The 71,233-nt window shown below is 39.8% G+C and overlaps 14 protein-coding genes and 1 non-coding gene across 15 annotated transcripts; 6 read left to right on the top strand and 9 right to left on the bottom strand.

Annotated features, from left to right (window-relative positions):
• Positions 1-22,413: 22,413 nt before the first annotated feature.
• Positions 22,414-22,917, top strand: INS49_007483 (uncharacterized protein; the record flags this gene model as incomplete). The annotated part of the gene is made up of 1 exon (XM_043168246.1): positions 22,414-22,917. The coding sequence occupies one exon, from the start codon at positions 22,414-22,416 to the stop codon at positions 22,915-22,917; it is 504 nt and encodes a 167-aa protein (XP_043016922.1).
• Positions 22,918-23,188: 271 nt separating this feature from the next.
• Positions 23,189-24,664, bottom strand: INS49_007482 (uncharacterized protein; the record flags this gene model as incomplete). The annotated part of the gene is made up of 1 exon (XM_043168245.1): positions 23,189-24,664. The coding sequence occupies one exon, from the start codon at positions 24,662-24,664 to the stop codon at positions 23,189-23,191; it is 1,476 nt and encodes a 491-aa protein (XP_043016921.1).
• A 2,131-nt stretch (positions 24,665-26,795) lies between these two features.
• Positions 26,796-27,741, top strand: INS49_007481 (uncharacterized protein; the record flags this gene model as incomplete). The annotated part of the gene is made up of 2 exons (XM_043168244.1): positions 26,796-27,285; positions 27,368-27,741. 2 exons carry the CDS (start codon positions 26,796-26,798, stop codon positions 27,739-27,741), a joined length of 864 nt encoding a protein of 287 aa, XP_043016920.1.
• A 286-nt stretch (positions 27,742-28,027) lies between these two features.
• On the bottom strand, positions 28,028-29,769 carry INS49_007480 (uncharacterized protein; the record flags this gene model as incomplete). The annotated part of the gene is made up of 3 exons (XM_043168243.1): positions 28,028-29,187; positions 29,264-29,343; positions 29,414-29,769. 3 exons carry the CDS (start codon positions 29,767-29,769, stop codon positions 28,028-28,030), a joined length of 1,596 nt encoding a protein of 531 aa, XP_043016919.1.
• Positions 29,770-32,138: 2,369 nt separating this feature from the next.
• Positions 32,139-33,657, bottom strand: INS49_007479 (uncharacterized protein; the record flags this gene model as incomplete). The annotated part of the gene is made up of 3 exons (XM_043168242.1): positions 32,139-32,468; positions 32,550-33,427; positions 33,501-33,657. 3 exons carry the CDS (start codon positions 33,655-33,657, stop codon positions 32,139-32,141), a joined length of 1,365 nt encoding a protein of 454 aa, XP_043016918.1.
• Positions 33,658-37,837: 4,180 nt separating this feature from the next.
• INS49_007478 (uncharacterized protein) lies at positions 37,838-40,284 on the top strand (the record flags this gene model as incomplete). Its single annotated transcript, XM_043168241.1, has 4 exons — positions 37,838-37,891; positions 38,300-39,292; positions 39,713-39,970; positions 40,072-40,284. The coding sequence occupies 4 exons, from the start codon at positions 37,838-37,840 to the stop codon at positions 40,282-40,284; spliced, it is 1,518 nt and encodes a 505-aa protein (XP_043016917.1).
• A 235-nt stretch (positions 40,285-40,519) lies between these two features.
• INS49_007477 (uncharacterized protein) lies at positions 40,520-42,597 on the bottom strand (the record flags this gene model as incomplete). Its single annotated transcript, XM_043168240.1, has 2 exons — positions 40,520-41,360; positions 41,426-42,597. The coding sequence occupies 2 exons, from the start codon at positions 42,595-42,597 to the stop codon at positions 40,520-40,522; spliced, it is 2,013 nt and encodes a 670-aa protein (XP_043016916.1).
• A 508-nt stretch (positions 42,598-43,105) lies between these two features.
• INS49_007476 (uncharacterized protein) lies at positions 43,106-43,684 on the top strand (the record flags this gene model as incomplete). The annotated part of the gene is made up of 3 exons (XM_043168239.1): positions 43,106-43,147; positions 43,208-43,521; positions 43,600-43,684. The coding sequence occupies 3 exons, from the start codon at positions 43,106-43,108 to the stop codon at positions 43,682-43,684; spliced, it is 441 nt and encodes a 146-aa protein (XP_043016915.1).
• A 910-nt stretch (positions 43,685-44,594) lies between these two features.
• INS49_007475 (uncharacterized protein) lies at positions 44,595-46,822 on the bottom strand (the record flags this gene model as incomplete). The annotated part of the gene is made up of 2 exons (XM_043168238.1): positions 44,595-45,950; positions 46,010-46,822. 2 exons carry the CDS (start codon positions 46,820-46,822, stop codon positions 44,595-44,597), a joined length of 2,169 nt encoding a protein of 722 aa, XP_043016914.1.
• Positions 46,823-50,038: 3,216 nt separating this feature from the next.
• Positions 50,039-53,131, top strand: INS49_007474 (uncharacterized protein; the record flags this gene model as incomplete). Its single annotated transcript, XM_043168237.1, has 12 exons — positions 50,039-50,290; positions 50,350-50,364; positions 50,447-50,734; positions 50,796-51,201; positions 51,261-51,349; positions 51,405-51,436; positions 51,566-51,630; positions 51,812-52,160; positions 52,213-52,388; positions 52,453-52,654; positions 52,741-52,960; positions 53,039-53,131. 12 exons carry the CDS (start codon positions 50,039-50,041, stop codon positions 53,129-53,131), a joined length of 2,187 nt encoding a protein of 728 aa, XP_043016913.1.
• Positions 53,132-53,598: 467 nt separating this feature from the next.
• Positions 53,599-55,226, bottom strand: INS49_007473 (uncharacterized protein; the record flags this gene model as incomplete). The annotated part of the gene is made up of 2 exons (XM_043168236.1): positions 53,599-55,120; positions 55,192-55,226. The coding sequence occupies 2 exons, from the start codon at positions 55,224-55,226 to the stop codon at positions 53,599-53,601; spliced, it is 1,557 nt and encodes a 518-aa protein (XP_043016912.1).
• A 5,399-nt stretch (positions 55,227-60,625) lies between these two features.
• On the bottom strand, positions 60,626-61,914 carry INS49_007472 (uncharacterized protein; the record flags this gene model as incomplete). Its single annotated transcript, XM_043168235.1, has 3 exons — positions 60,626-61,254; positions 61,327-61,699; positions 61,750-61,914. The coding sequence occupies 3 exons, from the start codon at positions 61,912-61,914 to the stop codon at positions 60,626-60,628; spliced, it is 1,167 nt and encodes a 388-aa protein (XP_043016911.1).
• A 2,851-nt stretch (positions 61,915-64,765) lies between these two features.
• Positions 64,766-64,859, top strand: INS49_007471. The gene has a single exon. It is a non-coding gene; the product is annotated as a tRNA-Glu (tRNA).
• A 1,180-nt stretch (positions 64,860-66,039) lies between these two features.
• On the bottom strand, positions 66,040-67,406 carry INS49_007470 (uncharacterized protein; the record flags this gene model as incomplete). Its single annotated transcript, XM_043168234.1, has 3 exons — positions 66,040-66,687; positions 66,796-66,927; positions 67,002-67,406. 3 exons carry the CDS (start codon positions 67,404-67,406, stop codon positions 66,040-66,042), a joined length of 1,185 nt encoding a protein of 394 aa, XP_043016910.1.
• A 1,293-nt stretch (positions 67,407-68,699) lies between these two features.
• On the bottom strand, positions 68,700-70,515 carry INS49_007469 (uncharacterized protein; the record flags this gene model as incomplete). Its single annotated transcript, XM_043168233.1, has 4 exons — positions 68,700-68,937; positions 69,014-69,690; positions 69,762-70,361; positions 70,447-70,515. The coding sequence occupies 4 exons, from the start codon at positions 70,513-70,515 to the stop codon at positions 68,700-68,702; spliced, it is 1,584 nt and encodes a 527-aa protein (XP_043016909.1).
• Positions 70,516-71,233: the final 718 nt, after the last annotated feature.

Below are 71,233 nucleotides of genomic sequence, written 5' to 3'. Positions count from 1 at the left end.
AAAAGCAATTTAATATTTATTAAACTTATTTAATATTTTACTTAAAATTATTTAAGCTCCTTATAAACTTTATAATATAATTAATTATAATGTAATAATATTAAATAGCATTATTAACCTTTTTAATTATTAAAATAATAAAGTTATAAAAGTTATTTTATTTAAAGTTAAAAAAGGCCTTATTATTAATTTAATTTTTAATAAAATATTAAGCAAAAAAGTTAAAGTTAATAAAGAAACTTAATATTATATTTTTTTATTTATATTTAACTTAATTAATAAATATTATTAAGCTAAAAAATAAAGTATTATTAATATATTAATAATGCATATAAATTTGCTTAAAAGTAATATAATAAAGCTTATAAAGGGCTAAAGTAATAATATTAATAAGGTTAAAGCTAAGAGCCTTATAAGCATTATATATAAAATAAGCTATGCTTTAATAATAAGGTTAATATTATAAGTTAATAATAATATAACTATTAAGGTTTAGCAAGGTAGCTAAGTTATAAATAACTTATTAAATTATAATATTATTAATATTATTAAATATATTTATAATTATAATAATAAAAATGCCTTAAGGGAATAAGAATTAAATTATATAAATAATATTTTAATAATTAAATTAAAAGTATTTATATAATAAAATTAAATTATATTATAAATATTAAACTTTTTATTTATTAATATTTTAAGCATTTTATTAATAATATTAATTAATATTAAATATTTATTAATACTTATAATAAGAGCTGGCTTATTTAATAATAAGCTTAGCACTTAATGTATAATAAATATAAAAATGCTATATATATTACTTATATATAAAATGTTAATTTTATTAATATTAAGTTAAAGCTTATATAAAATAATAATATTTTTAATATTAATATTAACTTAATGCAAGCTTTTAACTTATATAATCACCTTTTTTAAAGTTATAAAAGTTGCTATATATTACTTTATTATATTTATATTTATATTTACTTAATAGCTTAATTAAATAAAAACTTTTATATATAAGGCTCTTATTATATTATGCTTAGCTTATTAATATATTAATTTAAGGCTTAAATGCTTTTATATAATATATTTAATATAATTAAGCTAACTTTATAAAGCTTTTATAAGTAATATATAAAGTTAATAATATTTTTATAAAAAATAAAAGCTTACTTATTATATATTTTTACTTTATAATTATTAAATACTTTTAATAAATTTAAAGAAAATATATTTTTAAGGGGTAAGTAGCTATTATACTTATAAAGTTTTTTATTATTTTTAAAATAAAATTAAATAATAAAAAGGTTATAGCTTATTAAGTATTTAAAAAGGGTAAAAAAGAATAAAATAAAATAAAAAAAAAAATATTAAAAAGAAGCTTATACTACCTTAAATAATAATATAAGTAATAAAATAATAATAATTAAAAATAGCTTAAAAAAAGAAAATAAATAAGGTATAAATTATATTAAAAAAAAGAAATATCTTTAATACTTTATTATAATTATTATTATTATTATTATAAAGTTATATTTTAAAGGTAAAAAGTAGCTATATAAGTATAACTTAAAGGTAATAAATTATATATTAATAAGTATATAAAATTAAACCTTTTTTTAATATATATAGCTGCTTTTTAATATTAAGACGTAAGTAATTAATTTATTATTAAAAAATAAATAATTATTATATAAAGAAATGCTTAATTAAAAAGGAAAATATATAAGTAATGCATTATATAAAACCTTAAGTTCCTTTATAAAAGTAATATATAAGCATTATACTTTAATGCTTATCTTTTTAACATTATTAATTAATTATTATATAAAAACTTAAATTAATAAACTTAACCTTTTTATTAAGCTTTAGCTTATATTAATATTATTAAAAATATAATATAATATAATAACTTTTATAATAATCTTTATAATAATAAAGTTTATTATAAAGAATAATTAATAATTTAAAGTTATCTTAATTATTTATAATAATACTTTAATAATAAATATAAATTATATATTTAATATTATTAATATTAATAATATTATAATAATTTATATTATAGCTATAAAAAACCTTTTTTTCCTTAAAGCAATTAATGCATTATTTAATTATATAAGTATAATTAAATGCTTAATTAAAAACTTAAAAGCTAAGGTAAAAAAGCTTATTATCTTAATTTATGCTTATAAAAAGCATAATAATATAAATTAAGCTTAATATAACTTAATTAATTATAATAACTTTATATTAAAATAAAAAGGTATTCCTTATTAACGCTTAAGGCTATAATTTAATATCTTATATAAAAACTTTAAAATTATTTATAATTTATTTAATTAAGCTATAATAATATTTTATGCTTAATTAATAATTAATGCTAGCTTTTAAGCTATAAAGCTTAGCTATATATAATAAATAAGGCTATACTTTAGCTATGCTAAGCTAAGCATATAAGCATTTTTTAAATATAAGAATATTTATAAAAAAAAAGTTATATTTATAGCAAATAAAAAAGTAATATATAACTACCCTTAAGGAATATAACTTTTTTACTTATTAACTTATATTATAAAGCCTTAAGCTTATTATTATAAATAAAATGCTCTTTTATTTATAAGTAAATATATTTAAGGAAGGCTTTTTTATTTAAAGCATAAGGCAGGATTAAAAGTATTAAAAAAAGCGCTATTAATTAAAAAAAATATTTCTTAGCAATATAAATAATATCTTTATTTTATAAAATAATTACTCTTAATATTATATAAAACTTAATATGCTTAATATATAAAATAAGCAATAAATAAAAGCTTAAATAAATAAAAAGGGTAATAAAAATTATTAAAATATAATATAAATATATAATAATAAGCTTAGAAATATTATATTAAGGCTATATTAATAATATATTAAGGCTTTTTAATTAATAAGTATATAAAAGGTAGAAAATTAAAAGCATAAAATGCTTATACTTAATTTAAGCCTTAAAGCTATAAGTTAGCATATAAAAAGTTATATATTACTTAAAGGGGAAATTAAAAGTTTAAATAATTATATTTTTATAATAAGTATAAAAGAAATAAAAATAAAGCATTAAGTATATATTATTTTATATTATAAATAAAAGTAATAATATAATTATTTAAGAAAGTTTTATTATATAATTTAAATAATAATATTTTAAATTTATTTATATTAAAGGCTAATAATAATTAATTTAAGAAATTATAAAGCTATAATAATAATTAAAGCTTATTTAACATTATTATTATTTTTTATTTTAATATTTTAATTCTTTTTTTCCTTATTCTTTATTATTATTACTTTTATCTTTTTTATTATTATATATAAGGATTAATAAAGGTATTTTTAATGCAAGGCATTAATAGCAAGGATAATAATATTATTATATAACTTAATATAAATTTCTTAATTATAATATTAAAGTATAATTAAAGTATAAGTTAAAAATTAAAAAATTAAAGTTAAAATATCCTTTATTAATTTTTAACGCTAAGCTATTTTAATTACCTTAATATTTACCTTTTTAACCTTTTCTTAAGTACTTTAATAAAATTTAAAAAACTTATAAGCAGCATTAAAGTTAAAAATAAGAATATTAAAAAATACTTTAAATAAGTAATTAAAATAAAAGCTATTAAACTTATAAGTAATAATAAAGATATTAAAGAAGTTATTATTAAAAGATAAAATATTATTAAGCTATATATTTAAGCTATTATATTTAAAATTAGCATTATAAGTTAAATTATTATTATAATTATAATAATAAAAAATATATAAGGTATTAAATAATTTATTATTATAAGGAATTATTAATATAATTAAGAAATATTAATAAAATTAATTATTAATAAGTATATAAAAAGGGGTATTTATAAAGTAATATAAAGCGCTTATTATACTTAATACGCTTTTTATATAAATTCTTAATAAAAGTATAAGTAAATTTAAGAAACTTATTATTAAATAAGGTAAAGTTAATAATTAAGGTACTTAAAGGAATAATAAATAAGGCATAAAATTAATTATACTTAGTAAAGCTAAGTTGCTTATTTTTAATAAAGATATGCTGCTTATTAATAGTAAGAACAATAATAAGCTGCTTATTATTAGCTTAAGTAACTTATTTATTAATAATAAGCATAATAATAAGCTGCTTATTATTAATTTAAGTAACTTATTTATTAATAATAAAGGCAAGAGGTTATTAATTAATAAAGGAATAAAATTACTTATTAAGAATAATTAAAACATAATTAGCAATAATTAAGGAGTCTTTATTTATAATATTATTATTATAAATAAATAAAATAGCATTATTATAAGCCTTATTACCTTAAAGGCTAGGGGTTATAAAGCAAAGAAAGTTAAAAAGAAAACCTTTAAAAAACTTATTATTATTAACATTAAAGGCTAAGTAAGGTTAATAAATAGTTATAAAAATATATTAATTTAAGGAAATTATAATTAAATATTTTAAAAAAAACTTAAAAGGGGTATATATTTTTAATTAAGCTAAGTTAAAGGAAAAGGATTTATTAATTATATTAATAATATTAGCTTAAGAATATATAATATATAATAAAGAAAAAGTAAAAAAAATAGCTGCCTTACCTTTATTCTTACTCTTTTTATTATAAAGCATTATAAAAGTTAAATATAAAAAAGAAATAAATATAAATAAATAAAAGCTTTAAAGTAATAATAATATATAAAAAGTTAAAAGAATAAATAAGAAATATTTATAAAATATAATAATATAAAAAAAAAGAATAAATAAGGGGAAAAAGTAATTAAGTATATTACTTATATAAATAAAATAAGTTAATAAATAATTTAAAAAAAAAAAAGAAAAAAAGTAAAGGGTATTTTATAAATAATAAAATAAGTTTAAATATTTATAAAAGGCAGCTTTATAACTTTAAATAAAGATTTAAATTAGCTTTATAAAATTATATAATATATAAGCTATTATTTAAATAAGGTATTAAAAAGCAGCAATATTAATTATTATTATTTTTTATATAACTTATTAAGATAATAAATTAGCTTAAATAAAAGTAAAAGTATTATTAATATATTAAGTTAAAAAAAGGCTTATTAAAAAGATTAAAAGGGTAGTTAATTATTATAAGGAAATAAAAGTATAATAAAAGCTATAAAAAATAAATAAAAAATAATAAAAAATAAGCCCTTAAATTAAATGCTTAAGAATATTAAAGAGAAATTAAAAGTAATTAAAAAGCACGCCCTTTAATTATTAATTAAGCATTATAATAATATTATTATATTAATATATTTATATAATAAGAAACCTTATATATATATTCTTTTTAAAAAGGAAATAAGTAATTATATTAAGATTAACTTAAGGCTTAAATTTAAGGGCTTTTTATTTAAAATTTATACTTAATCTTTTAAATAAATATAAAATTTAATTTAAAATTAATATAAAAGTAAGTTACTTAAATAAAGTAATAAAATACCTTAATATTAAATATTATACTTATAGCTAATTAATATCTTTAAGTTATAATATTTTTATATTTTCTTTTTATTAATATTTACTTATTTTTATTTAAGAATGCTTTTTAATTTAATTAAAAACTTAAACTTTTATATTATTATTACTTTTCTTAATATTAAACCTTTTAATATATATATATTACCTTTAAAGAATTAATTACTTACCTTAAATATAAAAAAGGACTTTATTAAAATATATATTTAATATAAATATAATAGCTTTTTATTAAGTAAATATTAATTTTTATTTATTATTAAGTTATTATTAAGCTATTACCTTTTAATTACTTAGCTATTAACTTAATACCTTAAATTATATATAATTACTTAAAATAACTAATAATAATATTATATTTCTTTACTTTTATATTAATATTAAAAACTTAATTATTAATTAAGTTAAAAGCATTAATATTAAACATTACTTTATTATTATAATTAATAAAGGAATTACCCTTTTAAAATAAATTATTATTAATTAATAATAAATAGCTAACTTTATAAATAAAATATTATAAAAGATATAAGATATTATAAGCCTTATAAATAACTTAATAATTAAAAATAAAAAGCTTTGCAATATATTTATAGCTTATTAATATTTTAATAATTTTATTAATTAAAATAAGGCTAAGATAAGTTAAATACCTTTTCTTTTTTTATAATAATATTATATAATTAATATAAATTAATTTTTTAATATTTTTAAAATATTTAATAATTATAAAAAAAAGCTATAAAATATAAAGTTAATTAATATTTAAAATAGCATTTTAAATAAAATAATTAATAATTAAAAGAAAAGCTATATAATTTATATAAAAAGCTACGTTATAAATAAAATATGCGCTTTATAACTCCTTATTATTACTTAAAGAAAGGAAGTTTATAAGCTATATATTAATTAAGTAATATTTATAAGCTTAAAACTTTTTATTTAATATTATTATAATAAATTAATATTTATATATAAGACTTAAAGACATTAAAAAAGTTAAAAATGCTTATTAAGTTATAAGTAGCTAATTTTAATTAAAATGTTTTTTATTAGCTTAAGGGAAATTAAAATAAGCCTTTTTTTTTTCTCTTATAGTTTTAAAGAAAGAAATAAAATTAAGCATAAGATTTTTTTAATTTTTTAAAGCATAAAGCATAAAAAATAACTATAATAATAAAATAATAATTATTAAATCTTATAATTATATAAAATTAAAAAGCATTAAGCTATAAAAAATAAAATATTTTTAATTTACTTATCTTTTTATTTTATAATCTTTTATACTTAAAAAATTATTTAATTATATTATAATAATATATATTATAAATATTAAAGTAATAATAAATAAATATTATTAATATACTTAGGAATTAAATATTTATAATTATTATTAATAAATTAATTAATTATAAGTAATAAAAAATATAAAAAAATATAACTTTTTATTTTAACTTAAATAACTATATTATTATTAAGATAGCCTTATTTATTAATATTTATAAGTTATTAAAAGCTTATATTTAACCTTTTTAAATAATATATATAAGTTATATGCCTTGTTTATTTAATTTACTTATATAGCTAGCCTTATTAACCTTAATTAAAAGAAAACATTATTTGCTTATTTAAAGCTATATTTATAAACTATTAATAATTACTTTAAGCAGCCTTAACCTTATTTATAATACTTATTAATTGCTTATATTACTTTTTTAACTTATTTTATTAAGTAAAAACTTTTACATTTCTTTCTTTTTTTAAGCTAGCTATAAAAAAAATGCTTATATTAAAAAAGGGGCTTAAAAAAACCTTATAAATAATATATAAGGAAAGAAAAAAATCCTTAAAAAATAAACTTTATTATTATTACTTTATTATTATATTTATATTATTATACCTTTATACCTTGCCTTATATATTATTATTTACTTATATTAAACAATATAATAAATTATAAGGATATTATTATTAATTTAAATAATGAAATTTAAGATTTTATTATTTATTATAATAAAAACATATATATAATGCATTACTTTAAGGTTATTTTTAATATTAATATAAAAACTATTTAATTTATTAATATTAATAAATATTAAATTGCTAAGTTTATTAATAAAATGCTAGCTAAAATATATATTATAATAACGCTCTTAGCTAATTTAAATAATAAAACTACTAAGCTATTTATTATTTACATTACTTATTAAGCTTAAGTTAATTTTATTAAAAAACAAGAAATTAAAATAAGCTAAAACCCTTTAATATAATCTTAATAATAGGTATTTAATAATTATAAGCTTACTTAAATTAGCTATATTATAAATATTTATAAAAAGAAGCTTAAGAAAGCTAATTATATATTTTTCCCTAAGGCTTTATTTAATAATAATATTAATAACTTAAAGAAAAATTATATTTATAAAGCTATTTAGCTTATTAAGGCAGCATAATATAATTTAATAAAATTAATTTAAGAGCTGCAACTTATTATAATTTTCTTAATTAATAACTTATTATAATTAATATTTTAATTATAACTTAAGGAGGTTAATATAATAATTAAGCAAAAAATGCGCTTATTAAAAATATATTTAATACGTTAAACCTTTTTTATATAGTAAATAAGTCTTAATAAAATTTTAATATTTATATATATATAAAATTTCTTTACCTTAAATTAAAGTATTAATATAATAAGGCTTTAAGGCTTAATCTTTATATAAGGTGCCTTTTGCTAAGATAATTAAGTATATATAAAATTTTATTCTTTTTAAATAAGGGAAATGTTAAGATATTTATTCTTTATATAACTTTTTTTATATTATGAATTAATAGCTTTAATAATAAAAAAAGTTAATTACTATATAATAAATTAGCTTTAATAAAAAATAATTAAATAAAAAGCATTTTTAATTAATATTAAACTTAATTAATTTGCTTACTTAATCCTTACTTATATTTTAATTTATATAATAATATTTAAGTAAAAATATATCTTAATTATTAAAAATATAATAAATAAATAACCTTAAGGTATTTATATAATAATATAAAACTTATACTTAAGCATAATAAGGTTAGCTTATCTTTATAATATTTATAAAAGATATATTATTAAGTTTATTATTATATATAAGGCTTAAAGAAAAGGAAAATATGCTTATTATTACTTATTTACCCCTTTTAATTAAAGATAAATTATAAAAGCTATATAATTTAAGTTTTAAAATTATAAATTATAAGTAAATAAAAAAGCTAAGCTTTATATTTATTTTTTATTTTATTATTACTATAATTACTATATTAATATATTATTAAAATAAACGCGCCTAATTTCTTTATTCTTTTTACTTAACTTACCTTGCAAACTTATCTTATAAAGATTAACTTAAAAATTAAATAAAAGAATTAAAGTAACTTAGCTAAATAATTATATATATAATAAAAATAGCAATATATATTAAATTAATAACTTAAAATCTTTAATAATACCTTAATAATAATATAATAAATAAAAATACCCTTATTATAAATTTATAAATATAAATTACTTACTTAAACATTAATATTATTAAAAGCATTAATATAAATTAATTCTTAATTATTAAATTTAAATTAAAAAAAATATATATTTAAGTAATTAAGGTAAATAAATATTAAATAATTAAAGGTATTAATAATATATTATATAAAATAAGTAATATTACTTAATTATTAATAAATATTAATTATAAAAGCAAGGCTATATTTATAATACTTATTAAATATTAATAGCTTATTAATTTTATATTAAAATATAAAGCATAAGTATATTTAAGCTCTTAACTTAATAATTAATAATTATAAATTAATATTTAAGAGCTTATAAAGATTATTAAGGCTTTTAATAATTATAAGTAAAAGATTATAAATGCTTATTAAATATATTATTATTATAACCTTATTTAAAAAAAATATAAAAAGATAAAAAAAATTTATTTATATTATATAAAAAGGTATAATATAAAGATAACATATAAATTAAAAAAGCTTATTTAAGAGTTATAATAAAAAGGAAATAGCTTAGCTTAAAATAAAATAAACTTAATATAATTTACTTTAAGCTTAAGCAATTATATTAAATTAAGTTAATTTAAGTATATAAAATATAACTTTATTAACTTAATTTTAAATTATTATTATTATATAAAAAAAACTTTTTAAAATAATATTTTTTATTAAATTAAGGCCTTAAGGTAATAATTATCCCTTTTTAAGCTGCAAGAATATAATTAAATAAAAAGCTTTTAAAGAAAAAAGGTTTATTAAAAATAATAAGTAAGATAAAAAAGAATTAATTGCATAAGGATAGTTTACTTAAAGACTTAATAAATTAAGTAAAAAGTTAATTATAAAATAAAAGAATAAAATAAAGTTATTATATTAATAATACCTTTTTTTTCTTTTTTCTTTTCTTTTCCTTATAGCTTATAATATACTTTTATTCCTACTTTATAACTATTAATAATGCAATAAATAAATAATAATAATGCATTTATATAAAAGCTAAAAACTATAATTATATAAGCAAGGAATAAAGCTAAGTAAATATTAAAAAGGAAAATTATTAACTTTATATAAAAATATATAAATCTTTATATTATTAAGCACTTTTTTTATAATATATAATAAAGAAAATTAATTATATTAATAAAAATATGCTTTAAATTTATATATAAAATATTTATTATTATTTATTAAGCTTTTAAATTAAGCTTAATATTTACTTAATATATATTTATTTTTCTTTATTTTTTAATTATTAAGGCTTAAAATTATAGCTAAAAGCAAGCCCTTTTTTAATCACTATAATGCATTTAAAACTTAAACTTTTATAAATATATACCTTAACTTTTACTTAATGCCCTTTATTATTAATAAGCCCTCTTATCTTTAACCCTTAAGATATTATTATAACATTAAATAAAATGGCTTATATTAAGATTATTAATATTTAATTACTTAATTAAATTAATAACTTAATTATTAATATTATAAAAAGCATTAAGGTTAAGCATTATTTTAAAATTATACTTAAAATAAAAATAAGGAATAATTAAATTATTAAAATAAGAAAGAATTAAATTATTTACTTTATTAATAAAATGCTAAATAAAATGCATAATACTTTTAACCTTATTAAGAATATAAAGAGTAAGGTTAATAAAATATTTATTATTTTTATAATTTATTAAGATTAAATAATTATTAAAATAAGAAATAAAAGTAAGATAAATAATAAGGCATTATAAGAAATATTATTTAATAATATATTAATAAATATAAGCTTATTAATATTATATATATTATAGCTTATTATAAAAAAGAGTTAAATAAAGTTAATAATATTAATTATAAAGGTAATATATAAGGTAAAGGCTGTAATATTAATAAAAAAAAAATATATATATAAAGTAATAATATATTGCTTTAAGGTTATTTAAGACTTATTATATTATATTTATAATTTATATTTAAAAAGGGTTATTATGCTTTATAAAAAGGCTAAGTTAATTTTTTAATTATAATTATAAAATATTACTATATTTAATAAATAAATATATTTAATGCATTAAGCTTTCTTTAATTATAATAAAAAGTAAATAATTAATAACAATATATAAAATATTATTATTTTAAATATAATAAAGTTTTTAATAATAATATAAGATTAAGCTTTTTATTATAGTTTTTTTTATTAAGATATAATTAAGATATAATAAATAATATAAATATAAGTTATATATTTAGCTTAATATTATTATAAATAAAAAACATATAAAAGTAAAAAGAAATATCCTTATATAATATATTATAATTCTTTATATATATTTATGCTTATAAATAATATAAATATATAAAGAAGTTATATATAAATATATATATTTAGCTATAACGTTAAGCATTAATAAGCAAGCTACCTTAATAAGCGAGCTACTTTTCTGCACTAATAATATAATAACTTAAATTACAGCATTATAATAAAAAAGAATTAATTAAATTTAATTAAAATTAAAATTTATAAATAATTTTATATCTTTCTTATAAGTTTATATATTATATTTAGTTTTATTATAATTGCTATATTATTTTTTTATTAATTTACTATAAATTAACTTCTTAGCGCTATTGCTTATTTTATTAGCTAATCGCTTCCCCTTTTCCTTTTTATTAATTATCTTTCTTGCCTTTTATATATTAAATGCTTTTTTATCTTATATATATATTTTTTTAGCTCTTTAATGCTTAAAAAGTATTATATTTGCCTTTTAAAGAGTTTTATTTTTTTGCATTAATAAGGATATTATATAGGTTAATAATTATATATTCTTTAATAATTAATTAATAATAAATAAAATTAATATTAAAAAGCTTCCTTAATAATAAAAGATTTAATTCTTAATTAAAGTTAATTAAGAAATTACTTATATTAAATTATATAATATTTAAGAAACTTAAGGTATAAGTAGGAATAAAAAGCTTAGTTTTATTATTAATATTTAAATTTTAATATTTAACTTAAAAAGTATAGCTTTTTAATTATAAAGTATTAAACTTACTTCTTAAAAACCTTTTTTAATAGTTTTTAACTTAAAAACCTTATTATATATAATATAAAAGATAAAAAAAAACTTTATTTTATTAATATAAGTAATTTAAGCCTTGCTAAATTAAGTAATTTTTATATTATATACCTTTTTTAATAAATTAAAATACTTAATATTTAATAATTAAAGTAAATAAAATAAATAAAAAGGTATGTAAAAAGTAATAATATTTTTTGCCTTATAATATTGCTTAAAATTTATAAAATGGTAGCTTTTATATTTATTAAGAATTAATAGTTAATAAATACTTTTTATATATAATATAATATATCTTTTAAAGTATTAAATTTATTTTATAATAATTTCATTATTTATTTATTTATTTAAGCTTATTTTAATTATTTAATTATTTAAAAGGCTGCTTTTAATATATTAGCTTATAAGGTATATTTTAGCCTTAATAATTAAAAATGGCAATTTACATTACTTATCCTTATTAATTAATTTAATAATTATTATTTATTATTAATTTTTAAATTATATTTATTTTACTTATCCTTATTAATTAAAATATATAATTATTATTTTAAGTAATTTAATACTTATTATAAAGCTTAATTTATTAAAGTTATAAATATTATAATTAAGGATTTTATATTTCTTATATATATTAAATATAAGGTTAAATTATATATTTATTATATTAAAATCTTTATATAAGGCCTTTTAATAATTATATATATAATTAATATATATTTTAAAATATAGTTTTAATAAAATAATTTTTTTTGCTTAGTTAATATTAATAATATTATTGCTATAATTATAAAGTAAGGAATTTGCTATATTTTTAATATTTTTAAGAATAAATAAGTATCTTTATAAATCTTAATTAAGTATATATTAAATAAGCACTTCTTTTTTTATTTTTATTAATTTCTTATTATTAAGGTGGGTATTATATTATATAGTTTAATTAGCTATTTTATAAATAAGGGTTAAGCAAGGGATATTATATTTCTTTATTATGCATTAAATGCTTAATTTTAAATTGGATTTAATAGCTTAAATAATAAACTAAATATTACTTTCTTTTGTTTTATTTATTATAAGATATAATGTAAGAAAATGCATTAAGAAGTTAAATTAAAGCGGTTTATAAAAAAGTAGCTTATTTATTAAAGTAGCTTGCTTATTAATGCTTAACATTAATATTATTATTATTAACTTAATATAATAAAAATATAATAAAGAAATTTTATTTTACTTATAGTAAAATTTATTATTTTTTTAATTTATCTTTATTTATAATGCTTTTATATTTTTTTTATTTATTTTTATTTTATTATTTAACCTTTTTTTTTATAATTATAAACTTAAATAAGCTTATATAATTTAATAAATAAGCTTGCCTTAAGCTTATTTTATATTAAAAATATAAAATTTTAAAGTTAAGTTAAAGTTAAAATTAAAGTATTAAAATTACTTTATATTATAAATATTAAGCCTTATAATTAAATTAAACTTAAAGTTAAAAGTATAACTTTATTTAAAAAAGAAAAAGAAAAACCTTAAGGTAAAGTTTATTATAAAATTAAGATATATAAAACCTTAAAGTTAAGTTAAACTTAGGGTTAAAAAAAAGTAAGCAATAATTTATTTTAGCTTATTATAATAATACTTATAAAGCACTTAAGGCTTAATATAAACTTATTAACTTTAATTATTAATATATTAATAATAATATAAGGAAATTAAATTTTAATAATAAATTTAAAATGCATAAATTAATTGCTTTTTAATAATATTAAGTGCAGCCATTTTAAGCTATGGCGTGGCTATAAAAACTTATTATAAAGGGGCTTAAAATCTTACCCCTGGTTTTTATTAATATGGTTTTCTTAATAATGCAGTTTGCTTAAAATCTTAATAAGTTTTTAAGCGTTATAATGGATAGTTTTATTTTAATATTAATTATATTTTAATTTATTTATTTAAATATTTAATATATTAAAAATTAATAATTATTAATATATTTTTTATTTAAAGAAAATAAAATTGTTTTTAATTATTTAAGTAATTTAAAAATTTTAAAAAAAAATAATATAAAATTTTTATTTATAATTTAAATTATTAAAATTCTTTATATTTTTAAAATTATATTTTATTATAAAATAAATTAATAATATTTTTATAAAAAATTATATATTAATATATATAAATTTATAAATATTTATTTAATATATTATTAAATAAAATATTTAAAAAACATTTTTATAATTTTTTAATATAAAAAATATAATTAACTTTTTATTAATATTATATAATATTAAATTTATTAATAAATATTAAACTTAATGCTTTATAAATTTATAACTTATTTTTATAATTATTAAAAATTAATTTAAGTTGCTTTATAATATAATAATTAAATATAAAATTATAAATAATAATTTTTATAATTTTAATAAAATTAATTTTATAATAAATATAAGTATTAACATTAAGCATTAATAAGCAAGCCATTCTAATAAGCAAGCCACTTTTTTATACTAATAGCATAATAACTTAAATTATAATATTATAATAAAAAAATTAATTAAATTTAATTAAAATTAAAATTTATAAATAATTTTATATCTTTCTTATAAGTTTATGCATTATATTAAATTTTATTATAATTATTATATTATCTTTTTATTAATTTATTATAAATTAACTTTTTAGCATTATTACTTATTTTATTAACTAACCGCTTTTTCTTTTCCTTTTTATTAATTATTTTCCTTACCTTTTATATATTAAGTGCTTCTTTATTTTATATATATATTTTTTTAACCCTTTAATGCTTAGAAATTATTATATTTACCTTTTAAAAAGTTTTATTTTCCTATATTAATAAGAATATTATATAAATTAATAATTATATATTCTTTAATAATTAATTAATAATAAATAAAATTAATATTAAAAAGCTTTCTTAATAATAAAAAATTTAATTCTTAATTAAAGTTAATTAAAAAATTATTTATATTAAATTATATAATATTTAAGAAATTTAAGATATAAGTAAAAATAAAAAGCTTAATATTATTATTAATATTTAAATTTTAATATTTAGCTTAAAAAGTATAGCTTTTTAATTATAAAGTATTAAATTTATTCTTTAAAAACTTTCTTTAATAATTTTTAGCTTAAAAACCTTATTATATATAATATAAAAAGTAAAAAAAAACTTTATTTTATTAATATAAGTAATTTAAGCCTTATTAAATTAAGCAATTTTTATATTATATATCTTTTTTAATAAATTAAAATACTTAATATTTAATGGCTAAAGTAAATAAAATAAATAAAAAGATATATAAAAAGTAATAATATTTTTTACTTTATAATATTACTTAAAATTTATAAAATAATAACTTTTATATTTATTAAAAATTAATAGTTAATAAATATTCTTTATATATAATATAATATATTTTTTAAAATATTAAATTTATTTTATAATAATTTCATTATTTATTTATTTATTTAAGCTTATTTTAATTAATTAATTATTTAAAAAGCTACTTTTAATATATTAGCTTATAAAATATATTTTAGCTATAATAATTAAAAATAATAATTTATATTATTTATTTTTATTAATTAATTTAATAATTATTACTTATTATTAATTCCTAAGCTATATTTATTTTACTTATCTTTATTAATTAAAATATATAATTATTATTTTAAGTAATTTAATACTTATTATAAAGCTTAACTTATTAAAGTTATAAATATTATAATTAAAAATTTTATATTTTTTATATATATTAAATATAAAGTTAAATTATATATTTATTATATTAAAATCTTTATATAAGGCTTTTTAATAATTATATATATAATTAATGCATATTTTAAAATATAATTTTAATAAAATAAGTCTTTTTACTTAATTAATGCTAATAACGCCGTTATTATAATTATAAAGTAAGGAATTTACTATATCTTTAATATTCTTAAAAATAAGCAAGTATTCTTATAAATCTTAGTTAAATATATATTAAATAAGCATTTCTTTTTTTATTTTTATTAATTTCTTATTATTAAGGTAAGTATTATATTATGCGGTTTAGCTAGCTATTTTATAAGTAAGGGTTAAGCAAGGAATATTATATTTCTTTGCTATGCATTAAATGCTTAATTTTGGGTTAAATTTAATAGCTTAAATAATAAATTAAATATTACTTTCTTTTATTTTATTTATTATAAGATATAATGTGAAAAAATGCATTAAGAAGTTAAATTAAAGCGATTTATAAAAAAGTAGCTTGCTTATTAGGGTGGCTTGCTTATTAATGCTTAATATTATATTAATAATAATTATATATATTAATAAATATAAAAAAGTTAAATTAATTTAACTTAATAATTAAAAATAAGTTATAATTATTAAATATATTAATATAAAAAATTAATATATTTTATTATTTATAATTATTTAATATAATTTATTAATAAATAAATAATATTAATAAATAAGCATTTTTTATAATATTTATTAACTTTTATTAATATTAATATTTATTATAGTTTAGGCTTTGCCTATTGTAATTAATTAATAAGCTTTAGCTTTATAAGAATAAGCTTTAACATAAGTATAAATAAAAAGTAAACCTTTTCCTTTATACTTTAAATATAAACCTTATTTAAATATCTTATAATAAATAACCTAAGGTTAGCTTATAATATATATTTAAAGTCTTTTTATATTATAAACTTATAATATAATTATATAAAACTTAATATAGCAAAACTTAAAAAGAATAATAGTAACTTATTAAATCTTTTCTTATTTAAAGGAATTTTTATCTTAAGAATATTTAATAACTTAATTAATAAAGATAAAAGCTAAGTTTGTAATAAATAAAAAGGTAATTAGCGCTAAAGAGGCTTAATTCTTTTATATATTTAATTAGCTAAGAACTTTTTATAATTAGTTTTTACTTTATATTAATTTTATAAAGATATTTAAAGAATAGCTAAAAAGCTTTTTAAAAAAGGTTTACTTTGTATTTAAGAACCCTTTTAAGCAAAGGCATGCTAAGCTTAGCTTAATTATATTATAATAATACTATAAAAAGAAAATAATAAAATTTCTTATTTAATTTAATTAATTAGCTTATATAATAAAGGCTTAAAGTTAGCTAAATAAATATAAAATATTATTAATAGCTAATAGCTTAATTTTTATAATAAAAGCTTAGCTTAATTATAAGAAATAATTAAATATATTTAAGGCTTTTTACTTTGCTTTATAATAATATAAAGATATTTTTAATATTATAACAAAGAAGGATAATATTTAATCTTAAAATAATAAAGTAATAAATATTAATATTATAATAATTTTAATAAGTAAAGTTAAATATTTTATATATAATTAACTTAATTATTATAAGCATAATTATTTTAATTATTATAAAAAAATAAAGATATAGCTTTTATTAATTAAAGTTAATAAAGAAAAGGAGTTTATTTAAAGAGGTATAAAATATTTTTTATAAAGTAAGGCTTAAAAATAAAGCTAGCTTAATGCTAACTTAAGCTTAAAGTAAATTAACTATATATTAATTAGTTTAATATTATAAAAATACTTAAAATTTAAGAAATTTTTATTAATAAAGTAAATTACTTATAATTAAGCATTAATTAATTATAAATTATATAATAAATTTGCAATCTTAAGGTTTTAAGTAAGGAAGCTTATATAAAAGGCTTATATTAAAAGATTATAAAAATGCCGTTAATTTAATTACTAGCTTATGCTTAAATAATTATTTTTTATTAATTTGCTTTAATTAATATATTAAATTATAAGGGCTAAGGTATATTAATTATAAATAATAAGCTAAGCCTTTAATATAATTAAAAGGCGCTAAGGTATAATTAAATAGCTAAGCAAAGAATAATATTTAATTTATAATTAAATTATAATATCCTTTCTTTTTTATTATATAGCTACCTTTTAAGGCTTGCTATAAAGACTTAGAAAAGAAGGATATATTATGATTTAGGCTTTGCTTATTATAATTAATTAGTAAGCTTTGGCTCTATAAAAATAAGCTTTGGCGCAAGTATAAACGGGGAGTAAACCTTTTCCTTTACACTTTAAATATAAACCCCATTTAAATACCTTACGGCAAATAACCTAAGGCTAGCCCATAATAATATTTATTTAATATATTTAATTTATTAAAAATTAATATTAATTAATATTAATTATATTTAATTTTTTATATTTATTTAATTTTATTAATTTAAAAAGATTAATATAAATATAATATTAATTTAAATAAATTAACTTTTAATAAAAAAATTATACTTTATATTAAATAATATTAATTATATTATTAAAAATATAATTTATTATAAATTATTAAAATAAATATATTTATATTAATTAATATTAATTAAATTAAATTTATTATAATATAATTAAATTTAATTAATTAAACCTTTTTTTATCTTTTTTATAAGTTTTTATATTATATTTTAATTTTATTATAATTATTATAATATCTTTTAATTAATTTATTATAAATTACTTTTTTAATATTATTATTTATTTTATTAATTAATTACTTTTCCTTTTATTTTTCTTAAATAAAAGCTTAAAATTTCTTAATTATAAATGCTTTTTTAAGTTATATTTAAGTTTTTTTTAACTCTTTAATATTTAATAAATATTATATTAATATTTTAAAGTATATAAATTTATTTATTTATTATAATAAATAAATATATTATTATTTATATATTTTTTATTAATTAATTAATAACTTTTATAATTAATATAAAAAAGTTTTCTTAATAATTAAAGATTTTACTTTTAATAAAACTTAATTATTAAATAATTTATTAAGCATTTAATAATATTTAAAACTTTTATTTTTAAAATAAAATAAAAAAGAATTATATTAAAGTTTTAAATAAATATTAAGCTTAAAAATTATAAAATTAAAATTTTAAAAAGAAATTTTAGCTTCTTTAAATATAAATTTAATATTTTTTATTATATAAATTTTATTATAAGCTATTTTAAATATAAAAAAAAACTTAAATTTAATAATATAATTAATAAAAGCTTAAATAAAAAAGTTAATTTTATTATATATATATTTTAAAGATAAATATAATATAATATTTAATAATTAAAAAATAAATAAAATAAATATAATAATATATATAATAATAATAATTTTATTATTTTTATAATATTATTTAAATTTAATTAATATATAACTTTTATAATTATTTATAATTAATATTTAATAATTAATATTTTTTTTAATTTAATATATTTATTAAAATATTAAATTTATTTTAAATTAATTTTATTATTTATTTATTTATTAAAAATAAGCTTAATAATTTAATTATTTAAAAAACTTAACTTTATTACTTAATTAATAAAATAATAAATGCTTTAAATAATTATAAATAATAAAATTTATAACTTATTTATATTAATGCATTTAATAATAATTATTTATTTTTAATTATTAAGTTAAATTAATTTAACTTTTTTATATTTATTAATATATATAATAATTATTAATAAAGTAATTATATTTAATATAAAGCTAATTTTATTAAAATTATAAAAGTTATTATTAATAATTTAATACTTAATTATTATATTATAAAAAAACTTAAATTAATTTTTAATAATTTTTAAATTTTTATAAAAAGCTTTTTAATAATTATAAAGATAATTAAACTTAATTTTAAGGCTTAATTATGCATTTATAAAATGTTAAGCTTAATGCTTATTAATAAATTTAATATTATATAATATTAATAAATAATTAATTATATTTTTTATATTAAAAAGTTATAAAGAAAATTTTTTAATATTTTATTTAATAATATATTAAATAAGCATTTACTTTTTAATTTAATTAAGTTTATATATATTAATGCATAATTTTTTGTAAAAACATTATTAATTTATTTTATATTAAAGAGTTATTTAAGGAATATTAAAAATATATATAATTATTATTATTTTTAAAGGTTTTTAACCAGCTTTTTTAAAGTTATAAATAGCTTAAATAATTAAAAGGATTTTATTTTCTTTAAATAAAAAATATATATTATAATTATTAATTTTTAATGCATTAAATATTTAAATAAGTAAATTAAAATAAAATTAATATAAAAAATTAAAACGCAATTAATATTAAAAAGAAGTTAATTTATATAAACCTTAATAATTCTTAATTATATTATACTTATATTAACTTCTTTAAATTAATAAAATTAATTAAAACTAAGAAATTAAATATAATTAATATTAATTAATATTAATTAATAATATAATTTTAATAAATTAAATGTATTAAATAAGTATTAATATTAATAAAGTTAATAAATATTATAAAAAAAGTATTTATTTATTAATATTATTTATTTATTAATATATTTATTTATTTATTATATTATTTATTTATTAATATATTATATTAAATTATTTATTATTTTATAAATTAAGTTATAAAATTAAGTTTTTTAAATAATTAAATTATTAAACTTACTTTAAATAAATAAATAAATAATAAAATTAATTTAAAATAAATTTAATATTTTAATAAATATATTAAATAATAAATAAAAAATATATATTAAATATTAATATTAATTAAATTTAATTAATATATTATAAAAATAATAATATTATTTTTATTAATATATTATTATATTTTTTTTTTTTTTTTTAATTATTAAATATTATATTATATTTATTTTTAAAATATATATATAATATTTAAATTAATTTTTTTATTTAAGTATTTATTAATTATATTATTAAATTTAATTTTTTTTATATTTATAATAACTTATAATAAAATTTTACTTTAAAATTTAAATTTTATTTTTTTTAAGCTTAATATATACTTATAAACTTTTATATAAACCTTTTTTATTTTTCCTTAATATTAAAAGTTTTAAATATTATTTAATGCTTAATAAATTATTAAATAATTAAGCTTTATTAAAAATAAAATTTTTATTTATTAAAAAAGCTTTTTATATTAATTATAAAAGCTTTTAATTAAATAATAAAAAGTATATAAATAATAATATATAAATTTATTATTTTAAAAAATTAAATTTATATTTTTAAAAATATTAATATAATATTTATTAAATATTAAAAAATTAAAAAAACTTAAATATAATTTAAAAAAATATTTATTATTAAGAACTTTTAAGTTTTTATTTAAAAAAAATAAAAGAAAAAGCAATTAATTAATTAATAAAATAAATAATAATATTAAAAAATTAATTTATAATAAAGTAATTAAATAATAATATAATAATTATAATAAAATTAAATATAATATAAAACTTTATAAAAAAAATAAAAAAAGTTAAATTAATTAAATTTTAATTATATTATAATAAATTTAACTTAATTAATATTAAATAATATAAATATATTTATTTTAATAATTTATAATAAATTATATTTTTAATAATATAATTAATATTATTTAATATAAAATATAAGTTTTTTATTAAAAATTATTTATTTTAAACTTATATTATATTTATATTAATTACTTTAAATTAATTAAATTAATTAAAAATAAAAAATTAAAAGTAATTATTATTAATTAATATTAACTTTTTATTTATTTATTAACTTTAAAGTAATATTAATATTAATTAAAATTAAATAAAGTTATAAATCTTTATTATTTATTAATATTTATTATTTATTAATATTTATTATTTATTAATAAATTATATTATTAATAAAAACTTATTTTATTAAAATTTTAATAATGTTTTATTATATTATATTATTTTTAATTATTTTAAAAAATAAAATTAATTAAAATTAAAAAATTAAAAATAAATAATATTAACTTTTTATATATTTATTAACTTTTAATAATATTAAAATTAATTAAAGTTAAAAAATATAAAAAATTATTTTATTTATTAATATATTTTATTTATTAATAAATTATATTATATTAATTTATTTAAATTTAATATAATAATTAAAAATATAATAAATATTAAAAATATTTTATTTTATTAAAATATTAATAATTTTAAATTATATTATATATTTATTAATTTTTTTAATTTAATTAAATTAATTAAAAATAAATAATTAATTATTATTAAAATTAATTTATATAAAATTATAATAAATTATTTATTTTTAAATAGAATTTAAAAAAGATATACTTTATGCATCTTTATATTATTACTGCCGCCGCTGGGCTTATCTCGGGCCCGGCCTTGGTCTCAGCCAAAACACACGCCCGCCGCGGTGTTGAGTGCTACTTCAACCTACTGGCCGAGAGTAGCGAGACCTGCAAGAGCCTCGCGTCTTGCTGGGGCATCTCGGTTGATGATTTCATCAATATTAACCCTGGTGTAACCTGCTCGAATCTTAAGGCCGGCAAGTTATACTGTGTTGTTGGGGAGTACACTCCTGATGAGCCAACCACTTCCCTGACCCAACCTGAGCCCCCGACTCCTACCACTAGTACCACCCAGCCGCCCACCACTATTCGGACCAGCACCACGACCACTTCCGCACCCGACCCGGGCGTTTCCCCCATTATGCCCGGCACCGCTGCCAACTGCGACCGCTACTACAAGGTCGAGTCTGGCGACAGCTGCGAGGTGGTCGCCTCAAATGTCCAACTGCAGCCGCTTTTACAAGGTTGTCTCGGGCGACTCGTGTGATGCCATTGCGCAGAAGCAGAGCATTACTGTTGCCAATTTCCGCAAGTGGAACACCGAGATTAATGCAGGGTGTACTAACTTGTGGCTTAATGCTTTGGTGTGCACCAATGCCTAAACTCCCAGTTATATAGATGCACCTTAATGGCTCTGTGTAAATCCACAATACTTAATATAACTTTAAGCACTAAGCGAATAAATTAAATTATAGATACAATTCATTGGCTTCTAATTCTCCGTCTGCAAACTCAATATCCAAAGCTATCTTTTCGTGTTACATGTCTACATTGCCTTCATAATGGTCCAATGCGGCCTGGCCCCACTCTAGGCTCTCCACGAGACTATTGCCAGAATCACCTGCGATATTCGCAAAGGCTTCCTCCCAGAATTCCTGGTTATTATCATAATCAGTCCCCGCCATATCTATGTCGTAAAACATCCCGTCGGCCAGGCTTGCGTTGTTAAACAATGTAAAGTCGAAAGTTTCAGGCAGTGGTTGAGCATGTTGCGAATGACTGGTCGTTATGCTTGGCAAATGGGCTGTTGGGTTAGGTTGGGATGAATGTGGTTCTTGTGCACTTCTATGCCTGCTATCTGGTAGCACTTGTGGCATGGGGTGGTCGACCGATGGAGTGAGGTGACGCGCAGAGGGTACATCGAAGCCACCAACGTGGGATGGCCCGGGTCTCGACTCTCCAGTCGGAGTGGGCGTGGCGAAAGGCACGAATGTTGCCCTAAGATGAGCCAGAAGACGATACCGAGCAGCAAGATGGCTGTTTCCTCGATGCGCAATGCCTCGGAGCAGGTCAAGGGCGGCTTTCATAGACCCGTTGTTCTGCTCGTCGGTCGGGAACGCCACACAGATCATAACGAGGACTATGGCGGCAGAGAAAGCATAATCCGAGTCCATGTAGCCGTAAGTAGCGACCAGGTTCTTCTGGGCAGCTATCGTCATCATATTGATTGTGTCCTTGGCTGCGGAGATGCACATGTCAATCACTTTGACCGTGGTCTGTGTGAGGCCGATCCTCCAGTTGGCTTCTTTGTCTTCGAGGCCGCCCCTGAGGCGGGCCTGGACAACATGAAACAGCAGTGGCCGTGCCGTCATATGGATACACTGTGAGTAGTAGAGCAACGTTGACACGGACTCTCTGCTTGTGCTGAGTTTGGCTGGCTCGAATCGAAGTTCTTCGGGGAGCTCCTGTTGCCACCGGGACAGAGCTAAGATGATGCGTTGCACGGCGGCCATCAGGCTAGTGCCCGACTTCGGCTTTCGGCGGTAGATACTGGTCATGATTTGCCCGTTTATCTGGGAGAGCTTCGTGTAGTGCCTCAGAACGACTGCGGGGCAGAATTCTGGCTCACTCGGGAGTCTGGAAGGGAGTTCGACGCCAATGTCCTCATCGTGGATGGTGATCGGATTCCCAGACTTGACGCTGTGAATACGGTCTAGACTGTACACGCTCCACCAGACCCGGCGCCTATGCTCCTTTGCCTCCTCTTCAATGCCCGCGACCGTTGGTTCTTGGTGTAGGCCAAGGGTGATAGCCATGCGTAGTGCTGACCCAATATACAAGGAAGCAGCATCTCTGCGATTCAGGTTTTGCATGAAGAAGCCCACCAAGGCGAGAGTCTCCACAAAGAGTACGCTACCTTGCTCATGTAGGTCTGGCAGAAGCTGTAGCACGTGGGTAAAATAGTCAAAGCCAGGGGGGCCGTCGTAGTCAATCCACTGATTGACCGAGTACATCTTACCAAAAGCCAGGATGACCAGCAGTTTGGCATATGTAAGGCAGGCATCTTGGTCGACGAGCACGAGTGAGCTCTGATATGCCTCCCGGAGAAGCGTTTCAAACGCGGATGGAGAAACAAAGGAGAATATCGTGCCGATATATGTATATTGAGCCGCGAATAGTTGTCGTGCAATATCTATTGGAGGCAATCGAATATGGCTTATGTTCGACAGACGCCTTGAAGGCAGTGCGGCTCGGTCATATAAGTCGGTATCACAATCAAGGCTACCATCATCAAAATGGAGAGACGCCTTCCTAAAACTCCTGAGGAAGTGGTCCGAGTGTGCCGGGCCCTTGAAGCCTACGACGGGCTGTCAGTGTTTGAATTAAGAATGGCCGGGGCAGGGATCCAACTGTTTGCGGGATTCTCAGACGCCTCCAGGCTGAGCTCTGAGAAAGCCTCGGGAAGGATTATGTCATCGTCATATTCATTGAATCGGTGAGTTGTTCCGGTAGGATTCGACGAATCAGATTGAACTTGGGTGATACTTTTCCTCGCCTCTAGTTGTGAGACCTTGGTTTCAAGCTCTCTTAGGTACCTGTTCGTGGTGTCAGGCGGTGGCCAAACGGTTTAGGGAAAGGCACGGTGGCTCACGATTCATTGATTGTGATCTTCCTAGCCTCTTCGTACACACATTCCAACCCGCCGGCAGCGCATCTGGTACATTTAGGACGATCCTTGGAGCAATATGACCGTCGTTGGCGACACCTATGGCATCTATGATGACGATTGTTAGTGGAGCAGGATATGCCGTAGGACTAGAATGGCCTGTGTGCGGTCTCTACCCTCTCCGTCTTCCATTGCCTTCCTATAAAAGTGAGAGTGGGTGGGAAACGATCATTGACTCACGCGACAGGTCTGATGACAGATTCCTCGGCTCCTTTGGGTGAGAATGTGGCCCCGAGTGATGCCTTGGCCATGTCTGATGGATGTGGACCAATGATCTGGAATGAAAAGGAGCATAAGGGCAGTGTAGTCTGATATTGTCCACCCCTCCCGGGTGTTTGCTCCCGTCCCGACCTGGTTATTCGGGCCTATGTAGTTTTTACCTAAGTGACGTTTGTTAACTTGTAAACACGTATACGTTGCCTCTGTCCACAAAAAGTATGTTTGAACGCGGGGAGGGAGGATTATTCCATTGGTGCCGGTAGACGGGAACAGTCGACGTTGGCACCGAGGCCGGGTGCTGACTAAGTTCGTTTTCATTGCCGATAGCGGATACCTGGGCAAAGCTCTAGAAGCTGCCTAGTTACCTTGTCACTGACTGCTGTTGTAGACGAGATCAACTTATGTGCAGCCCATCCGAACCGAGCTAGTCAGTGGAGGTATTCCGCTCACTTCTTTTCCTTGTTGTGGAGCCTCCGTACAGGGCAAATTGGTACAAGTTGTCACCAGAGTCTTAACGCGGGCGGCAGATCTCACGGCTACATGCAAGCCTTTGGCCAGACTGCGGCTATGGGCTCAGCTCGAACACGCAAAACAGGATGACTCCCTCTGCGGCAGGCTCAGATGAATGCGACAAGAAAATCAACGCATGCCACCTCAAGCAAGCATTCTACTTGTTCTGGACGCCCGAACACCTGGAGCGACCTAGAGCTACGCGTGCTTGAATTCAGGCGCGACCCTTGGATCGTAGCTCGTGTACACACACTTGAATCCCGGAACTGTGCCAATGGCGTGAGATGCCGAATCTGCGAGTGAACGATGGCTTGGTTAATGGGGAGCTCCTTGCGGAGTCACGGTGGCTCTCTGGTCGGGAAGCGAGAGTGGGGGCGAGTGTAATCGGCAGCGGCGAGGTTCACGAAGCCGATGCGGCCACACAGTTTCCCGAGGTGGAGGCCCGCATCGGCCCGAAAGTGCACGTGGCCAGGTGATAGCACCCACGGTTCGGAAATCGACTGGGCAACACGAGGATGCCGTAGGTGTGGCTTGGGAATGAGTGAATGGATGCAATCAAGGTGGGTCGAATTGGGAAGGTTTTCAAGACAGTGATTACGATGACAGCCGCCGAATCAATCAAGAGGAACAAAAGGGCTTTACAGAATAAATTCTAATTACTTTTTCCCTGATAAACGTTTACCCCAAAGATGTCACATGAAACGCCGTTGCAAATTTCCCTCATCGGGGCCGGCATTGCCGGGCTCTTCGCAGCTCGTGTGCTCCGAGAGAAGCACCACGTCACTGTGCTAGAACGGTCAGCCGGCGGCAACGAGGTTGGCGCAGCCATCACGCCGGGGCCAAATGCGACCAGAATTCTCGACCAGTATGGCTGGGAGCCCAGGAATTGCGGCGCGCTTGTGCTTGAAAAGGCCCGCACCCTCGACCACAAGGGCAATTTGATCCAGGAGACTGCCCTGACTGGAATTAAAGAGGCCTTCGGGAGCGACTGGTATGTTGTTCACCGGATAGACCTGTGGAACGAGCTGTTGCGTCTTGCGACGGCTCCATCCGTAGAGTTGGGTATAGACGGAGCGCCAGCAACGATTAAATGGCGGGCGGATGTGGTGGATGTGAACACGGACAGTGGTGATGTGGAATTAGGCAACGGCACGGTCGTGCCGTCGGATCTGGTTATTGGTAAGACCATGTTACTTGGCATCCGTTTCCCTGGTTTGTTCGAAACCTTGAGCATGGCTGTGCTAACAGATAACAATTCCAGGCGCAGACGGCATCAAGTCTGCCACCCGCCACTTGGTCGTGGGCAAAGAGGGCGACCAACCGAGAGCTTCAGGTGCCTCCATGCCCCGCTTTGTTCTCCCAAATGGTGCCGTCCTCAAAGGGAATGTTCCGGCCATGAGCACTACTACACCAGTAGAAATAACCATGCTAATCGCCTCGGACGGATCAGGTAGGACAATCGTCACCTATCCTTGTCGAAATCATGAGCTGCTCAACGTTGGCTGCATTGCCCCTGACTCGTTGATCAAACTGCCGCCTGCGGACTCTTGGGTGGCTCCGGGTGAGAAAGAAGATTTGCTGAGAGTCTTCGGTAATTTCTATGTTCGCCCTCTGCTCGAGTACGTACACCTGTAGCTTTTGGTTTTAACCGCGAATAATCTTTTCATGAGAACTGACCCCTATGTTTGTGCGGCTAGGCAAGCAGAGAACATCAAGCTTTGGGAACTGAGAGACCACGACCCCTTGCCCACCTACACCAAAGGAAGGCTGGTACTCATCGGCGATGCGGCTCACGCAATGACACCACCTTGGGGTGCTTTTTAAATCCCCACTGTCCAGATCTTGAAACGAGGTGTATTAGATAGAGAGCATTCATTCCTCGTTGAAACAAATCACCCTCCCTGCGGCCTCCCCTTCGACCTTACGCAGTAGCGAAACGAAGCGGCCCAGCCCAGATCCTCAGCCTCTTGCCAAAGACCATCAGGAAGAGGATAATCCCGAACGCCGCCGCAACGACTGCGGCCTGGATCCCGAAGCTAACCTTGGTCCCCTGCTTCTCAGCCCACTGCACCTGAAAGTAGGAGATGACGAAGCCGCCCAGCGTACGGGCGTTGTTCAGGTGCGCGCTGACCTCGCCGCTGGCTTCCGGGTAGCTGTCGAGGCAGTAGCTGCTCACGGCGACGGTGGTGATCATGATGCCGTAGACGTAAAGACCCCAAGAGACGGACAGGGCCATGAAGTGCCACGCGTTCTCCAGCGCCTGGCCAACGAGTACGAGGCCCACGATCATGAGCGGGAGCGAGAAGAAGATGGCTCGCAGCCGCACCTCGGGCTCGAAGTGGCCCTTGTGGGTTTTTATGTAACTCTTTGCCAGGATATCATGCAAGAAGTGACCCGTTAGCTCGCCTAGAAGGACCGCGACGACTGGCGTGAAGTAAAAGTAACCGATCTGCAGCGGGCCGAAGTTGTACAGCGGCGTGAGGAAGATTGAAAGCGTCGTGTTGATGCCGACGACCCACGCAAAGGTAAGCAGATAGTAAATCGCCGTCAGAAGCACCGTGGGCTTGAGGATGACCTTGACGACACGCATGCAAGCCCGCGGGAACGAGTTGCGCAGACGCCGAGAGCGGAACTGCGAGATGCCGAGCAGGCGCGAGAATCGGCTGCCCAGCTCCGGCTGCTCAGCGGCCGGAATGCGTCGGTCGTAGTACGTCTCGTCGACCAAGAACATGGTGAGAAGCAGGACGGCGCCTGTCTCGGCCGTGTACACCCAGAAGGGAGTCGGCCATGGTTTGAACGCCGTCATGAAGGCCGCGAGGAGCGGGCCCATGTAAGGGCTCATGACGAAGAAAGACGCCCAGATGTTGATCTTGCGCGCGCGTTCGTGGAAGAAGAACATGTCCTGGATAAACATCATTCCTCCGCCTTGTGTGACGGTTGAGAAGAAGCCGTTGAGGATGCGGGCGCCCATAAAAGACTCGAATGTAACGGCACCTGCGCACCACGCAGCGGTAGCAAAGGCCACCACGAGGAAATAAAACGCCACTGGGAGACGTCCGAAATAGGCAGAAAGTACAACGGCTGCGGAATTCGATCGTGTCAGTCAGATCCAACGGCCAGAGGCCAGGTCTCTCTATGCATTTTGGGATACACATACCGAATATACCACCGGCACCCAACATGAAGACATTTCCTGCTTGAGAGTGATTAACCTCATCTGGTGTCATGTTCCATTCACTACGGGCATGTCAGCGTCCCGTCCTGTATCTGGCTTGCGCCCCCAAAAAGACCAAGGAGAGCGACATACGCAGCCTGAGGAATAAGTGTTACCGCGCCTGTCGCGCTGCCATAATCGGGCAGAAAGGCAGCGGCAGCAATGATGAAAAGAATTGTGTGCTTCTTCCTCCAACTCCAGTTCAGAGGATCCTTAGGATCATCACTTGGTTGGGGGATGAGGCGAGTGTGGCCATCTGCCGCGAGCTTCACGCCCGTGTCCGATGGGCTCCCGTCAGAGTTCTCGGCATCAAGGACGTAGCCATCATTCTCGCGATACTCGTGGAGCTCGTCCTTGGTGGTGACCCTCTTTGCTAAGTCTGTGTTGGTCGGGCCTGATTCGACCTCAGGCGCCGATGTTGTCGGTGACACTTTCTCGTTGTCTGCCATTTTGGTACCGAAAGGAATGTCAATATCACGAGGGCCGGGGCTTGGCCGCCGCTGAGAGCTGACGGACAGGCAGGATAAAATACGCAAGAGCCGATCGGCACGGACAAGACGCGTGCGTCGGTTGGCAGAGGCAGGAAATTCATTCCACCGGGAGGAAGGCCATTCACGGCGAAGGCTTAGGCTGATCCAAGAAGGGTTGCAACACTAGTCGGGAGATCGATACTACCTTTACAGGGGATACAGGCAATGATCTCCAAGGGTTGGCAGCAACGGCTGGGTATCCAGGGCCAGGGTAGCCTGCATGGAAGCTAATATGCGGAGATGATCCGGCTCCCAGCAGCCAGTGACGGCTGCCCCAGGACAAGCGTCCCATCTGGGTGGTCCATTAGCTCAACCTGATCCATTTTCGTGCTGGTGCCGTTGGCGCGGGCCCTTGGAACTTTGTGGTGTTGGGAACCACAATAAGGGTATGGTACCCCAGCGGCGTGTCGTACCTTGAAGTGCCAGTGCCGGATATTAGGCGCTGGCCTGGTTGCATTCTCGTAAACGTTCTGGCTATGGCCTCCATCACCGAGGTTAATTGTAACCTTTTCCAGGTATGAAGACAAGCTTCTATGGTATAGCTAAGCACTGAGTAAGTGAATAAGCTTTACAAACATTATTTGCCCGAGCCTTTAGCCGACGAGCCGCGTAAAACAGCTGACTCAAAGGAGTTGGTCTTTGCCGGGGCGGGACACAGTCGGCCGCCGGCCGTCGTCCCTAGTAGCCAAATGGGCAATTCTCACATCAGAACTTATTTCTGTGGGACCGCATCTGGGGGCTGATCTGGGGATTTGCCTGGGGGGAAGAAATGTCTGCCAGGCCCGCCAGGGTCGGGTGGTTGGGTCTGGAAGAATGGTTCTTGCGGGGTACGTCGCTCCTCGCCCTTCCGTCTCACGTCGATCCATCCTAGTGATCCTCTCCGAGGACATCGGCGCCATGATGTTGAGGTTCCAATGTTGATCGCGAAGCGAAAATATCGGTTGGACTTCTCAATGCTATGCACGTTAGATGAACACCTGCAAGGGACATATTATGTCTCGAAGATTGAGGAAAATGTTGCGACCAGGCAGCGTGACAAATATCACCCCAGAACGTGGCGTCAACGAGATCTAAAAGTACAGGGGCTACCTAGGCCCGGTGGACCGCTAGGGATTCACACCCATCATTTGAGGAAGGTGGGCAGCGCCGTATGCAGACAGAAAGACCGGACAATCTGACATGCGGACAGACCTGGGGCTGAGAAGCCGGCAGTTGTCAGAGGCACCTGTCGCAGCCATCACTCGGAATGGGAAGTGTGTTTCCCCGAGAGCACCTGCGACTGTACTGAAGAACCTCGACGCGTTAGAGCTTGCTTTGCGTATGCACGCACACGCGTGCATGATACGCTCGTCCTTGCAGGATAACCTTTTCATCTGAGTTTCCCAGCACAGCTCATAGGAGTGCATCCCCTAGCAGGCTACTCACCCAATCAGGAACTATCGCTGCCTGTGTTGTGCCACGTCAGATTGTCCCACATCTGACCTATTGGAAAACGTCCTGCTGTAGGAGATGCCCGCATGGGAGGCTATCCCACCGTCGCTTATCTTGTAAAAGATGTTCCTACAGGTTGTTTGCCTATGACAGTCTACCCGATGGAAATTTATCCCGTAGGAGATTATCCTGCAGGAAACTATCCAATAGCAGGTTACCCCAACACAGGTTATCCCAAAGGAGGTCATCCCAAAGAAGGTTATCCCAAAGGAGGCTATCCAGTAGGAGCCTATCCCGCAGGAGGAATCCCATAGGAGGGTGTTGCTGTTGTCACTCTACTGAAAGTTGTCCTGGGCGGGTCTGCATGTGCTGGTGATCTTGTCCAGTCAAACTTGGCCACCACATTGTGGTTTTGTGTGCAGTCGGACGAGGCGACGTTTGTCAGCTGAAATGGTCACCCTGGCAAGGCACATATCAGTAGCCGGGTTCATGCGTTGCCCTAACACGTTACATTGACCCCATGATCACACGTCTTATCATAATGCTCCGAGCAAGTGCGTGTAGAGTGGGCAGAGGAGGGGCACAAGTCTATTCCCATGTATATCTGACTCCCGCACTGTGGCGACGGAGTCTCCTCCACCTCTAATCATTTGATCTTCGCTCTATGGTCTGTATAGTCCGCTATGAGATCATGTACCAGCTTCATCGTTATGTATCTACACGTCTAGTCCGATTCAAAATGCGGTAGGCCCGCATTCATTGTCTTATTCGCATGAGTGAGTGAGTGAGTGACCTTTGCAATCACCACCCACATACGCGACACCAGGGATGCCCCTTTTAAGCCGCGCACCAAGATCTCACTCCGTCTTGGCGTTGCCAAACTTGGCCTTGATCTCGTCCTCGGTGAAGGCAGTCGTGTGCCTCCTGAGCATCACGGCGCGCTCCTCCATGGTCATGCGGATCTGCTTCTCGCCAATGGGCACCATGCACTCGGCCAGCCGGGCATAGTCCTTGCGGAGCAGCGTGACCGTCATGAAGAGGTAGTCGATGTCGTGGAAGACCAGGGCGCCGTTCGAGGCGTAGGTGTGCTTGGCCTTGAGGAAGGCCACCGGGTGCTCGCGCCAGTGCCTCATGGGGTTGAGATGATGAGAGGTGTGGTACCCGTCATTGAAGCAGTGGCGGTTGCTCTGGTGGACAGTCAGTCACCTGTGCTCGAAGCGGCAAGGGGAAGGGAAGGGGTTAATAAAGAAAATGGGAAAGCCACGTACTGGCACATCGAGCAGGGTGATGCTTGACCGGTAGTCGCTGTCTGGCTCGTCCCGGTCCACGAGCGCATGCTGGCCCCAGTTTCCAATCATCAAGCCAAGGCGCATGATGGCCAGGGGCAGCAGGAACACAAAGATGGACGCCCTCCAGTTGAGCTTCCACATGGTGTACTGCAGGGCGTAGCTGCTGAACTCCCAGAAGGCTGCCTTGAGCGCGAACACCGGCCTGTTGTTTCTAAAGAAGTAGAGGGGAAGCTCGAGCCAGACGAAGAAGTAGAAGCGCCCGACGTATTGCAAGAAGTGCCAGAGGCTGTCACGCTGGTACCGGATGGTGGAGCTCAGGTCGTCCGGGCCGTTGCCCTCGACGTGGTGGTGCTTCACGTGGTGGTAGAAGTACGAGTTCCAGGTGTGGCCCATGAGGGGGTCCAGCAGGTAGGGGAAGGTGAGGTCGAACCAGGCGTAGGACTTGTTGAGAACGCCGCGGCCGTGGATGTGCTGGTGCATCATCAGGGTGTAGGCGCCGGTGTAGGAGACCTGCATGACGGTGTGCATGACGCCGTGGACCCAGGTGAAGTGGTAGAAGAGCCACAGGGCCGACGGCACCGAGGTGGTGAAGTACAGGATCATGTGGGTGAGCATGACGACGTCCGTCTCGACGCGCACGATGGACTTGCCCAGCTCGACGTAGGACTTGAGCAGCCGGTCCAGCACGGGCGGCAGCTTGCCCAACGTGCTCAGATCCCAGGTGTTGAAGACGGAGGGCTCAAAGTAGGTACCGCTTGGGTCGTTCATGCCCGTCATCATGGCCAGGGCCGCCTCGTCACGGTTGGCCTCCTCCTCGCTGGGCACCGACACGGGATCCTCTGGGTGGTAGGCCGAGCCTGTGAGTAACGTTTAGCAAGGCCTGGGCCACAAGCAGGTCGTCGGAAATAAGGGAACGGGTGTGCTACCTACCATTGGCGGTCTTTGTGTGACCGTTCTCTTTGCCGGCGGCATGGCCGTTGGACGGAGGAGGCCTTGATGATACATCCTTGATGTCGGCCTCAAGGTTCTTGAGAATCAAGGTATCTGCCTTGGAGAGCTTCTCACTGAACACTATCTTCTGATCCATCATGAGGGACAGCACCGATGATGGCTTTGCCCTACTTGTACCCTCAAGTGCTGGGGTCGGTCGTGTTGGGTACACTGTTGGAGGAGCAAGCCTCTTGGCGGCGACGACAGTGTGCCTTGGTGAAACTTTAGAACCCCCTGGCCTGAATGGTAGGTACCCTGCGGAGAAGCTTTAGGGCGATCCCAAGTGAATGGTAACGCAGGATCAGGATAGGTAGACTCCCACGGGTGACGACGCAAGGGCTGCGACTACGTGAGCTCAGCTTGACGCAGACTTTTTCCTCGTTGGTGGTTGTCGATAGCTCACGAGCTGGCCAATGCTCCGAGACCACGTTATGCTAAGGGGCAAAATGGTCTGACGCTCTGACCGACAAACTGACGCGTGCAACAAAAAGTCGGGTGTTTCGTTACGACAGGGGCGCGTCGAGTTTGCAAAGGAAGTGTCCCAGTGTCCGGCCCGGACCAGGATTAGGACTGGACGACCTGGGCCAGGGCCTGGACCCTGAATGCAGATTCGGGAAAGGTAAGATCGCCAAGCACCAGCCTCGATGAATGCCCAGAGTCATGCACGGTCAATCCCCAGCCAAGATACTAGATAGATATCTACTAGATATATCAGCCCGGGCAGAGGATTCCCTTCCTTGCCTACTTCTTCCTGTAGGCATTGTTCCGCGCCTGTTCTTTTGCAAACTGGACCTAGACTGTATCCCTCGACATGTGGAGACGAGCTTGAGATTTGACCCACAGTCCTGGAATACGGTACAGTATGTGACTACACACAGCTGGCTCCGGATTTGTCCCCGTGATGGGAACATGCCTTGCCGGGATTGGCCTGACTTGGCCTAGACATTAAAACCGCCTTTCCATGCCCGTGCAAACAGATTTGGTATGATCTGTAATCTGTGCGGGAACGAAACCACCCAAGGAATATTGTGATGCATGTGCCAGCACCCAAGTCGACAGTGCAGCACAGCACAGTTGACTACAGCACAATAGATAGATACAGAGCATTGCCCCTGACTAGATATCGCACACGTCCTGCGCATATGGGTTCTTAACAGCAGGTCATCTACTTAGGGCGGTTGCTTGCCAAGAAAGCGTGCCCCCTGGTTGTAATGTCTCGCCCAAGATTCAATTTTGAGCACCTGACTATCAGCACACACACCTGAGCACATGGACCCTCACTCTACATTCACCTTCACCCACCCACCCACACACACATGCCTGCCGCCCATATCCCTTACACCCACTTGGCAGTTTAGGCCATGACTTGCTTTGACCGGTCAGAGATCCTGTTGTAGGTCGGCTCCGGACTTCCGGATCTCACCTCTCACACCGTACACATGGACCAACCCGATCTGACCAAATCTGCGGCCAGATGATGCGCACACCCGAGACATTGTTTGGTGTGACACCCAGCCCCGTGCTTGCAACTGCTGCAGCACCATCATGGGGGGAAGTCGAGAGTCAGGATCGGCGGGGTGCACATGTGTGGCAGGTTCCGAACATCTGAACACAAGACCCGCGGCTCACTGCGATTCGCCGCCGTTGCGGGCCTTGAGGACGAACTCGTTTGACCGTCGTGTCACCCGGCGACTGCCTCTCGACACAGGCCGCTGCCTGCCGACGGCCGTCCAAAATAACGTGGAGCACAGCCGGGAGGGCGACGAACGGTTGGCCAAAGCATTGGACAATGTGCCCTTGACACCAATCAAAACACTCTCGGAGGGATGTTGGAGGGGTTACTTTCCCAAGGGTTGCTTTGGGGTCTTGCGTACATACCTAGGTGCCAGTACAACTATGCTTGTATAAAAGTACGCACCATTGGCTAATTGCGAGCAAGCAACGACTGTATAGACGACTGTATGAACGTCGAGGCTCCGAAGCAGAAGACGCGTCTTCATTCCATGGCCACAATCATCGACCAGCAACGGCCTGTTATACAGAATAGACCGTCATGTATGTGGCATGAATGAGCCGTACGGACGTTACCTGCCCTTTCTCACTAGCACCCAGTAAACATACCGAGCAAGAGAATGGGACACTGCCGCACCGCTGCCACCTACCTCGAATGGGTGAATAGATGAAAGGCCCGTGTGCGTATTTCGGGAGTTGTTTGCGCGCTCTGGGATTCCGAGACTGTGGACCACGAGTACGTCACGGGACGGCCTGCTGCCGTCAAGCTGCGATCTCCCAGGTGCATGTGCCTAGCCGCTTCGGCGCGAAAGACGTTGACAAAACCGCTGGGTACACGCTGGATCCCGCAAATAAAGGTCACTGCGCGAACCAGGTTTGCAGGAGACAGTCTCAACGAGCCCCTCTCAAGCCAGCCGACTGCCTCACTCCGTCCCCGACCCGAGAAGGATGACTTGCAGGCTGGTGTTTGTTTTTGTTTTTCTTTTAGGCAAACAGGATGAAGGAGCAGTGATAGATGCTCGATGACCAGGTTACCGGGAACAAGGCCCTGGCTATATCCTGCAGGTCCGAGAAGAGTCTCAAAAAGCTTGCCTCGACCAGATGGGTCCTGCACGCGTTCAGTGGCTGTTGACGCTGTCTGGATTCGTAAAGGGCCTACCAAGACACGGTCCATATCTAGCACGGCACCAGGCACCTCCCACTGACGTGGCGTTGTATGTGCCTCGATCATGCCGGGGTCTTGTCGCCCCTGACTCGCCAATCTCTCATGAAGCTGCAAGATGATGCTGCACGATGTTGTCCCACGAACTACCTGAGCAGCCCGTTCTCGAACTCGGCGACGGCCGCGCGAGACATGACGGGCCGCGCCCCGTGATGTCGAGGTCTAGTTCTCATGCGAACATGGGGAGTGGCGTCCTTTGAAGCCAGACCATCTGCATGGTCTAGAATCATTGCGGGCCAGTCTGCCTCAAAGTTAACCACTAGGTATCTAGGCGGCGTGTCAGGTACCTACCACCAACCCACCTGCCTGTCGAGCGTCGTGGCCAGTCATGGCATAATTAGACACTTCGCAGCTCTAGGAGTCGTCGCTGGCTGCTTCTCAGCACTAATCCGCGGCATCGTCGAGTGGCGCACGCCCAGAGAGATTGAGTGCGCATCAGCAGCCCCGGACCGCTCTGCAGGAAGACACCGTTATGAGCACAACACGGCGCGGTGCGAGGCCTCGTTGACCGACGGTTCACGAGGATCAAAGTCGAGGCTTGACAGCCAACTGTGGAGTTGCACAACCTTAAGGCGCCTCGATGACACCAGAACATCAGGATAAGATCACCTGACACGCGCTCCTTGCAGCATGATCTCCGGCCCAGGACAGCATCGTGTCTATTCTGGGCCTATGGAGACCTTCCGAATGGGGACAGTTGCACGGGGAGACGCGCCCTGCCGGGGGGGGACCCCCAAGATTGACCGGTCTTCTGGGCGTGGGCACCACCCAGCGACCCGGTCACCCACAATAAGACAATGCGTACATATGTAAGGGTGTGGTAGAGTGTTCTGACGTATCGAATAGCGGCAGGGGGAAAAGCAAAAGGCTGTGACACATGCACATCGGGCCAATCTTCTTCAGTGGCATATGCGGGACGGAAGCAGGCAGCACCGGAAAAACCGACCTATCAATATCGGGACTCCCCAGGCCTGTCTCAACATCAAATAGTCTGGGCCCTGGGGGCTGGACAACACCACCCCCCCCCCCTCCTCCTCGTCCTTCACCCCCAATCCCAAGGAAGCTGTGCTCTTGGTAGAGACAAAGTGGGTAAGTGCTAAGCCGTGTGCGTGAACGCGTGCGTGCGTGTGTCGGATGCCGGGCAAAAGCCACCAGGCACACCGGCCGGCACAGAAATGTGGGAGGGCACAGCAGACCAGCAGAGGGCTGATATGGGCCCAGGCGCAGGCTGCGGGCGCGATTGGCGGCCACCCTGCTCCTCTGTGTAACCACCACAAACATGATCGCACCTATCACGGGCTGCGGCACCGACGCTCAATCCTTGCGCCGACTGGTACCTCGAGGCCAAGGCCAAGCCACAAATGCTGTGTTGGGTCTGGGTGGTGCAGCAGCCAGCAGCGCACAGCAGCCAGCAGCAGCAGCACGAGCAGCCAGGAGCTGCGGCAGGTCGTAGAACAGAGGGGGGGGGGGGATCAGGAGGCACGAGCAAAAGAGGAGGAGAAGGAGGGGGGAGGGGGGCGGCTGTGAGCCAAACTGGGGAAGAATGGGGGAGGACGGAAAAGGAGGAGAAGACAGCGAGGGCGCACAACCTAAGGGCGTGAGTGAGGACCAAGTCTGCGAGGGCACAGATCTGGGAGGACGCTGCCGCTGCTACAGTACTGCTGCTGCTTCTCCTGCTGCTGCTCCTGCTGCTGTCATCATCATCATCGGCGGTGGTGCGTGGGTGGAGCCACATTGAAATACCCAGATGCATCCCGTTGTGACACTTCTTCCACCCGCCCCCCACAAGAACGGGTCAACGGACACACAAGAGGCCCCAATGCACCAAGGTCTTGCTTGATTGCTGCTTGCTTGCTTGCTTGCCTGCTTGCACGAAAGCTTGCCTGCTCGCCCTCTCCCCTTCAAGCTTTGGCACTTTTTGGCACTCTGGCACATTTCTGCGCGCTCGCTAACTGACCTCGCTCGTTGGTCCGCCGGAAGCGAGATCACTGACCTGGCCCCCCAGGGCACTCCCAGCGCCGCAGTTGAATCTCCATCGATCGCCGGATCTTGCGCCCATCCTGAAGCGGAAATGGCAAATGAAAGGCGACTCAACAAGTCAGCAGCCCGCACGCCTCGACATGGGAGTAGTAGCACGACGACCACTACCACTGCCGGCAGCAGTAATAGCAGCAGCTCAGGCGGTAGCAGCAGCACCGTCAACGCGGCCAGCGGAGGGAAGAAGCAAAGCAGCAGGCAGTACCGGCTCCCACACCCACCGGTTCCTCACGCTCAGACTTCTCTGCTGCAGTCACAACGGGTACCCGCGTCCGTCGTCGCTTATCCCTCAGCACGACAGGTTGGCTACGAGTCGCCACAGCTCAGCGACAGCCGGTACTACGCCTCTGGCGGCCGAGGAGGAGGCCTCGCCACAACGGCAACTACGACAACGGCGGCCGCGGGTGGTCTCGCCGCAACCGCCGCCGAAGCCACGGATGGATCGACCGAGGCGGCAGTCCCGTCGGCCGACCCGGATGTCATGGAGGCAAAGAAGGGACTGAACAAATGGGGCGCATTCGACTCGCTCAGCGGCTCCGGCACGGGCACGTTCGGCTTTGGACCCCTGCTGTTCCACCATGTGGATGAGACACCGCGGGACCCGTACGACACCACCAACATGATGCTCAACGACCCCATCAGCTTCAATCCCATGAGCGCCATCTCGTGGGCGAGGCTGGACGACAGCCCCGACAGCATCGACGAGCTGGAGGACGACCTCTCTTCCACAGCGCGGCAGCCGGACATGGCGATCGCTGCAGCTGCAGCCGGGGCGAGCGGCAGCAGGCGAGACGGGAGCAGCAGCCGCGCGGGCTATGTCGAGAGCCCGGCCAGCACGACGGCGAGCCCACGGCACGGCAGCGGGGCGTCGTATGCCTCTGACGTCTCCGACTCCCGCACCTCGTCTGTGGCAGGGAGCAGCGTCGGGAACATATCTAGGACCTTCTCGGACACAAGTCTCGTGAGTCCGGATGCAGAGAGGAGCACGGCGGCCGTGCCAACTGCTTTCGCCTCCCCTTCCAGCTCACGAGCACCGAATCCTCTTGCCGGTCAGCAGCAGCAACAGCAGCTGCTAGGGCGCCAGACAGAAGCTCCTGTCCAATATGGAACCCATCAACCGCAACAGCAGGCCTATCCAACTCAGCAACCACCGTCGAACCGAAGTTCGGCCTCAAACCGAGCTACGACAAGTCACCAGCCCTACTCTAGCCAGTCGTATGCACACACACGCCCACAACAACAAACTCAACCCTCAAATCGACATCGCCATCAACAACGGCAACCACAACAAAGCACTCAGTCCCGCCCGCAGCAGCAACAGCAACAGCAACAGCAACAACAACAGCCCCCGGCTCCAACCGCACCGCTCCCAGCCCAACAGGCACAAACAACGACAGACCTACTCCTCTGCCTGGGCCCGCACTGCAGCGCGCGCTTCCCCACCGAACAGGAGCTGGCCGCGCACTACCGCGCCGAGCATGCCTTCACCTGCACCTGGACGTCGTGCTCCGCCGCCAGCTTCACCTCGAGCAACGCGCTGGCCTGGCACGTCAACGCCGAGCACCGCCTCATGTGCCCTGTGCCCGGGTGCTGTGGCGCCACGTTCGGGAGCAAGAGGGCGCTCGACGGGCATTTGAAGGTGAGTTCGCCCTGGTCCCGACGATGACTAGTAGTTGGCCTCGCGGTCTACTCCCTGACGGTGGGTGAAGAAACACTTGGAATATTAACTTTTGAGCCTAGGGAGAGGTCGTGACATCTTCGGGTTCGGCGCCATCGGGGAGCTCATCGGCGGCCACGCCACGAAAGCATGCTCAGCAGCAGCAGCCACAGCCACAGCTACAGTCGCAACAGCAGCAGCCGCCTCCTCCTCATCACCATCAGCGCGCGCGTCGCCGGTCAAAGAGCCCGAGTTTCTCACCCGGCCATCGGCCACCTCAGAGGACGCGACGCTAGGTCCTTGTCTGTTTTCTTTCCGAGATCGACGCCGGACGGCGACATATATCGCGGTGGTCAGTCTTCTTGACGCGGGATTAATCGAATTGAGTGCGCCCACACATCAATATCTTCGAGTTCTGGCACAGGCGGCTATTCTTTGGACAGGAAGGGCAGGTGGCACGTTGGTGGATAATGATATGCATTCATGGGGCGAGCTTTGGGTTCAACAGTGAACAGTTTCAAGGCTCGTCGTTCAGCCGGGGAAACCACCCCTGGCCATCTTCTTGGCCCGCTGGTCACGCCTGTTGTGGTTAGCCCTTTGGCTCTTGCTGGCCTCCTTGCGCCGTCTCGCCTGCTCCGTGTCATGCTCGCCGCTCGGCCCGGCCACGTTCCCGCCGCCTCGACCAGGGCCACCACCTCCTCGTCCCCGTGCCCTGCCGCCGCGGCCCCGCCCACCTCGCCCTCCACGCCCGCCGCCGTCGGTATCGGATTGCTCGGTTCCGGATCCGGCTGGGCTCGCTCTCCACGCCGTGCTCGTCAGCTCGTTCTGCTGCCCGGTGAAGGTGCTCGCGGCACTGTACTTCATCTCCAGCCCGCGCTTCTGGTTGGCGTTGCGAGACAGCATGACGGCCCAGCCCTCGATGGCCTCGTCGGTCATACCGGTCTCGCTCTTCAGCTTGGTCCTGGCTGCACTCCTGCGCGTGGCCTGGTCGCGCTCGAAGGCGTTCGGCGTGCTCTGGTACGTCCGCCACAGGGTCTCCTCATTGTCGTTGGCGGGATCCTCCGTGGTCGCCGCATCGACGGTGCCACCGACATCTGCGGCGTCATAAGTATCATCACGCTCGTCGTCATCCGAGTCGAAGGCTGCCAGCGCAGACAGGATGGCTGCTTTGTTGGGGGCGGTGGAGCGGTCGGCGAGGATATCGTCCGCAGTCTTTTCGGGGGCTCTCTTGCCGATGTGTAGCTGAGAGGTGTCGACGGCCAAACGGTCTAGCTCGTCGTCATCATACATGTTACGCCGCGAAGGAAGTAGCGGAGGTGTTGAGCGCGGCATGAGACTGGATCGTCTTCTTGGTTTCGCACTGCTGGCAGATCTGCTCGAGAGGTCAGCGGGGAGAGTTCTTAATAATACATTAATGAAAGATATATTGTAACACACAGTTGCTCAGCACGATCCGCCCCGCTGAGGTGCGGCGGCAGTGAATCCTCGAGAAGATGGGCGATGACCTGCTCGGTGTCGTCGCCATACTCGTCCAAGAGCTTCGATACAAAGCCAGATCCGAGCTCTGGAAAGAGGTCCTGCACTTGGGTTATCTGGCTCATGCGGTGGACATGCACATCTCCAGACATGGCCTCGTGGTCATCCAGGGCGATGCCCTTTCCTTTGTCGATCCTGCGTCTGACGAGCCGCTTCGGCTTCATGCTCGCTCCTGGTTTCCGGAAGGCGCCCAGGTCTATGATCATATTCTTGGTCCGGGTGTTCTCAGTGCCTGATGCCGTGAGCCTGTGCTCGATCTGCTGCAGCAATGGTGTAGTGCTGACGAGCTCGGGGACGAGCGAGTCGTTGGCGCCGGTTGGCCCGGCCTTGTGGTCCTCGGCGGCCGTCTTGAGCGAATACAGCTGGTCGGTGAGGAGGGACAGCTTCGGAGGGCTGCTCTCTACCAGACCCATGAGACTGAGGTAGGTGGTAGTGATGATGACCTTCCTCAATGGGGGGTTCATGATCCTGTAGCAAGCGATGAGGCCGTCGAGGAATTCACTCCCGGCCAGGAAAAAGGAGGCAGCCGAAGGGGATGCACTGATGAGGTGGCTCAGCCTTCGCAGACACCCCTCGACGGATTTCAGATCCCCACTGAGACCGTTGTCCAGGTTCTTGATGAGGAACTTCTTCAGAGGGCCCAGGAATGCTTCGACCGTGTCTTGGGACGAGGCTGGCAGGGAGGAGAGGACGCCGGTGGCCCTCTTCTTGCTGTAGACGTGGCTGAGGTCGGACAGGAACTCCCACTGCAGCATGGCAACTGGTGGGGAGGACGACCTCAGGGCTCTGGAGGCGAGTAGGAAGCAGTCCTTGAGAAGTAGTCTGGCCGGGGCCGAGGTGCCAAGCAGGGCAGAGCCATGGGAGGCGACCTCTCTGATGAACGAGGCGAGGAACTGGGAGGCTGATTCATCTGCGAGGGTCTGCTTGGAGAAGTCGGCGTCAGAGAGGGCGAGATGGGCCTCGGCCAGAGAGATCCAAGCACCCAGGCTGGCGTTCCACTCGTCGATAGACAGCAACTCCTTCCACGCTGCCGTTGGGAACGGCGCAAACGGGGGTAAGACAGTCGAGCCCATGGCGATCGATGCTTGTTGCCGTTTGTTGCCGTCTGCTGCCGCGGGGAGTTGTGAGAGGTGGGAGATGAGAGATGCAGGAGGAACGGTAGAAAGATAGAAAGAAACAAAAAGGAAGAATCACAGCATCTCTCACACGGCGTCTAGGGCGAGCTGCATCGCTTTTACATGAACATGGCCCAGCAGCTGACGCTAATTCGGCCATCTCTAGATGTCCCTGCCCGCCGTCACTGACGCCGATTAAGTGAGTCTTCACCGGCTGACTCATCATGATTCACCCCCAGAGCCCGCTAGTCTAGGTACAGCCTAGCGCTGGCTGGCTTCCCACCTCTTGGACAGCCCTAGGTGCCCCACCAAAACCCACATGTCCAGAGAAACTGGTCGCGAACTTTTGCTCTTCCTCCCAAACGAATCCATCGTCAATCAACACCAACCCGCCAGCCTTCATCACTTTGCCGCAACGTACCATCCGTTCGAGTCGTGAAGGAACCCGCCCAACCCATCAATCAAGATGTCTTACCAGAAGCCTGAGAAGGGAGATTTTGAGGGTCCCGTACGTTTTGCCTCTCCCTTTTGACGACCACGATTCCGAGTCCGAAAACATCCCCATCAGACCACATCTGCTTGGTCGTACTACTACTACTACTACTACTACTATTACTGCGTGGCCGCAGATGCTAACAGTCCTGCTCCAACAATACAGAAGACCCACAAGATCCGCATCACCCTGACCAGCCGCAAGGTCCAGTCCCTCGAGAAGGTCTGCACCGAGCTGATCGAGCGTGCCAAGGGCAAGGACCTGCGCGTCAAGGGCCCCGTCCGCCTGCCCACCAAGACCCTCAAGATCACCACCCGCAAGACCCCTTGCGGTGAGGGTTCCAAGACCTGGGACTGCTACGAGATGCGCATCCACAAGCGTCTCATCGAGTACGTGCCTCCCTGCATGCACCACACCATCGCTGGAGATGAACATGTTGTTTACTGACACCTCTGTTCCCCCAACAGCCTCAACGCCCCTACCGAGATCGTCAAGCAGATCATCGTCAACATCGAGGCTGGTGTCGAGGTCGAGGTCACCATCGCCGCTTAAACGGGCTCACACTGATGTCGAGGTCCCTGACGCGAGTTCTTCTGGAAGGCAATATGGAGCTCCTCAAGTGCTGCTGGAAGTAATCTTGTTGATGGCAACGTCAATCAGGGTAGCGCGGAACAGCGAAACAAAACGAGTTTTCAAACCACAGTAGAGTGGTGCCCGTGCATGGTGTGCGTGTGTGTGAGTGCGCGTGTCTGTGACCATGTGTCTGTCATCGTACCTGTGTTCGTGACTGCGTATGTAGACTATGAATTGACCCAATGCCAACGAGAAACGGACATGTAATTAGGAACCGCCATCTTGTGATATGGCCGGCCAGACGGCATGGACATGGGCCTTGCCACAGTGTATAGCCACGGTCACGCCCGCGAGCATTCCTCTACTGCTAAATCAAACAGAAAGCCGTAGCCGCGGGGAGTAAGACATTGCGCAGCTCGCGAGAGTGGCGGTGTGTGGTCGTCACTCGAGAATCATAAGGAGCCCGAAGTTCAGTATCCCTGACGCCTGTAGCTGGGGATAAGATTGTATTGCTATTGTATGGCAACAGATGCCAGTCGCCTTTCTAAAAACGCCTCCTGTATGCCGGACGAACATGGCCTCTGACCACTACCACATGGCAGCCTCGAAATATGCAAAGAAGCTGCTTTTGTTCGGCCTCCTGTACGTATATGTGAAAACACACATACATACACATTCGGACTTCCTCTTTCAAAACGCCGGCTGCCAAACCAAATACCTTTCATGCATGCATCTGCGGTGTTTTTCGAACGCCATAGGATTGAATGCTCACGCCCAAATACCAGACCAGCAGCTGGTCCTTGCAACAATTTCCAATGTGGGTCAACGGCTGCTTCGATCGCAGCAAGATTGTGCGTTGCGCTGGTGGTGTTGCTTGTCTTTCACCGCTTCACAGGTCCCATGTGCAGTACTCCCTCATTGGCGGCGCCTCGGGCATGCCATGACCGCCGGCACCCGCGAGGGTGAACCGGCCGGTGGAGACGAACTGCTCGTATGCTGCCTTCTCTCCGTCCGTGTATTCCCGACTAGGCTCCGTGTCCTTGTAGTACGGCGGAGGGCCATCCGGGAACCAGATCTTGGTCCAGCTGCGGTCAAAGTTCTGAATGCCCGGCACCTGCTTCGGCGCCTCTCCCTTCTCCCCCATCTCCTTATATGTGATCTGCTTGCCCTTGAACGACAACAGGTGGCCCGACGATGCCTTTCTGGCGTAGCTGTCGTAAGGCGGGTGCTGCCTGGTCGCGTTTGGCCCGTACGGATTGGCGCCTCCCGGGGCCACGCCTGCAGGCTTCTGGGCCGCTGCCGCGAAGCCATTGCTTGCTCGCGTTGTCTGGGCAAAGGGGTTCGATGCCGCAGGTTGCGCCGGCTGGCCAAATGGGTTTGCTGGAGCTGCTGCTGGTTGACCTGCTTGTGCAAAAGGATTCGGGGCCACCGAAGGGCCAGATGCGTCCATGGACACTTCGGGCGTGGCCGACTGCTGCGCTGGCTGTGCGAAGGGATTGCTGCTGGCGGTCGGCGCAGCTGCGAAGGGGCTCGGGTTGCTACCCGCTCCACCAGGCGCTCCGAAGGGACTGGAAGAGGGCGCAGTACTGCCGGAGGCAAACGGGTTTGGCTTCGCGCCTAGCTGCGAAGGCTGACCAAAGCCACCAGACGGCGCAGGTTGGGAGGGCTGGGCCGGTTGACCAAAACTGGGAGCACCAAAGGGACTGGCTGACTGGCCCAGGGCTGAGGGCTGGCCGAAGCCACTTCCTGCCGTCTGTCCAAGACCCGAAGGCTTGCCGAAGGCGCTGCCGCCACCAAGGGCCGAAGGCTGGCCAAAAGCACTTCCTCCGCCGAGCGCTGACGGTTGGCCGAATGCACTCCTCCCACCGCCCAAAGCTGACGGCTGGCCAAAACCTGAAGATTGGGCTGGCGCAGTGGGTTGTGCAAATGGCGAGCTACCGCTGGCGCCACCGGCGGCGGTGCTGAAAGGGTTTGGGTTCTGTCCAAGTGCGGATGGCTGACCAAAGGCGCCGCCTGTTGCCGGGGCGGAGAAGGCATTGGTAGGCCGACTTGGCTGGAGGCCGACGGGGCGATTGCCGACAGCAAATTCGCCAGTGCTGGGCGACGAGTGTGCCTGGCAGACATCGTGGCGGTTCGGATGGCTGTTCTGCGACTGTAGGACGAAGTCGATAGCTCCATCAAGGTTACCAAGTGCGCTTTGGATCTTGCTTTGCGCTTGGCCCCAGAGGCCTTGAATCTCGTTCAGCTGGTAGACAAATTAGCACATTTGCCGTGGCTTGTTCTTGGGTGCGAAGCAGGACATACCGCGCCCTGCGCATTGCCAGAGGCCTCTCCCATCATGTAGTGCAGTCTGATCTCCTCGAAACTTTGCTCTATTGGGTAACCGCCCCAGAGCTGCTCGGGCGCATCGCGGCCAGGGCCGTAGGCTGACAGGATCCATGATGGCCTCTCCTCTGCGAGATCTTTCTGTATTGTATCTTTGCTCAGCGAGAACTGATTGGGCTGGGCTGCCGGCTGTCTCCCAAATCCACCGCGATTGTTGTTGTTGTTGTTGTTGTTGTTGTTGTTGTTGTTGTTGTTGTTGTTGTTGTTGTTGTTGTTGTTGTTGTTTGAATTGCCCGAGAGCACGCTGAAGGGGTTCGCGCTGGCAGAGCCATTTGCGCTGGGGTGCTCGAACCTGCAATTGTCTTGGAAGACGGAGCACGAGTTAGCATACTGTGATTTGAATCTGCTGAGGAACGTCACGGGCGCATTGGGTGTCTTTGGGGTGTCAAGCTGCATGCTGGTGCCGTCGGCCTGGCGAGGGAATCCAAGAGTCGCAGGGCTTCGCGCAGAACCGACGATAGGACTCCAGATGTCCAATTCGACCGTGACGGCGGCGGCGGGAGCAGGCCAGCTGCCCTGGTGGTTGGAGCTGGTTGACTGTGCCGTGGCAAAGGGATGGGGTGACCGCGCATTGGCGTCCCTTGCGGAGAGCGGTCTCGTCCTGGTATCGGTCGCGAGGGCGAGGGACGACAGGTCGAGAGGCTGAGGCCTGGGCTTCTTCACGCTGTTGAGAAGGAACGGGATCGGCGCATTGCGGACGGCGGGACGGCCGTCAACTAAGAGGGCAGCCATCGCGGTCGTCAAAGGTTGTTTCGTTTCGATTGTTTCGACCCGCTTCGCCTCGACTCAACTCGCTGGTGGAGGAGGTACAGTATCGAACAGGCCGATGCGATGGGTTGGCAGCATGAGGTCTCACACAGGTGGAATGGTTCAAGGTCTGGGCCCCAGGAGAACTTTCGAAGACCGAGGAATGTACAGTGCTCACTGCTGGCTTTCGAGGGATGGGATTGGGGTGGCAGAAGGTCGTCAAAGGGAGGAGAGGCGCAGGGGAACTGAGTGCAAGCTGGGGAAACCTACTGCCAAATCTGCAGTTACCCTGCTGGTAAAACTTGCAGATGGTCATTTCGCATCTTTTGCCTTTTGCTGAGCTTCAGGAGCTACCATTGGGTGCAAATGGCGGGGTAGTACTATTTAATAGCTGACGGCCTCATTGTCCTGGGCGAGTTGGGATGACGGCCGACGCAGCAATAGCCAAACAATAGGAGAGGTGGGAGGAGGAATGTTGAAAGTTCACAAAGGAAGACGCGACGACGTGAGGACGATGCACGGTCCACTATCTGGTCTGACACCCTCCGTGTCTTATCTTATCGGTCCCGGCCGTCGTTCGTCAACCAAATACGTACCTGTATCTAACCGAGGCTATGCCTAAAGCAGAGACGGCCATTTTCTTCCTTGACTTTACCCGCGAGACGCCCTTTCTGGCAGATATCTCACAACTGCAAATAGCACTCAAGCCCATTAGACTCTGATTTACTCACCTCCGTGCTATTTTGATCCATGTATGGTTTTTCCATGGCTGTCGCAGTCTCGGTCCATGTTTGAAGGCCTTCGAGGCTATCAACATTGGAAGCCTGAACGAGGCACGTGGAATGATCCGAACATGATGGGATGGCACAACTGCAAGTGTTTCCATTCCCTGCGCATGTATCCTTCTGGGAGAGTCTATACAACGCCAAGTCCACGAACAAGATGTCCCGCTACCATGACGGCATCGAGAGATACTCGTACCGGCTGTGTTTCTCCCATGAGACGCTTGATGGCTGAGACCTGACTGCACATGTGGACTGGCCATTTTGGTTCTCGACTTGGTACGTGTCAGAACGTCAACTTTTTTGACACCAAAGTCCAAATGAACAAAGACATTTATGTCAGTATCTCCACGATGTCTGCGCTTCTCAGGTCAGAGGATAACAGGCCGGTTCCCTGGCTCATTGACAGACTGACATGGTCTCATATGCACCAGTAGATTGCTGTCAAAGCGGTAGGCATCCGAAATGTGCCAATCATGCCTAATATACCGGTCTGGAGGACTTAATGGGCCTTTCGCAGCTGTGTTTCTGCGGGCCAGCCCAAGGCTCGCCAGACCGATCGAAAAATCACACATCGTCTACAGGTGAGAGTCATCGGCAAGGACGCCAAAGGTATCCGGAAAATTCAGGGGACGGCAGATCTTTTGCCTATGACTCTCTTAGAGAACTTGATCTGGCGCAGTCAACGGTACGAGATATCACAGACGACTGAATAATCTACTCAGGCAGGATGCAGTAGGGGTAGTGTCGGCAAGCCGAGTAATCTCCGGACATCACTGTCCATTGATTCAGCTATGCCGGGGTGGCTATGCCGTCTTGGTGAGGACTTGTGATACGGGGCTAGATTACATGCACATGCATATCGAGCCATTTTGGAAAGTTGATCATCTCCAAAGAACAAGCGGTGACTCCGCCGCGACTTGGCCACTCGTCCACGCCGCATGCAGCTCGCCGAATGACTATGTCCTACCGTAAAGATTCAGGGGCAGAACAGTCCACAATTTAGAGAGCGGGGTTGGTGGTATGCATATATGCACCAAACCACGCAAGAGAACCACCCGGGGCAGTGCTCGGACCATCCCTGTCGTGCTGATCGAGAGTGACCGGGCCGACCCAAAGGCAAGGCTGAGAGATGCCAAGGCGCCAAGGCGGTCGAGGAGCCCGGGGCCACGAAATACCTGATTGGCTGCGGAGTATACTCTCATTTGCAATCAATCGTATCGTTTTGGCGCTAGTGAGCTGCACAACACACATCACACCCTTTTTTAATCGCACTTTATTTAAGTTTCTTAATATAGCTTTAATTTAATAATTACCTATATTAAAAGAAAGCTGCTTTTTTTTAATTCTTTTAATATAAATTTAAAAAGGGAAAAGAAAGTATTAAAAGTATAAGGTATATTTAAATTAAGATTAAAAATAACTTAAGTTAAAGTTAAATTTAAAAGAATAATAAAAAGTAATGAAATTTAAGAATTATATTAAAATTATTATAAATAAAGGGTAATTATACTTAAATTTACTTAAAAACACCTTTTTTTTAAAATTTTAAATTTATCTTTAAAATTAAAAATTAATATACCTTATACCTTAAATAATTTCTTTACCTTTCTTAAATAAATATTAAAAGAATTAAAAAAAAAGTAATTATCTTTTAATATAAGGTATATTTAGATTAAGGGTATATTTATTATGTAAAAGGTGAAAATAGTTGAAAAACGAAGTGAGGAGGAAAAAGGGTGTGGTATGTGTTGTGCAGCTCACTAGCGCCAAAACGATACGATTGATTGCAAATGAGAGTAGAACTTGGTGCATGGGCTACCGGCTGTTACGGTTGTATTGATGAGATGCATATGATATCTCCCCGGGGTGGTAGTCTGGTCACCGCTAATTGCAGACACGAAGAGCAGCACTGAGCGCAGCAGCCAGATTGATCCGCAACGGCCAACCAATTGCGGTGCCGTAGATTCTGAACCCACTCTGGAGGGTAAGTTTGGCGGACAGCGTAGTATGGTGATGCCTTCACGTGGAAGACTTTGATTACCCCACAGACTGTGATGGATACATGGGTAATATTGAACATTAGAAGCAAAGGGAGGCAAAAAAAGAGAAGAAGGAAAGGGAGGAAAGGAAGGGATGTAAGCACCTACCCCTCGTAAATCCCCTCAAACCTAGTTGATTATATGCACTAGGCATTTCATTTGAATAGGGACGGTAGACTTCAGACTTCAGTACTATGGGCGGACTTATATCATGGCCCACGCACTTAAATAGGTTGAGTGGACTCAGTAGGTGTTGTCGACAATCTCATCAAGGTTCACTCGCTCTCGTTCTCTGGACCTTTTTGTGTTTCTTGGTTGACGCCTCTCGCTTGTATCCTTGTTCACCATCGCTTACCGGATCCCTTTGATTGCCGGACATGGGACGAAATCCTTCATTTTTCCTGCCGATACTTGGGCCTTTGGCCTTGGCCACTGCGACCTTGGGACATAGTGTTCCTGCTCTCCTGGCACGACAGGCGGGCGATGGAGGCTGCCAGGCCACCCAGCCCACCGTGGGCGCACCTCACCAGAACATCTGGGCGGGCTTGACGAACCAGGAAATGGCTGATGCCCTCGATTTCCTATACAAGTCCAAGGAGTTAAACTTGACCCTCGATGGTGGAAGGAAGGTTCCCACCGTACCCTTCTCATTCTTTGGGCATTTAAGCTGACAAGCATGGCTGAATAGTTGGGACAACACGCTGTAAATATGGATCCTTGAAACTGAACTACCCAAGAACGTGAATACTGACTTCGTATAAAGCCTTTCAATTGATCTCCTACAGCCTAACAAGACTGACGTCCTCCCGTTCCTGGCTGGGGGAGGAATTGCTCCACAGAGATATGCTCGTGCGACTCTGGCGTTTGGCAATTACCAGGAGCCATACATCCAGGAGTACATTGTCGGGCCTATGGCGAAGGGAAATCAGACCCAGGCTAGGCCACTCACCTTCCTGTCAACTCGCCCTCCGGGCAAGAAGCTTCGAGTCTATGACTCGGACACTGATGCAGACAACCTCACAAGCAGCATAGTGTCGCAAGCTGCTGACATCACAAAGGCACTGTGGAACATGGTATGTCACGCTCCCAAATCTTGCATGAGTGTTTTTTTTTTACACTGACTGTGGCCATTAGGACGTCAACAGCTTCACTCTCGCAACGGTTTCCCCTACCGGAGTGGACAACGGCCAGGTTACGACTTGGCAAGGTTTCACGGGCAGGTCAACTGGCGCGTTTGACACATACACCTTGCTACCGCAAGGTCTCTATGTGAGAAGTGACCGGACTGGGCGTGATCCTTCAAAGTGGAAGATCACAGGGTGGCTATACAACAATGTGTTCTACAAGAACATCGAGGAGTTCAAAGCCGCCCTGGCGAAACCAGGATTCGAAAAGCTGGGGATGGTTGTCGATGGGTCGTGGGCGCAGCTCGAAAAGGTTGGAGATGCCTTGCCGTTCGACGAGCTCCCGCCGCCGGTGTCCGTCCAGCCCGGCCCGAAGCGCTTCTCTGTGGATACAAAAGAGAACTTCGTTTCTTGGAGTAGGTCCCAGCCACCTCCCGGTACTTCTGTCGATAGTGGCTGACAAACAATACCACAGTGGATTTCAGCTTTTATGTTGCCGTCAGCCACGACATGGGAGTCAGGCTGTTCGATATCAAGTACAAAGGCAAGCGAATCATTTACGAGGTGTGTAACATCCCTCATCGTTTCAACTTCTGAGGGGAAAGCTCACACTGCCCAGCTTGGCATGGAGGAGGCCATAGTCCATTATGCGTAAGAAATCACCTTCATCATAACATACGGAACGACGCTCATTTCATGCAGGGGAATCGATCCAATCCAATCTGGCACATGGTAGGTTATTTACTCTCGAAGTGGACTTACAAGCGCTTACTTGCCCAGCTACTTCGATACGATGTATGGATTCGGGTCCAGCATAATCTCCCTGATCAACGGTAAATCACCTGGTCTACGCTACTGTAGATTCAACAAAAAACTGACGGGAGAACAGGTTATGATTGTCCAGCTTATTCTACGTACATGGACACCACATATATGGATGGGACCACAAGGAACACCCAGCCGAATGGGATCTGCAAGTGTTGTCTTGGGTTTCACTAACGATCCATGCTCTGACATCTGCCACAGGCCTTTTTGAAACGAATGAGGACTCGCCTATTCAGAGACACTCTGGGCCCGGTTTCACCAGCATCACCAAGAACATCGCGTTCAAGCTTCGCTCGGTGGCTACAGTAGGAAATTACGACTATCAAACGACATACGAGTTTCGTATGGACGGCTCTATCAATGTTGCAATCAGAGCCTCGGGCTACATCCAGAGCGGAGCCTCTGCAAGGAATGGGGACTACGGGTTCAACATCCACGATAATCTGTCTGGATCCATGCATGACCATGTGCTCACCTTCAAGGCAGACTTTGACATTCTTGGCGAGAAGAACTCCTTGCAGAAGGTCGAGTTTGTGCCTACCACCGAGACGTAAGATTTGGTGTGACCGAACGGCGCTGCGGGCAATGCTAACTGCTGGCAGGTACGTCTGGAACGATGGAAAGCCGCGCAACACCATGAAGGCCAAGAAGTCATTCATCGCCACTGAGGATGAGGCCAAGATCAACTGGACACCCAACGGCAACGCAATGTACGCCATCGTCAACAAGGATGCCAAGAATCAGTATGGCGAGGCTCCAGGGTACAGGATCATGCCCGGTAAGTTGATGTGATTAACCATCATGGGTAAGACGTACTAATGAGATATTCCGAATGACCTTAGCAGCTGGAGTCGCTGCCCTCACCATACAAAACTCGTCCCTCGCCCAGAACTCCGTGAACCACGCAGACCACCACTTCTACGTAACCAAGCAAAAGGACACGGAAGCCCGCGCATCTAACCCATATAATATACTTGATCCAGCAGATCCAGTAGTGAATTTCGCCAAGTACTTTGACGGCGAGTCCCTCGACCAGCAAGACGTGTAAGAAAACTCTGTCTCCCCTTCCTCCGGAGTTGGCTTATCTTCCCCCGTGCCGAGGCAGTACAAGTCCTTAACAAAATCTGCAGTGTCGTCTGGTTTAACCTGGGGATGCACCACATGCCGCACACCGGCGATCTGCCCAACACGGTGTTTTCGACCGCCCACTCAGCCATCACCATCGAGCCATTCAACTACCTGCCAGGAGACCCGTCGCGCGCGACGACGCAACAGGTCCGCATCAAGAGGATCGCGGGCGGAGGAAACGGCTCTGTCACGGACTTTGGGGCGAAGCCCGTGACCTGTTCTGTAGATCCGGTGTGCATTTCCCATGTTTCCAGTGATCGCCTGACTGGGTTTCTTGCTGACACAAGCCAAACATCACAGGCTCAGCTCAACCCCAAGGTCCAGGCCTTGAATGGGACGCTTGCTGTTCACAAGCTTCCGTACGATGGGACACGGCCTAATCGCATTGGGTAAACACGGTGTTTGTTGATACATGTTCGAGGAAACAACAGGCTTTATGTATTTTTGGAGGCACAATCCCTTTCTGTTCATTCAGCCTGATGGCATTCGATGCTGGGAAGGCTGGTTTGAGGTCTTTGGTTTGTTCACTTCTTATGGGCTTCTGTAGTCCGGACGTGTTGGTCGACTGGCACGCACATCTCAGGGTGGCTCAGCTGCTCCTGATCGCGCAGGCTCAGTTTACCTCTCGTATTTAAATTTGACTCAATTTATTGTTTCGTCAAATAGAGTCACCCATGGTGAGATCCCGTGTAAAAATCTGTAAGACATCCCTCCAATACTCGACTTATGCCTCGTCTACGAGTGGAGATTGATATTCATATCGCCTGCCACAAATTTTGTTGGGTCTAATTCTTTTGTACATGTGCAATGCCGCCGACGGCCAACACGCTTACACCACATGTCTGTGTCATCTGGTCGCACTATTCGGGACAATCACTTCTGCATCGCTCTCGCTCCTTTTCACAAAGACCCTGGCAGTCCATGACTCCGGATGGCGAGTTCTCCCCCGTGCACATCCCAGTTACGAGTTCTGTCTCGCACAAGTCGGCCATCCTCTGGCTGTCCCATGCACCTTCGGTCCGGTTGATCGTCCTCAACATGGCAATGGCTCTCCATCTGAGATCGTCATCATCGCAAAACGAAGCCACAAACGATACGGGAGGGATCGTGTCCGCCTCGAACGTGAACACCGGTTGAGTGCCGGTGCTGACGATCGGGATCACGAGGTCGGCCTGATGCAGTATGTCTTCGAAGTCCTTCCGATCAAGGGGGGTATCGCAGCACGGGCCCTGCTTCAGCAAGGCCAGCCATATCTGCCGGTGAAGTGTCAACACCATCGCCTCGTTGAACTCGCCGTCGGAGGCTGGTGTGTGGTTGATGCTCTCCAGGTATTGGTCGAACCGCCTAAGCCAGCTGTCGAACCGATCACAGATCCTCCGGAACCCGGGATCGTCCGGCCCTATCTCTGCGCATGGCTTTTCGCCAACCTGCCCGCACTTGCTATCCGGCGATCCCGTGCAGCAGCTGTCACTGTCGGATGGGCACCACAGCTCGTGGAACTCCACGTCGATTCTGCGCAGCTCATCGCGAGCTGCAGAAGAGGTCAGGAAAGGCCGCTCGGCGTCGTCAGCGGTGAAGGTGCGAAAGCTTTGGCGGTGGACAGGCGGGTCCTCCATAAGGATGGAAGCATCGAGGCTGAGGCGTTCGAACATGTCTGAGATGCCGCCTAGGGTACTGATGTCGCACTTCGTCCTCGTCGTGAGCTGGCCGGGCGTGGTTGCTTCCTCAACAGGGGAGACGGGCGAGGGCGACGGGTCTTGCATCGAGGTCAGGAGGTCGGCTCCAGCCCGCAGGTGCCTCATGGCCACGGCGTGACGCCCATTCAGATTGTCTATGCAGACAAAGATCAGGCAGCAGATGAGGATTGCTTGGATGTCAAGTGGAGAAGGATTGCTCATGATCGGGGTCAGGTCAGTTATTGCCTTGTTGTATTGCTGGATGGCGAGGTTGTCATAGCTCAGCGTCTCTGTGGGCGGCATGCCGGGGGAGCGCCTCAACAGGAACGACTTGTGTGAGGCGCCCAGAGAGATCAAAGCATGCCTGACTGGGGTTATTGTATGGCCAATCGGCAAGACATAGTCTCGCCAGAAACCGGACAGAGAAGTAGAGAAGCCGATCAGGTCCTTGATGGTGCAGTGGTTGGCGTGAAGAAAAAGGGATTTTTCCGGTGGGCTGCCGTGCACACTTCCGAGGTTGTTAAACGCATGGACCAGTTCCACGCCTTGTCTTGAGGCAATCACGGCCTGTGACGTCGGCGTTGGCTGTGGCCTCTTCTTTGGACACCGTGGTTCTTGAGGCTGTTCGTAGCCATCGCATTTGTACCCATTGTCCCGGCAGCGCTGGCAGAATGGTTTCGCCTCGTCGCATTTCTTGTGCCGGATCCTGCGGACGTGTTGGTTCAAGTAGATACGATGCGACTGAGGACAACAAATGGATGTCTGGGCAGCACTTACTTGCTATTGCGAAGAGCGACATTAGATTTATTCATTACGGACACGGAAGTGGATCAATTAGTAGGTACGCACCATGTTAGACAGCCGGTACGAACTTTAGGGAATTTTGCCCTCGTTCGTTTAGGCCGTACCCGTGAGGTATTTTCAGACTGCTTAGAAGCCATGGCTGCTGGAGGTCGTCGCCACGAAAGTGATGACACTTGCTGGGGGGGCGTGGAAGTGGTTATGCGCGTTTAGAGGCCGCATAGATTATTAATTATTGAGGCATGAGGCCCTCTCATTGGGAGGCGGGTTGTCGTCGGGCAAGACGGGGCATTTGAGAGATTTAAGCTTTCTCCCCTGCCTGTCAATCTTGTCTTAAAATAGGCTTCGAATCACCCGGCGTGGACTCCACGCTGTGGAGTAGTACGGAGTAGTAGTGGTAGGCCCTTGGTAAGGGTTCCCGGCGCTGTGTGGGACGGCTTATTAGCTTTTGTCCCGTCCCCAACGTCGACATGGGCAGCTCGGGCCAAGGCAGACAGGGACTAGTGCCGTGGCTGAGACGGGCAGACTTTCCAGCAGTTGCAGCTGCACATGTGAGTGCCGGGATGGATTGGTTTGTTTCGGCAGCTTAGTTGATGGGTGGCTCCTGGCTTTTGACATCCACAGCCATTACCTGAACACACGCGTGTAAAGCGAGCCAAGCCATTCATTTCCTTTGCGCAGAAGGGACCGAGGTGGGCCAAATCTCGTGCCCGTGAGGGGGACCATCATGGTCCTCAGCCCTCCTCTGTTCGTACTGTACACTACCTAGGTGTGTTCTGGGTCCTCGTCTAATCAGATCCGATCCCGAAGATCCCCCTCATCAAGATCGGCCCACAGTCATCCACCATCCATGTTCCCACTCGCGGCATGTGCCATGAGAAGGGGATTCGAAACGCCGCGCCCGCATCTTGAGGCCCACTGCTTCTAGAACAGCCGTGGCCGCGGAGAAGGATATGGCTAGAGGGCTTCGGTCCAGCAATCACTTGCATCTCGAATCCTGACTCAGATTCGGAGGTAATAAAGCTCAATGCGACTTTCGGGAACCAGCCAACTGAGTCCGGGGATTCTTCTTTGGGGCAGTGATGGGGGTGCTTCCACAGCCGTCCTTTGCATTGGCATATGCACCCTTGGTCGATTTGATGCTCACTAGCTCAGTCATCCGAGCTTTTGCTACGGCTGGCTGTCACCAGGGCTTGTTCAATGCCGACCCTCCGAGGGACAGATGAGCCATCTCTCCCCGATCATGGCCTCGTTATTATTTTTGTCAGTGTGCCGTCCAAGTACGGACCATTGGCTGCGAGGAAAAGGGGCACAACATGGCCACGTGTGCTCCTCGCTGTCTTTAATAGTACGTCAGGCTGATTGAGCCTTGGCCCCCACATCAGCTTTCTATGGGGCAGCTCATTGGGAAAGCTCCCTGTGACAGCTTCGCAGCTTGTCGATTATTAGTCTACCCGTCGTCAGAAGCTAGAGTGGAAACCGTGTTTTCGCTTGCATGAAACAGACAAGGGGCACCTTACGAAGCCAATCACTGGAGGCTGCAAGTCGCGATGACGACCGTTGAGTCATAACAATCAAGGGCATGTTTGAAAATGCAACGTCTCACTGTCTCGATATCGATTCTGACCACGGTGCAATGGCGGGTTTGAGCCAACATTGGAAGTTTGCAGCTCGGCAGATGGCAGACCTTTGACGGTCCAGGTGTTGTCGTCCGCGCCAGGCTCGGCTGGTTTTCGAATCATGCGTAACTCCTGAAGCAACCAAACTTTTCCCTGACACGGAGACGGAGAGTTGGGGTAATAAGCAAAGACGGTTAGATCGATGTTTGTAAGCATATTGGGCAGACGATCGACGTCCAGCACCCATCACCAGTTGTCTGCAACCTGGTATAATTCTTGTGGTGGTGTAACAAGGATATGAAAACCGGCATCCCCCCCCCCCTTAGAGCGCTACATAGCGCACATCTTGCATCAAGGGGCATTTTGAAGTTTCGATTCATAGTGATAGCTTCCGACTCCGTGAGTTGGGCCAACTGACTCGAGTCCCATCACGTAACTGGGCTGGTCCATCTTGGCGCTATCCGGATACCTACCAGGGGGAGGGGGGTTTTTTGTTAACATCGCATCAGTATGTCAATGGAATAGTGACATAATAGTGATATGCAATTAAGGTTCTGACATGCTTTTTTTATATATATATTGCATTATTTATACATTATTAATATATAATTATTCTTAATATATTATAATATAATATTAAAAATTAATATTATAACATAGTTTACCATTAAGTAGTGAATATTACTAAGTAGCGGATTTTTCTAACTTTACCTAACTTTTATTAATTATAATATTACGTTAAAGTAAATAAATTAATAAAAAGTTAATATTAATTAATGCTAATTATATTTAATTCCTTATTTTTAATTAATTTTATTAATTTAAAAGGGCTAAAAGTAATATAATGTAATTAAAAATTATTAAGATTTTAATAAGATAGGTTATTTTTAATATTAATTGCATTCTTAATTTTTATATTAATCTTATATTAATTTACTTATTTAAATATTTAATGCATAAGAAATTAATAATAAAAATATATATTCTTTATTTAAAGAAGATAAAATATTTTTAATTATTTAGGTTATTTAATATTTTAAAAAAATTGCATTAAACCCTTATTTATAGCTTAAGCTATTAAGATCTTTAATATTTTTAAAATAACTTTATATTATAAAATAAATTAATAATATAGTTTTAAAGAATTATATATTAAATAATATAAACTTAATTTAATTAAAGAGTAAATACTTATTTAATATATTATTAATTAAAACGCCTAAGGATTTTCTTTATAACTTTTTAATATAGAAAATATAGCTAACCTTTTATTAATATTTTAAGATAATAAGCTTATAAGTAAATATTAAGCTTAATGCTTTATAAATTTATAATTTAGCTTAAAAACTAAGTTTAATTATCCTTATAATTATTAAAGGGCCCTTTATAAAGATTTAAAGATTATTAAAAATTAATTTAAACTTCTTTATAATATAATAGCTAAATATTAAATTATTAATAATAACCTTTATAACTTTAATAAGATTAGCTTTATAATAAATATAATTGCCTTATTAATAATTATTATATATATTAATAAGTATAAAAAGGCTAAATTAATTTAGCTTAATAATTAAAAATAAAGAATTATTATTAAATGCATTAATATAAGTAAGTTATAAATTTTATTATTTATAATTATTTAAGGTACTTATTACCTTGCTAGCTAAATAATAAAGTTAAGTTTTTTAAATAATTAAGTTATTAAGCCTACTTTTAATAAATAAATAAATAATAAGATTAATTTAAAATAAATTTAATATTTTAATAAATATATTAAGCTAAAGAAAAATATTAATTATTAAATATTAATTATAAATAACTATAAAAGCTATATATTAACTAAGTTTAATTAATATTATAAGGATAATAAGATTATTATTATTAATATATTGCTATATTTATCTTACTTGCTTTAGCTATTAAATATTATATTATATTTATCTTTCTTTAAAGTATATATATAATAATAAGATTAATCTTTTTATTTAAGCTTTTATTAATTATATTATTAAATTTAAGTTCTTTCTTATATTTAAGGCAACCTATAATAAAACTTTTATAATAAAAAATATTAAGTTTATATTTAAAAAAGTTAAAATTTCTCCTTAGGATTTTAATTTTATAATTTCTACGCTTAATATTTATTTATAAACTTTAATATAATTCCTCCTTATTTCTTCTTAAAAATAAAAGTTTTAAATATCATTAAATACTCAATAAATTATTTAATAATTAAATTTTATTAAAAGTAGGATTTTTACTTATTAAGGGAGTTTCCTTATATTAATTATAAAGGCTATTAATTAATTAATAAAGAATGCATAAGTAATAATACATTTACTTATTATAATAAGCAAGTAAATTTATATGCTTTAAAATGCTAATATAATACTTACTAAACGCCAAAGGGTTAAAAAAACTTAAGTATAGCTTAAAGGAACACTTATTATTAAGAAATCTTAAGCTTTTATTTAAGAGAAATAAAAGGGAAAGCGGCTAGCTAGTGAAATAAGTGTTAATGCTAAGGAGGTAATTCGCAATAAATTAATTAAATAATAATATAGTAATTATAATGAAATTTAATATAATGCAAGAACTTATAAAAAAGATAAAAAAGGGTTTAATTAATTAAATTTTAATTATATTATAGTAAATCTAGCTTAATTAGCATTAATTAATATAAATATAGTTATTTTATTAATTTATAATAAATTGCATTTTTAATAATATAATTAGCATTAATTAACATTAAATATATATTTCTTATTAAAAGTTAATTTATTTAAATTAGCATTGCATTTATATTAATATTTTTAAATTAATAAAATTAATTAAAAATAAGGAATTAAATATAATTAGCATTAATTAATGCTAACTTTTTATTAATTTATTTGCTTTAACGTTGTGTTATGGTTAATAAAAGTTGGGTAAAGTTGGAAAAATCCGCTATTTAGTGATATTTACTACTTAGTGGTAAATTATGTTATTAATTTTTAATATAAAAATAAAAAAAAAATCTTTCTTATTTTTAACTTAATTACTTAATTACTTTTTATTAGCTTAATTATTTATTATATAAAGATTTATAAATTATAAAAATAATAAAAAATAAAATTAAGCTTAAAATTAATAAGGTTTAAATTAAAGTTTTTAATATAAATTTATAATAATATTAATTAATTTAAAGTTAATATTAATATAAAGTTAATTTTAATATAATTTAAAGCCTTAATATAATTTTCTTTTAATAATATTATAATAACCTTTTATTAACATTTTGCTAAAATTATGAAATTTTAATTAAATGTTAAAATGTAAGTGCATTGCATAACCCAGTCAGAAACCCCCCTCCCCCCTGGTAGGTAGTATATCTCTGTAACCCCAGATTTTTTGCATTTGCCTACACACGGGATTGGAAAGTATGACGCATCTCGAAGATGTTTCAACCACTAGAATACCTATTCAGCCCTCTGGGACTTGAATAGGCTGATGGAAATACGCAGACCTTCTCCCCTTCTGCTGTGGGCTTCGAGAAGATCAAGGTGGACGACACTAACTTCCACTGGAACCGTGGGATAAAATACTCCACGACTTTAAGAAAGGTCGCTGCCTCGGGGGTTAGGTTATCAGGCTATCTAGGTAGATGGCCATGTTTCTTTCTATACAGACACGTCGGAGATTTGATAGGACACGACAGTGCATTCCGTCCCGAGCATAGCCTTATTAGTATTCGAGTCATGGTTGGCCAACTCCCTACCACAGCGATCAGCCACGCAGCAACACATGTATCATGAGGAATCCACATCCGTTACCCAAGTCATCACAATCGCCTTGTCAGGGTCTTTCAGAGGCACTAACGTCTTGTCGCTGTCACCCGGGCTCGTTCTGATGTTCTCATGCATCTCGAACTCTGCCGCCGCATCGACATTGGGGTCATTGTATACACGTGTGCGGTTTCCAGTAAAAGCATGGCCGGCCAGGTTTGCTCTGACAGCCTTCCCTGACCCAGTCATGGTTCTGCCAGCCGCCGAAAATGGCAAGCCGTATTTGTCGTACCTCTGGTATGGATGAGTTCCTGGATACGTGCGGGCCGAGGAAGACGTCGTCCCGCGGATCTTGGCCAAGAATGCCTTCAGCAGTGGCCGACATGGTGGAATGCACCCGCCAACTAGCACTATCCAGGCCTCGATGATGGTGGTCAAAGACAGACGACCCACGAAATACGTCATGTCGCCTTCCTCATCGGCCCGTTGCAGATTGGTCAGCTCCGCCGTTTTGAGGGCGGAACACGCGGCTGCGATTAGCCCAAACCCGAGGAGGAAACAAAGACCGATCTTCATACGCATTGCAACTTGCAGGTCCCAAATCAGGTAGATGGGATAGATGGCAAGCGCAGCATCCGAGACAGCAGAATAACCTGCGAGGAAGAGCAGTTCTCTCAATTAGCTTGATCGTTACAAGGGGTGCTTGACATCAGATAAAGACGTACTGCCTTGAAAATATGCATATTTCAAGTTGAAAGACCTTCCGTCGCAGGTGCCGGGAACTCTGTCATCCCATATCTTCTCGACTGGCGAGCATTGTAACAGGATAGTGACAACAACCGTGGAGTTGACGACTATGTTTGAAGCTCCAATGAACCAGAGAAACCACGGTCGGCCCTTATGACGACCCCTGATCTGATCCAGGAATGCGATGATGGACAGCTTCCCAGTGACAATGGCTATTATGGCCGAGATCATGTTGACCCAGCTGGTACGCATAGCTATGACGATCTCTTGAGGACGAAGCCCTTGGGCATGAGCTCCGATACCAAAAACAACACTGACGACAAAAAACGCTTGGCTGACGCATAGAAGAATCTGTCGGACTTCAGCTCCAGCTCTTGTCCGTCGGGGGAGCTGTTTCTTACAAAGGTGAAGAGAGACAACCAGTAATCAAGACGGAATCGTTTGGCACAGGCCCAGCTGGTGTAGCTTCTCGCCAAAATCGCAAGAACACCCAGAAAGGTAAACAAAAGTGATGTACCGAGGAATACCACGCCATCACCAGGAAGTTTCGTCCAATCAGGAGCCATATTGGGGCGTGCGAGGACGACGGGCGGCCCATCAGCGCTGATAGAGAAGCGCCACCCGTCGTCGAACAGGCGAGAGTTTGTGCCTTTATCATTGTGGAAGAAGCAAATCGACAGCCTGCGGGAAGAGTAGCATGGTGTGATGAAGCCTAAGGGGTCAGATTTAACCTTCGGACCTGGCACACAGATCCTGAAACCACCTCCATACTCCCGATGAACTATACTCCGGCCCCGGGAAATGTTCACCAGAGCGGTATATCAAAAGTTCATGCTTGAAATGGACTCTATATTGCTTTCGATTCGGTCAGGTTCGCGCAGGAAACCTTGGCAAGGCGAGACTAAGCCTTCCAGGCCGTTGGTCTGGGTCCGTGGCGTGCACCGTCTGTGTGTTATGTTGATCACAGATCATTTCGTGCCTGTCATTGCAATGTCGCATGCCCAATTCGGGTAGATTGATACTCATACTCATATCAATCTCAGATTCCCTTTATCTCGGCATGATGGTATCTCAAACACCCTGTCTCCCGGTACCTTGGACTCGAGCGAGTGAGCTCCCACCCCGAGCCGGCACACCACCCCATAGTTCAGCCCTGTCCAATTGTGTCCCTTACTTAGGTCCAAGGCTCTATTTCATTCACATCACACTGTATGTCTCGTGATATTTCTAGGGATATCCAGGAGGCCCATTGATTTGAAAAGAACCACGCGACCCTCACCGCCTGCTGTTCTGGGCCGTGATTGCAAGCCTCGGAGCTTCGGCAACCTCGGGTTGCGAGATATCACCAACGAGTTAGAACCAACTCAGGAGATGGGTCACTGAAATTTCGAGCAGACCGTGACCACAGAATACTCGAGACGAGTCTCGGCACAGTTCCGAGCTGTTGTTTCAGAGGACCAGAAGAAGCCTGTTCTCTCCCAAGGGCTGCCACACACATAGGCTTGACACCATCAGAGCATAAACACCAGGCTAAAATGGCTAAACTCGACTGTAGAACACAAAATCAAGCTTCTGGGACCGCTATTAACTCCATCATCTCAAGGATGTGGACTATGGCCAAATTTCAGAACCCCTGCTGAATAAAGACGAGTCTGCGCAAGCAATCCGGCTTGGGAGCCGTCATCCCGGCTGCGACCAACATCAACCGTCTGATTGAGTTTGCACATCACAGCTCAGAACTGGGCATGCGTAATGTTACAATGATTAGTCCGTCTGACGTTTGGATGGCCTGAATAGGGCGACCAATAAGTGCCCACCAAATTCGTCTGTCCAACGGTTTCACATACATGCACCTGTCACTCCGCGCCACCAATGACCGGCCCGCGCTCGACAGCCCCTTTCAGCTGCCTTTGGCGTGCCACCACATAAGCTTCCGTTGGTGGTCCCAAATATGGGACGCACAAGGCCAAGTGATTCGCGCCTCCCGCATTTCCCGGCGGTGTCTGCTCGGATGATGCATTTGGCTGCGAAGGAGTGTTACAGAGAGCCTCCAACCTCAGATAGACTTTCGCCCTCTGCAACCCCCTTCCCGCAGTACAAGCCTCACGCAGCCGTCATGTGGGCTTTCTCCGGATTTCTCCCGGTGACTAGGTTCCCTGAAACCAGTTGCTTTCTTTCGATTTTTAACTATGGGAAACCCTACGAATAGGTGCAATACGAGCTCCATCCAGGGTCAGAGTGCAATGTGATTACAAGTGGTGGTCAATTTGACGATGGAACAAGAATGTGCATCTGATGCGTACCATTTACGGCAATATTTTGGACAACATATTTGACCAAAATCTTTCCCAGCAAAGAAATTCTTTGCGAGACTGTGAAAATGAAACTGTGGACTTTGTCTTCCACCTCTACATCATATATATCTCAACTTTACCAATGCAGTCATGGAGGGCCCCAGAAGCCTCTCTCCTCTCATTGCCATTCATGAATGTGCACTCAGCAACAAGGGGGCAATTTTTGCTAGGATAGTATACCGTCTGTCTGCTGTAAACACGCAGATACCCGTGCTGAGATGTATAAGCCGCGATGCTTTCAAACAGTCAGAAGTCGAAATGGCAGCTGTTAGATCATGCGACAGTTTCCAATCTCAGAATACAGGCCGTCAACCTCTGTGATGAAAAGTGCGATTTGGACTTGCAGATAGTATCGTACCTGTTAGACGCTCGGCGGCTCGGCCATATTCACGCAAGCTTTATTCGGTTCTGTGATTAATCAATTTGCTCGGGGTTAACATTTAGCAACGAGGCTCGGCAAAACTGGGTCGTGCAATGTGGTAGTTTTGGGGTTGAAAGAGCCCAGGGGTCAGCCCACTGTAAACTCGTGGATTAGAACTTGTTCGATCTTGAAAGGAACGGAAGCAGACGAATGTTTTTGCTCAGGGGGCAGCGAATCAATAAGCATTCGGTCTTCACATGAAGCAAGGTCCGTAATGTCCATGATGGTTCAAAATTGAAGTGATCTTTAAGAGTAATTAAAATAGCAGCACACACGTCCCATCGAAGAAAGTGGGCTGGTGAAAAAGCCATGTTACTTTCTTAGCATCAACAGATAATTCGTACAAACAAAACGAGATGGATTATGTATGGATGTGTGATTGGGATTGCTTCATTTGCATACAAGGACACGAGACATCGGGTGTAGGAAGAGCTGCAAACGGAGACCCTGAGTAAGACATGGGTTCAAGCATTCCTGGCAGCATCAGGTATTGAGGGAGAGGGGTGGGGGGACAGAAAGAGAGAAAAGGAGGTACGCAGCCTGCCGTTGCCACCCGGTGCCTCAACTGCAAACGAACCCATACTGCTGCAAACACCCACCTTCGCACCCACCTTCTTGAAGGCCTTGGACCCTGGGTTTTCCATCCATATGGTGCAGTGGTTTAGCATATCGGGCTTTCAAATGGCAGCAACACCTGAATTCCCCGGAGACTCGGGTTCAAACCCCGATGTGGATATTACTTTTTGCAGTCTCGAGGTCGATTCGAACATGCATGTCAGGCGCGGGGCCTGGCAAAGCAGACGTCTTCAATTTTGCTGTCTCATTGTAAGCCTGAATCCCGTGGCCCCGAGACCAGCCAGGCAGCATATGCCTTCCGAGACCCGTAGTTTCAAGGCAGATAGCACGGGGTTGGGGGGGTTGAAAGGCTGCCATGGAGGGCGAGAGTCGGCTGCCTGCTTGTGCAACCATCATGGCAAGACAAAGGACTTGAACTTGCCCCGATATAAGCAATGCTGATCCTGTCTCAACCTTTAGGGTTATTGGTTCAAGGAAACATCGAAAGGCTATTTCATTTAAAACCCTCCTCGATGGTTGGCCGTCGTTCCTCTTTTCATAGATCAGCCACGTCACCAAATGCCAAGGGCCACATCAGCCCAGTGCCGTTTGAAGTGGTAGCCGCAGTTGTTGTCAGCTGTCTGGTCGTCTTGGTCATCATGTGTAGCTATCTTCCATGGACTGTGTTCAAGATGAAGCACCGTCAAATTCTCAAGGACATCAACAATGGTCATAACGAGGAGCAGTCATACCCTGGCCCCCTGGCAGTGCCAACAGGAAGCTTCGAACCACGAATACATTTCGCAGCCGACCCAGCACATGAAATTCCCACACAAGACAATACAGTCGAAACAGGCCGACCAGCAGAGCTCGCCGTTGCCTTGAAAGCTCACCAACGTTCACAGGCTCCATGTGCGTAAGGGCAAGAATTGGGGTGAGCTGAGCAACCAGGCGATCAGCAGCTGCAATGCGGCTACCTAAGGAAGAGAGAAGTAAATAGGCCAACTGGCCTACGATCAAGGCTATGAACACTCGTTTCAGAGTCGTCTGTGACGGGGGAGCCGAGTGAGTGCCATCTTCGCAGTGCTACCACCAGGACACCATGATGGGGGTACACGCCGTAAACCAAACCAGTATCCCCAGGAGTTCACAAGCGCAGTGCGCTTTACAAATGAGCTCGACTTGTGACGAAAAGATCGAGTCGATACCAGCATGACATCCAGCTCAGCCGATGCAAGCTCATTAACATGGTCAGGCGTCAGTCACATGTGGCCACTGCGTTATTTGATGCCAGATACATATTTACAACGCTGGAGCTGCTATTTTGCAATCTACAAAAGCTACACTGCGGTTAGGACACCTCACGAGAGGGTCGCCTCCACCATCGGGGCCAAGGTGCTGTTCACAAACGCAGGGTCGCGCCAGTCGCTCCAGTCGTGCGACAGGAGGCCCCAGGTCTCCTCAAAGTCCTGCGTGCCGCTGCGGATGTAGTAGCTACCAGCAACGACCCAGATCATCCAGCCGGCCTTCTGGGCGGGCAGGTACTCGGCGAGGCACTGGGTGTAGGGCTCGAGGTAGGTGGCGCCGTCCTGGGCGAAGCCCCACTCGGTCAGGAGCACGGGGAAGTGGTTGACGTCGGCGGTGGTGTTGAGGGCCTCGAAGCCGTTGTTGTACAGGCTGGACTCGAGCGAGGCGCAGTCGGCGACGCTGTTGGCGTAGTTGTGCAGCTCGAGCACGACCTTGTCGGCGGCGAAGTCGGCGCGCGAGAAGGTGCCCGTGCCCGGGGTGAGGGCGGTGCCGCGCACGACGGGCGTCAGGAAGGTGTCGAAGTCGAGCCCGGAGAGGATGACGAGGGCGTCCGGGTTGGCGGTGCTGACGGCGGCGGCGCCCTCCTTGACGTACTCGTACCAGTTCTGCCAGTTGTACGTCTCGGCCAGGGTGGCGTTGTTGTCGGGCCTGCGGGGCTCGTTGCGGAGCGACAGGGACGTCAGGGCGGTCCACGAGCTGGCCTGGAGGTGTTGTCAGTATGGCTGCTGGGGGGGCATGAGAGGGAGGATGCCAAGGGTGAGACTTGCATGTTCCGCCATGTAGGCCAGTCCTCGGGTCCAGTTGGCGACGGAGAAGTACGTGTCTCCCCACCACGAGTTGCCGTCCTCGGTGTTGCAGCACCACGCGCCCTGGGACATGTGGTTGTCCAGGACGATGTAGATCTCGCTGGCGGCCAATCCTGCAGCTACTGCATCGAAGACCTGACAAGGTCACAGGGAAGTCAGTCATCTACCCCGACGCCCATCGCATTCTTTTATCTGGTACGTCCACTCACCCCCAATCGCGTGATGTTGGTGCTGAAGTCTGGGTTCGCAGCCAAGATCTGGTCGAAGACGGTCGTGCCGTTCGCCTCACCCAGCGCCTGGGTCAGCGCCTGCGACAGGGGGATGTCCTCGCCGCCGTTCTCGTAGATCTGGTCGATCATCTCGATGGCGTAGGTCAACCGCACCGCGTTCATGCCGATCTCCTTGAGCTTCGACACGATGTAGGACACGCTCTGGTACTGCAGGCCCTCGGGTATCATAACATCTGCCGCACCGGGCCAGTTGGCGCCGGCAAAGGTGACGACGTTCCCAGAGGCGTCGAGGATGTCACGACCCGAGGCAGTGAAGGGCGTGTTTGGCCATGACTGGGCTGCTGCGAGGCCCATGAGCCCGGCGAGGGCAGAGAGAGACTTCATGTTGGGCGGTGACGCGCTGGTCGTCTGGTCAAGGGGCAGCCTTTCAAGGTGAGATGGCCGAGGGCGAGGGTGCGGGTGCCTTGCAGGACAATGCATGGCTGCCGGCAGGGGACGGTCTGGAGATAACATGTCTTTTATGAGTGCGCGGCACGTTACATTTTGGATCATCACGAGGGCTGCCATGTTCCTGGGAGGGTGGATGTGCAGGGCAGGGTAGGTTGTGATTTCATAACAGGATGTAGCGCGTATAAATCTCGCCCCGAGGTGTGCCGACACGAGCGTGACAAGCAGGGCGAGGTAGGATATCTCGGTCTGCGTCTGTGGGGTCGACCAAGAAGCTCACGGACGGTGGGCAGGGGAATGCAGATCCCCACCTCGTGAGGAGTGGAAGACAATGGCGGAGCGGAGCCGAGGGGCTGGTCGGATGTTGTCGTCGTCATGCATGGAAGGGCAGAGTACCTATCAATCTACGTAATCAAGCAGAGGAGGGCTGAATGGATCGATGTTGACGATGGGAGTCTCTCGTTAGATCCTCTGCGCGTCAGATAGATAGCCATCCATCGTATCCGCGGGCCCAGCCGAGGTGGCATGTCGGAGTAAAGTGCAACATGGGGAACGGTGATCTCCCTCGTCAAAGATAAGAGAGCCTGTGCCTGCATCGTGGACGCCAAGTTGGAGATAGGCACGGATAATTCAAAGATTGCCGGCTCCGTGTTCCCCGGCGTGTGCAGACGCCCAACTCGGATGAACTGACTTTGGGCCTGAGTGGCAAGTGCTCGGTGGAATTCCCATCTTGGAAAAACGCGTTGGCGACCACAGCATCAGAATTGGAGCACACCAGGACCATTTGGCCTTGGTATTCTTGGGCTTGTCAATGTTTATCATTCCCCGCATCAATCCATGCTGGTTTCCGCGCGCCATGGAGCTCGAGACCAACCGAGGGACACCTGAGCTGGGACAGGGATTCCCCACAGAAGGGAAAAGGCGCCCAGGAACCAGCCAATGCGACGGGGTCTCGTGATGGGCAACAATGGGGCACCAGTGGATAGGCTCGGCACTGGAACCGATTCGGGGCTGGGGGTCGAAACGAGAACCAGCGTGAGCGGGCTCGCCTTTGACTGGAGCGCAACTGGGAGGATTGGAAATTCTGGAGCGGCAGTGAAGTCATCGCCAATGCTTGTATGTACAGCTTCCTCGTCTTGTCCCAATCTGAGCAGCCAGTGCCAGCCACATACCACCAGACCACCACGAGCAATCCTCTCCAAAACGCAAGCTTGTTAATGACTGACCGCTTTAGATGCCATCCCTCCTCCTAAAATCAACCATGACGCCCTCCTTCCAGCTCGTGAACGTGTCAATCAGCTGCATCTCATCCGGCCGGTCCCTGCCCCACTCTCTCCCCTTCTGTCCCTCCGCCGTGTCAGTGACGCCCACCGCCCTCCTCATGTCATACAGGAACACCGTCCTCGCCAGCGTCGCCATCATCTCGACATACGCCAGCCCCTTGCCAATGCACCCTCGAGGTCCAATGCTGTGCGACAACCATTGTCAGCCCTGATCGCGTTGGAGCAGACACACGGAACATCCGGGGGAAGAAAGGAACCCACCTGAACGGGCAGAAGGCACTCTGCGCCACAGCCGTGTCCGCCTCGCCGACCACGTTCCCAAACGCCAGCTTCGACCCCGCGATCCACCTCTCGGGCGCGTACGTGAAGGGGCTGGGGTAGTACTCTGCGTTGTGGTGGATGGTGTAGTGCGGCACGCCGACGACCGTGCCGGCGGGGACGGGGACGCCGTCGATGGTCATGCCGCCCGCCAGGACCTCGCGGGGTAGCAGGCCGCCGACGGACGGGCTCATCCTCATGGCCTCGTCGAGGCACGCGCGCAGGTAGGCGCAGCCGTTGAGGACGGCGCCCTGGCGGATCTCCTCGACGTCGCTGAACTTCCCCCTCACCTCGTCCTGCAGCCTGCTCAAGGCGTGCGTGTTGCGCGTCAGGTAAAAGAGCGTCGCGGCCAGGGCGGTGGACGTGGTGTCGCTGCCGGCGATGATGAGCAGGTTCGACTCGCCCCACAGCTCCGGCGTGGTGAAGCCCTGGCCCGTCTCCGGGTCGCGCGCCTTGAGGAGGTGGTAGAAGAAGTCGCGCCGGTCCGTCTCGTCGCCCAGCTTGGTGCGCTCCGTCAGCTGCGACCGCGAGTAGGCCATGTACCTGGCCCGACCCGCCGCGATGTTGGGGAAGAGCAGCCGGTCGAGGGAGAAGGTGTTGAGGATGGGCATCGTGCCGCACTGTGTGGGCGTGGTCCAAGGTCAGTATCATCATCCGTCGTACGTCAGAACTATGGGGATGGTCATCCTACAATCAGGTGCCGGTGCGCCGCGGTGCCCACGAGGTCGATGGCAAACCGGTTGTCGTCCCTCTCGAGCATGTGGAAGGCCTTGCCAAAGCACAGGTCCCCGAGGATGTCCATGGCCAGGTACCCAAACCAGTCGGACATGCACTTCGCCGTGGTCCAGCCCTTGGCATCCGTGCTCGCCTGGCTGCCGACCTGCTCACAGAAGGTCCGGATGTTGGCCAGGATGTACCTCTCCATCTCCTTGATGGCCCCGTCGCTGAAGGCGTGCGCCATGACCCTGCGCTTCCGGGCGTGCAGCTCCTTGTCGCGGCAGTTGTGCGTGTTGGGCGCCGGGTGCACAAAGGCGTCGTAGAAGGCCGACTTGCGCGCGTTGCTCCGGAAGCCGTAGACCTCCTTGAGCGCCGTCGACGAGTTGAACGAGAGCGAGTCGGGCCCCCAGCGCACCACCCGGCCGTACCTCTGGTGCATGCGCCACAGCTCGAGGTGCCGGTCGCCCTTGTAGCTGTGCCATAGCATGTAGGCGTCGGTGATCTTGGCGAGGAACGGGCCTGGGTGTTTGGCCAGCGGGTGGAAGTAGAGGCGGTACATGACGAGGCATGTTGTCTGTCGCAAGCGTCAGTGTAAGTTTTTCTTTTTACCAGTTTCTCCGCATCTATCGGTCGAATTCCTTTGGGTTATTCAGACTTACGTAGAGCACGCCGGCGCCGGCTAATATGCCGAGCCACATGGTGATGTGAGATAGTGAGAGGTCAGCCATGTTGGCCTGTCGTGATGATTAGACTTCACCAATTGGGTTTCTTCTCAGACAATCACAGCACGGAAATTCGCAGATTAAGGCAACTGTGATGAAGAAGCAAAGGAAAATCCCGAGACCAAGACCCGAGACAGCGTCCCCTCTCCTTTGTTAACGCCCCTCGTCGCCCACCTCTCGAGGCCAACCCGGACGGACCAAAACCAAGACCGGCTCGGCTGGACGCGGGCCAGACGCAGAGTGCTTCCAAGCACAAGCTCAAACAAACATGCTTCCCCACGATCAGCACCATCTAACCCACAGCAGCCTACTGTGAGGCCGAGCTACTAGCTTCTGGCATAAGCCGGGGGGCCCCAAGCCCCCAAGCACAACTTCGCCGCCCTACTGGCCCGGTGCCGCGACATTCCTCATTCGGAACAAAGCCGCGGTTACAATGCCGCACAACGGCTCCGGGCGATGGTTGGCTGCGGCTCCCAACGGCCGACCGAATCATGCATTGTGTAATTAGTGGCTGGTAATACTGGATCCCATGTGACCCTATTGCCAGACTGACCGCTCACCAGCTTTTGATGCATCTATGTTGTGCGTGAGTTCCGTAATGCTCGGATAGATGTGGGCGCTCCTTGTTTTGTAAATATCCACACTGGACCCGGAGAATATGGGGAAGACCCATATCTCCCCGCCATCCTTCCCCGTGGACCACTCAGAGGGTACAGTATTCAAA

Source organism: Diaporthe citri, assembly GCF_014595645.1.
Source record: "Diaporthe citri strain NFHF-8-4 chromosome Unknown scaffold_20, whole genome shotgun sequence".
Lineage (NCBI taxonomy): Eukaryota > Fungi > Ascomycota > Sordariomycetes > Diaporthales > Diaporthaceae > Diaporthe > Diaporthe citri.
The sequence above is the reverse complement of the archived record's forward strand: the minus strand, read 5'-3'. Positions and strand labels throughout refer to the sequence as shown.